General features: G+C 43.8%; 1 protein-coding gene and 1 long non-coding RNA gene across 5 annotated transcripts in view; one reads left to right on the top strand and one right to left on the bottom strand.

Moving 5' to 3' along the window:
• LOC118358187 (uncharacterized) overlaps nt 1-4884 on the bottom strand; it is a 14367-nt gene extending 9483 nt beyond the window's left edge. The window contains exons 1-2 of the long non-coding RNA XR_004820438.2: nt 4700-4884; nt 2343-2405 (exon numbers count right to left, since the gene is read on the bottom strand). This is a non-coding gene — a long non-coding RNA (uncharacterized LOC118358187). The remainder of the gene's footprint in view (nt 1-2342; nt 2406-4699) is intronic.
• Nucleotides 4885-20358: 15474 nt separating this feature from the next.
• On the top strand, nt 20359-68089 carry LOC118358185 (nuclear receptor subfamily 6 group A member 1-A-like). 4 transcript variants are annotated; one of them, XR_008078853.1, is made up of 10 exons: nt 20359-20378; nt 55936-56166; nt 56821-56876; nt 59112-59281; nt 59815-60048; nt 60289-60543; nt 61801-61922; nt 62195-62347; nt 62482-67062; nt 67120-68089. XR_008078853.1 is itself a non-coding variant. In XM_035735726.2 (9 exons), exons 1-9 carry the CDS (start codon nt 20360-20362, stop codon nt 62619-62621), a joined length of 1380 nt encoding a protein of 459 aa, XP_035591619.1. In that variant the 5' UTR covers nt 20359; the 3' UTR covers nt 62622-68089. The 4 variants fall into 4 exon arrangements, 3 of the variants coding, with proteins under 3 accessions (XP_035591619.1, XP_035591617.1, XP_035591618.1); XM_035735726.2 differs by having other exon boundaries at nt 62482-68089; XM_035735724.1 differs by lacking the exon at nt 67120-68089 and having other exon boundaries at nt 62195-62624.
• Nucleotides 68090-72089: the final 4000 nt, after the last annotated feature.

The raw sequence follows: 72089 nt of genomic DNA, 5'->3' as shown, positions 1-72089 counted from the left end.
CCCCCCCGCTAGGGGCGCGAAGGAGGGATGTCTCACACGGTGAGATTTAAAATAGCATGGAGGGGCAGGGAGGAGAGGCACCGCACGACGAAGCAGTGCTGATTTCATATTTCCGTTATCACTAGGAGCCAGTGGACTGAGCCAGCATGGGAATGACCTGAATATAGATGGAACTTTCATTTGTCCTGGAGCTGTGCTGCCTTATGGCAGGTATTGACACGCCAAGTCAACCTTTGTTCTCAGTAGAATTCCACATAAGGCACGAGCAGGATGGCCGTGGATGTTGCCAGGAACCCTTTTGTCTTCTCTGCATGTCAGTAGTTCATGTGTGGACCGTGGCATCTTACCTTCTGATCTTCCTCTAGAAGACAGACACCTAAGTAAAACTCAAGAGGACAAACCCGTGCCCATCCATCAGTGTACGGGACCACTCAGAGAGCTGAGCATCTCTATTCCTCAGGAGTCTGCCTCTGCGTCACAGCGTGAGCCTCGGGCCCTGCAGCACACTGATGACAGTGAGGCCCCCGCCTCCACACAAAGTACACTCTGTTCTGACTACTTAGTCTTTCCCATTCTATGTATGCATAGCAGAGCTTGGGCATGGTCAGGTATTGGCATACCATTTGGCAAGCCAATGCTCAATCAGTGTCACTCATAATACTGCTGATTTGATTTCACTAAAGTAGCACATTACAACTCTACAATGTCCTGTGCTGTTAATAAACCTCCATGCTTTCCTATTGGCTCAAAGTACATGTAGCTTTCTGCTGTGGTGTACCAGTCAGTGGAGCAGAGTTGAAAGCATTGATCCAGAGAGTTAGTTAGTTGTATAGAGTCTTAACCCCCCTTCCAGGCAGTGCCTTCCTCTAGCTGCATGAAGAAATCTCAGCTGAATTCATGTCTCCTTTCAGATTTCTAAGAGGCGTTAAACCTTTCTGGATTAAAGTAGGTAAGCTGACAGGCAGAAGATTGTATTAGCTGGTGTGTTGGCACAGCTTAGAATTTTATTTCCTTCTCGCTGACCTGGTAGACAGCATTGTTGTGTTTTTCCATTTTAAATTACAGCAAAAACATCCGTACTGTTTCTTTCTCTTCCCATGTTTTCTATCGTTCTCTCCCTTTCTCACTCTACCGTTCTCTCTCTCTCTCTCTCTCTCTCTCTCCATCTCCCTCAAAGCACTGACAGCATACTTCTGTGAACACATCATTTATCATCTGCTAAGCCATGCTGATTATAGAGCTTTCCCCACAGCCCTTATCTGTTGCTGAGCCTGCTTTTCACTCCACAGCTGCCAATTATATCCCGGCCCGGCCGGCTGGCCTGCAAACAGACCTGGTCTGTCAGCCAGCTGCAAACTGATGGAGGGCTTGGAAATACATGTTATAGGCTTACCCTTACACAGGGAATAGAACAGTTATGGTTTGATATCGGGACTTGACCTCAGTGAGTGTTGCATTAGGGTGATAGTTGAATAGCATTACCTTAAACCAGGCGATGGATGCCAGGAGGATGGTGGTGATGTGACAGTGCTCGGTTATTAGGAGAAGAGCCTGTGGGGAGGGTATGTATTGCATGCAGATAGCGGCTCCCCGGCCTCTCAGCTGATGTAATGTGACGTTTGATTGTCAGTGTAATGGGAAGAGACGTGCACATCAGAGCAATGTGGGTCAGAGAGGCAGATGACCAGCCTGCAGCCTGTATGTGCTGCCGCTGCCTAATCTGCACTAACACAGCCAGAAGGGACTCCTAATCGACCCTGATATTCACTGAGTCCACATTACGCTCTCTGCTCTCTGGTTCAGCATAGCTGTGGAGGGGGATGGAGCCTCAGTTTGTGACGGACAGCATTTCCATTATACAAAGATGTATGTTTCCTGATTTTAGGTTTTCTGATGATATAAGATGTTTTGCTGAGAAATGTTCAGTGGAACAACAAAATTATTCAACTTCAAAGGAAATAATCAAGACCTGATCCAGCCCTTGTTTAACGGCCCATGGCCCACCAACCATTAAAACAGACCGTGTAGGAATGGACTAGGAAGTTGAGAATCCTCTCCTTTCCTTCTGTGATCTCCGATCGAGCACAGAGCGATGACAAGAGACCGTTCAGGAAACTAGAATCTCAATTTATATGTTACGCTTAACAAGGCAAGTTCACTTTAAGCATGCCAAATTCAGTTTTCACACTTGAGATGTATCTCATCATCTAGGCTCCTTTTCATTTGATGTAAGAACCACACTGATCGGATCCTTCTCCACGGTCTTACAGGTTTTAAAATATTTGTGAAGAATTCGGAAATGTATATTTGAGAATTCTGTGGTGTTGCAGTAAGATATCTACCGTATGCAGTGTGCTGATGGAGAGTGCCGGATTCCAACATGGTCCTCAGGGACAGAGATTGTACTAGCGAGAGAGAGAGAGAGAGAGAGAGAGAGGGACGTTTTGCAAAGGTTTGTAGTGCACATCTGTGGGGTCTTAACAGCCCCGTCATAGCCAGACAGAGGTGACAATGAGGCCTTGAAGTGTGGTGACATTTTATGCTCAGACTGCTTTTTTACAGCTATGGAAAGGCTCTGGAGAATCTGCCACTGCTTCATCAAAGCCAGTAATTTCCTGTCCATTTCAACCCCCATCCCACTACCCTGACTCCACGTCTGCTAATCCCACCCCCGCAAACCCCCTTGCCCCCCTGCCGGCGCCCCTGCTGGCGCCCCGCCTGCCCGTTCCACTCCACTCTGTGCTATGCTGCCCTGGGCTGGGCTAGGCTAGGCTATGTGGCTATGTGCTTTGTGTCAGTAGGCTTGCGGCTGAGCATTAACAAAATCCTCATTGTCCAGCGCGGGAGTGGTAACTCGCTGTCTGGTTTTCTATGCAAATCCAGGTAAAGGGGCCTGAGAGATCCAGCCTCATAGCAAAGTCCAGTCCCAGCGCAGGCCAGGCTACAGGGCCGGAGGACAGGTTGCACAAGCTCTCAAACCCTGCACCCAAACACACTCCTATCTCAGCCTCAAAGATCAACAAGTGATAGCGAGTGATTCACAAATGCTTTGACCCTATGATGTGCAGTTTTAAAAATCTGTTTCGGACTAAAACGAATACATTCAATTCATCAATAGTCTTTCATTGATTCCTCTAATTGTTGACGGAGATTGAATGTAACTTCTTGTTGCCAGACTTCCATCGTGGCAACACAGATGTGTATCAGAGTAACAAGACTCTACATGCAAAGGCATCTCAAAGAACTACTTGTACTGGGGCTATATCCTGGGGATGTGGTACACATATGCACACCAAATACTTTTTCTCTGTTGATTCTCCCAAGAGCCATAGCTGTTTTTAACGATGCCTATGGAAGACTGTCTGTCTATAGTCCACAGCTGTGCAGCGATAACGTTTGTTTTTAAAGCTGCTTTTCTAGTGTCATCAAATGACGTGTCCGTATATTATTGTAGTTTCAAAAAAATACTTGTTGTGGTATTTTCACGTTTTTGTCATAATCCGTCTTTAATGTCTGTCCTCCTCTCTGTCACTGTGTCGGTTTGTTCATGGGATTTGGGCAATGTTTTTGGTGTTACTAGTCCCTCTCTCAGACAGCTTTTGTAGTGGATTAAGGGCTTTGGACAAAGCAGACACGACAAACAAGATAGCTGGGGACAGGCTGCATTTCCTGTCACTCAATACATTCCAACTCCTCCGACCCCCCCCCACACACACACACAAGACGCCGGAAAAAAACACCAGCCGTTCTTATAATTACACTCCTCTCTCTCTTCCTCTTTCACTGCTGTTTATAAACCTTCTTGGACATCCTACGTTGCATTTTTGACTTCTCAGCCTCCGAGCACGTTACTACTTCCCAGCAGCTATGTTTTTTCTGTGTACAACAAGAGTCAAAGAAAGGGGAGGGGGACGAGAGAGACTCTTTGAAAAGCTAGTCAAAAGTGAAGCATGGTCACCTCTAACCCGGGCCAGGCATCCCCTCCTCCAGCACCCTGAGCAGCAGCTGGCTGCCTATCTCTCACTGCTCTAATGGCTGACACGGCGGTCTGGATGGGGCTGGACGCTTTTGTCCACAGTTCCTCTCAGTCAAACAACTACTACTGCTACTGGGCGCACCCAACATTCCCAGGGACCAGCGTTATGAAACGCACGCAGACATACAGGGAAACGCACAGGGATGCATTCATTCACACACACGCACACGAGCACATACTTAAACACACACACACAGACATACTTTGTCTACCGCACACAATCTCTCTCAAACTCGCTCTTTCACACAGACCCTCTGTTTAAAGCACACATGCACTCTAAGACAAACTGTACCTCGCACGCATACTCTCCAATGCATACACACACGTTATAATAACCACATACAAGCATGCCCTTTTAAAGACAATCCAATACTTACACAATCCTCTTCTTTATAAACAGTCATATCACCAATAGGTAAGTGGAAATCATAATTGCAGTTCTAGTACACTCAACTAAGCCATCAGTGAGCACATACAATAAGGCTCTCATTCAGAAATAATGCCTAGAAGAAGAGCTTAGAAGATTGTGCTAATAAGGCGTATAATGGGGAGAATGTGTTCTATTCAGAGCCACTCAGACATCATGCAGAGGGGAGCGACTGGCACAGTGTGGCCAGAGGTGAATTGTTACAAAATACAGATTGTATATGAATAGATACTCACTGAAATAATAGCGGATAGTTATTCAGTTGAAGTTCTCTGCTTGTCTCGTCGATGTTGTTGCAGAACGTGGGAAAGTGTATAGGTGGGAGAAAAGGGAAGGAAAAACCCCTCCGTAGCCGATCGAACAGCCAACTTCCCTCAAGTGCACACGTTGAAAAGTTAGTGTGGAACTGAGGGGAATGGGTTCTTCTCCCTCCCTCCCTCCCTCCCTCTCTCCCTGCCTCTGTCCCCCCCACACACACACACACACATACTCAAACACATTCACACACGCTGTCCGGTCTTCTGATGTCCTGCCCGATCTGTCTGTCTCTCTCCCTCTTTCTCTCTCTTTCACACACACTCTATCTCTCTGTTTTTCCTCCCTGTGTCTCACCCCACTCTCTCTCACTCTGCCCCCCCACACACACACACAGACGCATACAAACATGCATGCACATACACACAGAGGAGCTTGGCTACGCAAGTTATTAAACTGCTCCACATTTAATTGCATGAACTATATATGAACCAGTTGATGGACAGGAGCACATTTAGTCATGTGTTAAAGAGCAAGAGCAGTTATTGGCTGAGACTTTGAGAGCCAGGGGCTAGGGCTCAGTGATTGGGCAGTGTTCAGACCATTGAAAGTAGAGCCCTCTCTATTGAATGGCTACTGGTGTGGGTGGGGCCTGTGTTTGGGTGACAGACTGGCTCTGAAAAATGATCCTGAGAGTTCAGCTACTCTGCCAACCAGAGCAGCCTATGCAGAGAGGAGGGGAGAAGTGGGGTGATGTTTAGTATTTGTGAAAGGAAGGAATCTGCTCACCAGCAGTTTTATCATCGAAATATAGTCAGTATTGTTTTTTAATGACACACTTTGGAGTATACAATGAAGAATATAATCTAAAATGTCTTACCCAACTGTTTTGAATAAAAACATGTGTAAAATATATTTAGCATCATTGGACGGTACATACAAGAACAATTCTGATCTCATAATAGTTTGAAACGGATTCATTTGAGTCTCCTCGGCTTTTGTCTCGCTTGCCAAGGATGCCGATTTCTCTCTTCGCCACCCAGCAGAGGCCGGCTAAACCCCTAGTGTCCCACAGAGCCTTACATCTACATGTCTCCCTGAGATGCACTAGCTGGATACAGCCCCACACTCCTCCCTTTGTGTGCCTTTCCCCCTCTCTCCCTCTCCCCTCTCTCCCCATCTCTACCCAGTGATGACGACAGGCCGGGCCCGGGAGTGCTGCCAAGCGCTTTCATTCACACCTGATTAGATCACAGTGACCTCGATAACATCACTCTGCTCCACGCCCTGCGCCACACTGGGACACAAGCCTTTTGTTTGGGTTGAGAAAATACTGTGTCTGCACAAATTGACGCTAAATTAGATGGAGGGGATATTAATGTAGAAATGTCTGAAGATGTGAGAGGGGAGAAATGTGCACGTTACAGAATAGGTGGATATAATATCTTACAATGGGGGTTATTGTACAGTATTTCATGTCATTTCAAGTGGAATGTGTACATGTAGGTATGTTATAAAGGACAGAGGTGGAAATATTGATTCATGGAGCCGGTGACGGCTGAAAATGACTGTCTTTCAATGTTTTTACATTTGGTCAGAGTAGAGAGTTTGGGAGCCATGGCTGTGTGTTCGCGCGCGTGTGTGTAGGTGTGTGTTTAGGACACAGGACTGACATCAGTGCCATCTGCGACAACCCTACATCCCGATGACGATGAAAGCTATTTCAGCACAGTGGTTTTATGAGCATGATTGCATCAGTCCATTTTCAGTCACCTACATTAACATATTGGGCGATTCCAAGGCGGCATGGCCCCGCAAATATTTTTGGTATCACAGATTATTCTGGCAATTTTCACATAGAAACCTCATTAGGAGGAAGGATATTTAACATGCTTTTTACAGTTGTATCACAAGTCGTTTTTGAGAAAATCATGATGAAAGTGGCCATTTTGGGGCCTTTTTAGACTTACTGTATACATGCCTTGTGGTACATGGTACAGACAACATCGTGGTGTCATAATACTCTTTATAGTGTGTTCTAAAATACGGATTATGTCTATATTCTGAAAAAAAAATTGCATTCAATTATTCAACATTACAGTGCCCATTTTGATTTTGCTTATTTTTTGGACATATTGTTTGAAACAATATACTCTTCAAACACATGACATTTCCAGAGTGGGCTCTCTGCTATTTTTAAGGAAGTTATCCATTTTATACATAGAAATGTACATTATTGTTACGCTTGTTGTCGGGTGATAAATGACCGGACCAAGGTGCAGCGTGGTAGGCGTACATTCTCTCTTTATTTGAAAACGTAACACCGGGAAAAAACAATGAACACAAACCAAATGTAAAGCTTGTCATGCATAAAGCAACAAACTTAAGACAAGATCCCACAAAACCCAAAAGGAAACTGACAACTTATATCTGATTCCCAATCAGAGACAACGATAGACAGCTGCCTCCGATTGGGAATCAAACACACCAACATAGAAACAGAAAACCTAGAATGCCCACCCTAATACAACCTGACCTAACCAAAAATGGAGAAATAAAAAGGCTCTCTAAGGTCAGGGTGTGACAGTACCCCCCCCCAAAGGTGCGGACTCCGGCCGCAGAACCTGACTCTACAGGGGAGGGTCCGGGTGGGCATCTATCCTCGGTGGCGGCTCCGGTTCGGGACGTAGCTCCCGCTCCGCACGCTGATCCCTCCGCCTCTGTGGAACCGGACCGTGAATCGTTGCCGTAGGAACCGGACCGTGGATCACGTAGGAGGCTCTGGAAAGCCGACCGTTGCTGGAGGCTCTGGACTGCCGACCGTTGCTGGAGGCTCTGGACTGCCGACCGTGGCTGGAGGCTCTGGACTGCCGACCGTTGCTGGAGGCACTGGACTGCCGACCGTTGCTGGAGGCTCTGGACTGCCGACCGTTGCTGGAGGCTCTGGACTGCCGACCGTTGCTGGAGACTCTGGACTGCCGACCATTGCTGGAGGCTCTGGACTGCCGACCGTTGCTGGAGGCTGGAGGCTTCGGACCATGGATCATCACTGGAGGCTTCATACGTGGAGCCAGAACTGGTCTCACCGGAGTGAGGTGACGTACTGGGAGCCTGGTACATGGAGCTACCACAACGCGTCCTGGCTGGATATCCACTTTCGCTCGGTGAGTGTGGAGAGCTGGCACAGGACGCACTGGGCTAAGGAAGCGCACTGGAGGCATAATGCGTAGAGCCAGCGCAGGATATACTGGGCCGTGGAGGCGCACTGGAGGTCTGGAGCGTAGAGCTGGCACAACGCGTCCTGACTGAATACCCCCTGTAGCACGGCAAGTGTGGGGAGCTGGCACAGGCCGCACTAGGTTAGGCTGGCGAACTGGGAATACCGTGCGTAGAGCTGGCGCAGGATATCCTGGGCCGAAGAGACGCACCGGAGACCAGGAGAGCTGAGCCGGCACAATCCGTCCTGGCTGAATGCCCACTCGAGCATGGCAAATGCGGGGAGCTTGCACAGAGCGCACCGGGCTGTGGATGCGCACTGAAGGCACGGTGCGCAGAACCGGAAAACGTGGCACTTGAACCGTGACCAACTCCTCATTGTATTTACAGGGAGTTGGTTCTCGTTCACCCCTTAGTTCCGCTCGTTCCGCTCACCAACCCGTGTGCCCCTCCCCCCATTTTTTTTTTGAGGCTGCTTCTCTTGCTTCCGTTCTTGCCGTGACTCCTGGTATCGCCGCCGTTCTTCCCTCGCTGCTTCCGCCTGTTTCCACAGCAGGCTCTCATGCCCTGCCATTACCTCCTCCCATGTCCATGATGTCCTCCACTCCGGGGCACGCTGCTTGGTCCGTGGGTGGTGGGATCTTCTGATACGCTCGTCATCGGATGATAAATGACCGGACCAAGGTGCAGCGTGGTAGGCTCTCTAAAGTCAGGGCGTGACAATTCTAGGTCATTAACCAATCACAGCCCTCCTGTAGGATTGCACATTCAGCAAATCACCAGCAAAGGGACTTCCCTTTGAATCCATTTTCACATTCACTGTGTTGGCGGTGCTCATGTGTGGTTTCCAGGTGTGTGATTCCATTCCATTCCATTTGCTCCGTTCCAGCCATTATTATGCCATTATGAGTCCTCCCCTCAGCAGCCTCCACTGGTGTCATGTACGGTTCACGGACCATTGGGTCTTACAGGAGGCTCGTATATGTCTAAAACGTACCTAAAATGGCCACTTTCAACATGACTTTCACAATAATGGTTTGTGTTACAAACGTAAAAACATATCAAACATCCTTCCTTCCAGTGAAGTTGCTAAGTGACGATATGCCAGAACATTCGGAGATACCAAAAATATTTTTGGCCCATGCTGGTATGGAATCGGCCGATATTTTCATCTACATGGATATAACTGCACCTCTGTTTGCTATTCATCAATGTTTCTCTTATATCTTCCTCTGATGAGCTAGTGTGATTTCCACATGTTCAGAGAACCTCTGGTACAGAGCTGAGGCATGGGGGCCGATGGGAGGGGGAGGGGGAGCACGTCATGCAGCTGTGCCTCTGATGACAGGCCTGTCCTCGACCTGCCCTCCAGCAGACTAAACACAGACCTGGACAGGCTCTCTGTGCTGCCTGGCCCTAGCTGCTTACTGCCACACGCCATCCTACAGCTCACACGGAACCTACGGAATAGTACAAAAACACGCTATCGTGAGCACGCACACACACACGCTAGGGACGATACCAGTATTACTAATTTTTTAAAATCCATTTAAAAAATGTAAACACAAATCAGACCAGACTGACTATTAGGTCCTTTAAAAACCTGCTGTATGTAAAATATTGTGTGCTTTGGGTTCGAGCCCAGGCTCCTTTGCAGCCGTCCGCGACCAGAGGCCCATGGGGCGGCGCACACTTGGTCCAGCGTCGTCCGGGTTAGGGTTTGGGGTCGGGGGGTTTGGCCGGCAGGGATATCCTTGTCTCATCACACACTAGCGACTCCTGTGGCGGGCCGGGCACAGTGCACACTGACCAGGTCGCCAGGTGTACGTTGTTTCCTTCGACACATTGGTGCTCCTGGAGTTGCAGCGATGAGACAAGACTGTAATTGGATACCAAGAAATTGGGGAGATAAAAGGGGTTTAAAAAATATATATATATTGTGTGCTTTAGCTTGGAAAATAAATACATGTAACTCTGGAAGACGACATGATGATGTCTGCTTCCAACATTAGGGCTGTTTTCCTAAAGAAGTTTCCTTGCCACGATACTAACGAGTATCGCAACACTGGTAGTAGTCACTTTAATAACTCTACCTACATGTACATTTCTACCTCAATTACCTCAACGAACCGGTGACCCTACACATTGACTCTGTACTGGTACCTCATGTATATAGTCTCACTATTGTTATTTTACTGCTGCTCTTTAATTACTTGTTCCTTTTATTTGTTATTCTTATTTGTATTTTTAAACTGCATTGTTGGTTAGGTGCTTGTAAGCAAGCATTTCACTGTTGTATTCGGCGCATCTGACTCATAACATTTGATTTGATTTAATTTAGTATCGTCCCTGCCCTATACACAGACACACACACACACACACTCCCAATGAACACACACACACACACAAATACACAGTCTCATGTTTTATGGGGATGCTCTGTTCATCATGTCTTCTTTGATACATCAAAGCATTTTTTTGTGGGTGTGGATGTGGGGATATGGGTTAGAGAGTGCTGCTGGATCACACATTGCCCATTTTGCATCACACTGAGTTGTGTGTTTCAGGGAAAGGTGCAGTGCCTCCTGTTGAGGTTCAAATAGTGGACGTGTCCTCTGTGTATTCATTGGCCATCTGAATGGATGGTCCCAGCAGGGTTTTGTGACCGTAGCACATCTGAGAGAGTCATGCCTGCCCTTTCTGGGCCACGGGGAAACTAGGTCACTGGGCTGTCAGTTGTGGTAGTGCATGCATGCATGCGCACGTGTGTGTGTGTGTGTTTAAAGTTGTAAAATAGGGCTTTTACATAAGAGTGGGATGTGTTCGACAGATATGCAGTACCACTGTTGCAGAGATTCTCTCACACTGCAGTACAATGAGATAGACAGAGACTTGGTTGAGATCCCTAACAATGTCAGAAAGGCAGGCTCTTATTATCATAGTCAGTGTGCAGCGTGTAGAGAGAGTGGAGGAGATTAGATGCTTCTGGCCTTTTGAAGTATATTCTCCAGTCATTGTGTGATGGCAAACTCCATCATGTATTTGAGGCAGCACTGATAAGGGGCATCTGTTATAATTGCAGTGGCATTAAAAACCCTCGTGAGAAATAATATAAAACTATCTCCTCTCCTTGTTTAAATGAAAACGTTTCCCTCATTTCCAGTAAGTGTCATTAATGTGTGTTATTGTAAATCCAAAGAGGCCGGCATAACAATGAGCAGATAGTTATAGGAATGCGTTTCCAAATACCCTATATATACAAAAGTATGTGGACACCCCTTCAAATTAGTGGATTTGGCTATTTCAGCCACACCCATTGCTGACAGGTGTGTAAAATCAAGCACACAGCCATGCAATCTTCATAGACAAACATTGGCAGTAGAATGCTCTTACTGAAGAGCTCAGTGACTTTCAATGTGGCGCCATCATAGGATGCCACCTTTCCAACAAGTCAGTTTGTCAAATTTCTGCCCTGCTAGAGCTGCCCCAGTCAACTGTGCTGTTATTGTGAAGTGGAACGTCTAGGAACAACTATGGCCCGGCCGCGAAGTGGTAGGCCCCACAAGCTCACAGAACAGGACCACCGAGTGCTGAAGCGCATAGCGTGTAAAAATGGTCTGTCCTCGGTTGCAACACTCACTACTGAGTTCCAAACTGCCTCTGGAAGCAACTTCAGCACAGGAACCATTCATCGGAGCTTCATGAAATGGGTTTGGAGCAGTGGAAACGCGTTCTCTGGGGTGAAGAATCACGCCTCACCATCTGGCAGTCAGATGAACAAATCTGGGCTTGGCGGTTGCCAGGAGAACACTACCTGCCCCAATGCATAGTGCCAACTGTAGAGTTTGGTGGAGGAGGAATAATGGTCAGGTGCTGTTTTTCATGGTTTAAGCTAGGCCCCTTAGTTCCAGTGAAGGAAATCGTAACACTACAGCATACAATGACATTCTAGACAATTCTGTGCTTCCAACTTTGTTGCAACAGTTTGGGAAAGGCCCTTTCTTGTTTCAACATGACAATGCCCCCGTGCACAAAGCGAGGTCCATGCAGAACTGTTTTTTTTTTTTAGATTGTTGTGGAAGAACTTGACTGGCCTGCACAGAACCATGACCTCAACCCTATCGAACACCTTTAGGATGAATTGGAACACCGACTTCGTGCCAGGCCTAATCACCCAACATCAGTGCCCAACCTCACTAATGTTCCTGTGGCTGAATGGAAGCAAGTCCCCACAGCAATGTTCCAACATCTAGTGGAAAGCCTTTTCAGAAGAGTGGAGGCTGTTATAGCAGCAAACGGGGAACCAACTCCATATTAATGCCCATGATTTTGGAATGAGATGTTCGACGAGGAAGTGTGTACATTTGGTCATGTAGTGTATAACATGTAAAAGTCACAGTCGATAATCTGTCCGTTTTCATAGATCCCTTTTACACTTCAGCAACTATTTCACCAGAGTGGTTAAATAATTGTTGGTGTTTTGAGGGTTTGATTGGATAGTTTTTAATCTAACCCCTTGTTTTGTCTCATTTCTCACTTGTTTGGTAACTAACTATTTTTGAGTCAATTTAGTAATAGTCACTAGCCCTCTCTTGGAATGGGAGTTGAAGGAGAAGACTTGTCTCGGAGGATGTTGATATTAGTGCAGTGATCGACCTTCACGGTGTTAAAAACGGAGCAGGGCTCAAATTGCAGGGCTGGATGTCGAAGTGGTGCAACCATTTGATCTCCTGTGTTGGTGTGTGCTGCTCGGCTCTTTGAACTTCACTTTGGACTGTTGGCTTCTTATGATTGGCTGGGGTTGGGTGTCAGGATAGGGCTTCTCTATGAGTCCTGGCCTGGTGCGTTCACTCACAGTGGGGTGAACGGGGGCACAGGGAGAGGACCTCCCCCCACCCTCCAGGACCCAACGAGTGGGGTCAGGGTAACTGAACGTCCCCAGGGGCCCGAGGGGAGCACCATGACAGGATGTCCCTGAAGAGCTGTGGTGACAGGCATTTAGCCCTCAGATCCTGTTGCAGGGTGTTGTTGATGTGCAACAGAGCAGCGCCAGACCAAACACTGCAGACCTCACAGAGGTGTCTGAACATGCCCGGCCTGCCCTAGGACATGTACTCACTCCCCACTCATCCTACCATACTTACTTACTCTGGCCCTATACCTGACTTACTCTGGCCCCATACCTGCCTTACTTGGACCCTTTACCTGACTTACTTACTCTGGCTCCAAATCAAATCAAAGTGTATTTGGCACATGCGCTGAATACAACCTCGCCCCACACCTGACTTACTCATGCCCCACACCTGACTTACTCATGCCCCACACCTGACTTACTCATGCCCCACACCTGACTTACTCATGCCCCACACCTGACTTACTCTGGCCCTATACCTGAATTACTTCAGACCCCGCACCTGACTAACTCTTGCCCTACACCTGACTTACTCTGCCCTATACCTGCCTTATTCTGAGCCCATACCTGATCCACAGCATGCACACTTAACATCCCTTCTCCAAATGTGTATAGATATATACAGTGGGGCAAAAAAGTATTTAGTCAGCCACCAATTGTGCAAGTTCTCCCACTGAAAAAAATGAGAGAGGCCTGTAATTTTCATCATAGGTACACTTCGACTATGACAGACAAAATGAGATAAAAATCCAGAAAATCACATTGTAGGATTTCTACTGAATTTATTTGCAAATTATGGTGGAAAATAAGTATTTGGTCAATATCTAAAGTTTATCTCAATACATTGTTATATACCCTTTGTTGGCAATGACAGAGGTCAAACGTTTTCTGTATGTCTTCACAAGGTTTTCACACACTGTTGCTGGTATTTTGGCCCATTCCTCCATGCAGATCTCCTCTAGAGTAGTGATGTTTTGGGGCTGTTGCTGGGCAACACAGACTTTCAACTCCCTCCAAAGATTTTCTATGGGGTTGAGATCTAGAGACTGGCTAGGCCACTCCAGGACCTTGAAATGCTTCTTACAAAGCCACTCCTTCGTTGCCCGGGCTGTGTGTTTGGGATCATTGTCATGCTGAAAGACCCAGCCACGTTTCATCTTCAATGCCCTTGCTGATGGAAGGAGGTTTTCACTCAAAATCTCACGATACATGGCCCCATTCATTCTTTCCTTTACACGGATCAGTCGTCCTGGTCCCTTTGCAGAAAAACAGCCCCAAAGCATGATGTTTCCACCCCCATGCTTCACAGTAGGTATGGTGTTCTTTGGATGCAACTCAGCATTCTTTGTCCTCCAAGCACGACGAGTTGAGTTTTTACCAAAAAGTTATGTTTTGGTTTCATCTGACCAGATGACGTTCTCCCAATCTTCTTCTGGAACATCCAAATGCTCTCTAGCAAACTTGAGACGGGCCTGGACATGTACTGGCTAAAGCAGGGGGAAACGTCTGGCACTGGAGGATTTGAGTCCCTGGCGGCTTAGTGTGTTACTGATGGTAGGCTTTGTTACTTTGGTCCCAGCTCTCTGCAGGTCATTCACTAGGTCCCCCACGTTAGGTTCTGGGATTTTTGCTCACTGTTCTTGTGATCATTTTGACTCCACGGGGTGAGATCTTGCGTGGAGCCCCAGATCGAGGGAGATTATCAGTGGTCTTGTATGTCTTCCATTTCCTAATAATTGCTCCCACAGTTGATTTCTTCAAACCAAGCTGCTTACCTATTGCAGATTCAGTCTTCCCAGCCTGGTGCAGGTCTACAATTTTGTTTCTGGTGTCCTTTGACAGCTCTTTGGTCTTGGCCATAGTGGAGTTTGGAGTGTGACTGTTTGAGGTTGTGGACAGGTGTCTTTTATACTGATAACAAGTTCAAACAGGTGCCATTAATACAGGTAACGAGTGGAGGACAGAGGAGCCTCTTAAAGAAGAAGTTACAGGTCTGTGAAAGCCAGAAATCTTGCTTGTTTGTAGGTGACCAAATACTTATTTTCCACCATAATTTGCAAATAAATTCATTAAAAATCCTACAATGTGATTTTCTGGATTTTTTTTCTAATTTTGTCTGTCATAGTTGAAGTGTACCTATCATGACAATTACAGGCCTCTCTCATCTTTTTAAGTGGGAGAACTTGCACAATTGGTGGCTGACTAAATACTTTTTTCCCCCACTGTATATCTAACAGAGCTGAAAAGAACCAAACCAATATTTTTTACCCCTTCAGCAGCACACATTTAGTCACTGCATGGTTTACATCAGAATGGGAGGAGATATTCTGTCCGGGCTTGCTTCATGTGGTTGAGTCTTCCACTGTGCACATTTAGAGGCCCAAGAAAGGGAAGCCAACCCAACCAATGAAATACACATTCCCTTCACTTTTATGTTTGTAATGAGACGGTTGGTCATTGTGTGAAGTCTTTGTTGGTTCCTGGGGTTATTGTACTGCATTGTGTTACAGAGATCCTCCCCTCATGTAGCCTGTGAATTATTGAGATGGTTTGGGGAAGCCGGGTGGCTCAACATGAAGAGTATATTTTTAGCCTCTAGTCACTAACTGGAGGTCTGAGAAATAGGTCTTTAGGGGGGACACTCCCTTTTCTCTCTGTTCTCTCTTCCATACTCACCCCCACTCTTTTATTTTCTTCCAACCCCTCCCATTCTTTTCCTAGCCCTACTCTCATCTCCTCTGGCTTTCTTTCTTTCTTTCTCCCTCTTCTCTTTTCCACATCTTTTTACAACTGTTATTTGTTTCACATGAGAGGGGAAAATGAAATAAGTAGTGTTCTGATATCAGAAATATAAATACATCTTGTGATGAAATAGTATACTTCATGGTTCAAGGTTTATGTGGTCTATAATGGTTCAAGGTTTATATGAAATATTTCAACACATGGCACGAGGGTGCAGTGAGATGGACGATACTTTTCTCGTCAATCATCTTGGGAAAAAAACGTATACTTAAAAACGGAAAATCAACCAGTCCCCCGTCGTTAACACAATAGAAAGGTCAAATGCTTCATTATCTAAATGTTGAAAGTGCGTCGGCGACGGAGAGAAACAAGATGGTGCAGTTTGAGGCGGAGAGCGATGCGGGTGCTAGAGATGGGGGTATGAGCAGGTCCGCCTGGGCAGGGGGGATGTTGTGGATGTGTGTGTGCGTCTGTACGTTGTCATTTGTATAATAATCATAAAAAAAATGAATATTTAAAATTTGAAAACCTTTAATCGTCTCTACTCATGGATACAGAATGTTAGCATCATGAGGAGTCTGCCTATTCTGCCTGTGCCTCTTTGTATGGAAGAGGAGCTGTTGCACTTACAATGCAAATGTTCACAAGAGGCCATTGGAATAATTAATTGATGCTTTGATATGCGATAATGGAAGTAGTTAGGAATAATTTATATGACAAATATGTTTTGCGTGTCTTCACCATCCATATAGTCACACTCCTCACTACTTCTTGCCTCTCTCTCTCTCTCTCTCTCTCTCTCTCTCTCTCTCTCTCTCTCTCTCTCTCTCTCTCTCTCTCTCCCCCTCTCTCTCTCTCTCTCTCTCTCTCTCTCTCGTGTGGCTGAACAGGGCCCATTTATAATACAGCTCCTTCCATAATTCATCCATTCCACTCAATACTCCCCCAATCCCTTATTTTCCACTTTGATGCAAATTTGTATAAATTCTGTGTCCCACCGACAAAAACAGAATAAACCAAACAAGCATAAAGAAGAGGAGAGAGGAAGTCGGTGCAGTCAGCATTCATTTCCATAGCCCTGTCTCTGTGATTTGATGCTCTGTGACATATTGAGTCTAATTTGTAGCCTAAAGAACTAAACAGCTATGGCCTATTTTGTTGTTCTGTGTTCGGGTGGGTGATGTCACCATTCCTGCCTTTTTAAGGCTGACCTGTCTCCAGTGGTTAGTGTGAGGATGTCAGTACTATTTCTCTGGACCACTAATAGAGGGTTAAGGGGCAGCAAGCCTTAGTAAGGTGGTCAAGCAGAGATCATAGGCTCAGTCATTATAACAGTCTACTGTCTCTGCTCAGCCTCTTTGTCATACCATTCACCTTTCTCTTGGGTCGTTCCATGTCATTTCAGCAAGCCATGACACCCACCCTTTCAGATTTTTATAAAATGGTTGTGTTAGGCGTGTATATGGGAGGCGAAGTCAAGTGCAAGAGAGCGGATTATAGTAAACAGGCGCACTTTAATACCGGTCAACAACGACAGCACATAAAACATACCGTGCCAAAAACACGGTACATAACAAAAGTGCAGCGCCTGACAAATATCCACATAACAAAAAACAATTACACACCAAGACATGAAGGGGAACAGAGGACTAAATACATGCAATGTGATTATGGGATGAAAACCAGGTGTGTATGAAACAAGACAAAACAAATTAGTATATGAGAAACGGAGCGGCGATGGCTAGAAAGCCGGTGACGTCGATCGCGGAAAGCCGCCCGAAAAAGGAGACGAGCCGACTTCGGTGGAAGTCGTGACAGATTGCTGCAGTTTGAAACAGATAAGATAAGCATTCCTGCAACATTATTTTGTGGAAATAGAATTTGATGTCTGAGAAATTAAGTTTGTTGATTAGACCCAAATTTGCCCTTATAATTTATAGGATTCATATAATATTCAATAAATAAAAATGTCAAAAGTCAATTTCAACCCGACAACCAATATACAGTATACGTTCTCTATGTCTGACAAGTAATATGGCGCTGCAGCTTGGAGTATTGTTTCTTCATACTATGAAATGTATTCCCAGGGAATTTGGTGATGGTTAATTTCACCAATTCAAATAAATTAGTCAATTAAGTTGTTAGGTTTATGTGTCACGGCTGTTGAAGGAAGAGGTCCAAGGTGCAGCGTGGTGAGCGTACATGGTCTTTTTATTAGACAAGACGGCGAGCAAAACAATAAACACTACAAACCAAACCGTGAAGCTAAAGGCTATGTGCCATAAACAAAGTCAACTTCCCACAAAGACAGATGGGGAAAGGGCTACCTACGTATGGTTCTCAATCAGAGACAATGATAGACAGCTGTCCCTGATTGAAAACCCTACCTGGCCAAAACATAGAAATACAAATAATAGAACATAGAATACCCACCCCAAATCACACCCTGACCAAACCAAAAAGAGACATTAAAAGGATCTCTAAGGTCAGGGCATGACAGTACCCCCAAAGGTGCGGGTGGGCACCTATCCGCGGTGGCGGCTCAGGTGCGGGACGCAGATCCCGCTCCCCCACTGGCTCACCCCACTTTTGGTGGCACCTCTGGTGCGGGGTCCCTCGTCGCCAACCCCGGACTGGGCACCCTCGTTGCGGGCCCCGGACTGGAGACCGTCTCTGGAGGCTCCAGACTGGAGACCGTAGCTGGAGGCTCCGGACTGAAGGACGTCTCTGGAGGCTCTGGACTGGAGGACGTCTCTGGAGGCTCTGGACTGGAGGACGTCTCTGGGGGCTCCGGACTGGAGGACGTCTCTGGAGGCTCCAGACTGGCCCGTGGAGCAGGCACCGGACTCACCAGGCTGGGGAGACCTACTGGAGGCCTGGTCCGTGGAGGAGGCACAGGATAGACCGGGCTGTGGGGGAGCACTGGAGATCTAGTGCGTAGCCTTGGCACCACTCTTCCAGGCTGAATGCCCACTCTAGTCCGGCACCTCCAGAGCGCAGGCACAGGTCGAACCGGGCTGTGGGGGAGCACTGGAGCTCTGGTGCTTAGCACTTGCACCGCTCCTCTTGAGATCCTCACAATCTCTGTCAGGTTGGATGTGGAGCTTTGCTGCACAGCTATTTTCAGGTCTCTTCAGAGATGTTAGATCGGGTTCAAGTCTTGGCTCTGGCTGGGCCTCTCAAGGATATTCAAAGACCACTCCAAAGCCACTCCTGCATTGTCTTGGCTGTGTCCTTAGGGTTGTTGTCCTGTTGGAAGGGGAATTTTCACCCCAGTCTGAGGTCTTGCGTGCTCTGTAACAGGATTTCATCAAGGATCTCTCTGTACTTTGCTCCGTTCATCTTTCTCTCGATCCTGACTAGTCTCCCAGTCCCTGCTCTGAAAAACATCCCCACAGCATGACAATACCACCACCATGCTTCACCGTAGGGATGGTGCCAGGTTTCCTCCAGACTCATGGTCTGAGAGTCTTAAGGTGCCTTTTGGCAAACTTCAAGTGGGCTGTCATGTGCCTTTTACTGAGGAGTGGCTTCCGTCTGGCCACTCTACCATAAAGGCCTGATTGGTTGAGTGCTGCAGAGATGGTTGTACTTTTGGAAGATTCTCCCATCTCCACAGAGAAACTCTGGAGCTCTGTCAGAGTGACCATCGGGTTCTTGGTCATCTCCCTGACCAAGGCCCTTCTCCCCCGATTGCTCAGTTTGGCCGGGTGGCCAACTCTAGGAAGAGTCTTGGTGGTTCCAAACTTCTTCCATTGAAGAATGATTGAGGTCACTGTGTTCTTGGGGACCTTCAAATCTACATACATCTTTTGGTACCCTTCCCCAGATCTGGGCCTCGACACAATTCTGTCTCGGAGTTCTACAGACAATTCCTTCGTCCTCATGGCTTGGTTTTTGCTCTGACATAAACTGTCAACTGTGGGACCTTATATAGACAGGGAAAGGGTCAGTTGGGGAAAGGGAAAGGGCCTAGTCAGTTGTACAACGGAATGCATTCAACTGAAATGTGTCTTCCTACAGGTGTGTGCCTTTCCAAATCCTGTCCAATCAATCGAATTTACCACAGGTGGACCCCAATCAAGTTGTAGAAACATCTCAAGGATGATAAAATGGAAATAGGATGCACCTGAGTCTCATAGCAAAGGGTCTGAATACTTATGTAAAGAAGATATTTTAAATTTTTATTTTGTATACATTTGTGAAAATGTCTAAAAAAACATTTTTGCTTTGTCATTATGGGGTATTGTGTGTAGATCGATGAAGGGGGAAAAAAACAAAAGCATGGCCTGTACCTTTTTCATAGTAAATTACTCTATACACTGTCTTTCCTGTGTAATATTTCCCTCTGATCCCCTGTAGTCTGTGTTCATGGGATCTAAGTTTTCGATAAGTCTCCATTGGAACATGTAAGAGCAAAAACACATATTACTCATTTGTGCTTTCGAGTTTCCTGAATGTTCCAAGACATAGCATACCTGCATACCTGTGCTCTCAGACTGTACAGGCCCAGCCTGTCTGCCCAAGAGGCCGGGTGGTACGCTGTGAGTGACAGCTAGACACAACATGGCCCATCAGCTGGGATTGGGGGCCAGAAGATGCTTGACTGAATATTAATGAAAATGAATATGGGTCTTGGCAAGAAAGATTGCAGATTTTTGTGAAGCTATGAAAAAGGCAGAGTGATTCTTTCTATTTGAGTTGAATGGTGTTGATACTAATTACTGTGTGTTAATATGTGTTCTGTTTCTCTGTTTGTTTTACAGATGGAATGAATGACAGCAATCTTGGTAAGTGGCACAAACACTTTGTTTATAATTTAATCTATTTTCACAAGGAATCATCCTGAACCTCCATTCTAACCATGTTCAGTCACTGAACACAGTGGAAGTATATGATAATGATAATATCCGCATTAGCAAATGCCAGGATTCATGTTCTGCAACTCTTCAGATAAAGCTCCCATCTGGTAAAGTAAACCCCAGCATAGTTTCTCTCTCAGTGAGTCAGAGCAAACAGCAGGTCAGGTCAGCTCAGGTCAGATCAGATCAGGTCAGGTCAGCTCAGGACAGGTCAGCTCAGGACAGGTGTTGCTGTCTCTCAGGTCATTGTGTAACTCAGTCAGTCAGTTCACTTCAGACAGTTAGGTAGGTTTTTAGATTTTTTTATGTGCCTGTAAAGTTGAGTCTGTCTGATTATCACAGTAATACAGACTTGGGGATAGCCTACCAACCAGGCATGGAGGTTTTTTACAATCCTCCCTTCCACATGCTGCACACAGGAATGTGACTGGGTCTGGGACGTCCAGTCAGGGGTGTGTCACCACCAAGGAGAGGGGTGGGGGTGGGGGGCTGGGAGGGGAGGGGACTGAAAACAGATGGACCATCCTGGCTTGGATGAAGCCTGTGCCCATGCCCACCTGATTAGAGGTATTTTCCAGCCAGCCAGGGTGTAATGACAGAATTGTGTTGTTGTCCCTTCCTGCTGCCACCGGCTGGACTAATAGTCATGTTAGCCTGGGGCAGTGTGTCATTAGCTCCCCACCCATATCCCAAATAAGAGGCAGGAGCTCTGTCATTTCACAGCTAAATCACAGGGCTCTCTGGAGATCACAGCAACTCTAAAGCCCTTGTGCAGGCGCCTACCCCTCACTCAATATGTAGAGCTTATACATACTGTATCAACACGGAGACATGACTGTGACATTGATGAAACAGAGGCGAACAGACCTCAATGAGGAAAAACTGTGATATTTGCTGATATAGGCCTGCTGTGGTCATTTCATCTAACTGCTATTGGGAAAATATATTGCTAATAATATTCTAATAATTCTAAGATGATTCATGGTTATCATCACATAGATGATTAACAGGCTAGCGTAGCGTAGCATCCATCAGAGCTCCCACTAATCTGCTGTGATTAGCCTAAGCCCTCTACGCCAGGCGAGGGAAGGAAGGACTGAGTGATGAGAAACTTTTCTCTGCTCAGAGTTTTGCTTATTTGTCTGGAATTGCTTGTCAAACTGGTAATTACACTGCCATTGGTTTGGATCCTCCCTATGGTGCAAAACTGTCCTCACAAGAGCCGCAGACATGCAGGGTTATTTTAATGTCGTGCACAGGCTATGTCATAGAAAAAGCTGTATGGTCTCCTGGTATTGGCACAGTAAAAATGAATATGCAGTTTACAAAAACATAAATAATGTTTTAACAAACATTTTACTCCATATTGATCTACTTTTATATAATTTTATGTGTTCTCCCTGTAGGCTTCATAGGACGATTTAAATAGATCGCTCGTTCGTTCTTCCAATATTTGCTTGATTTTATTACTTTAGTTAAAGGGCCATGCTACGGTTGGTGACCATCTAATAATAATCCAGGCTCAATTATACAATATACATGACATTATTTTAGGTCAAGAACATGACCTCCTCCGTTAGGATTCGTGTCTGCTTAACTTTGCCCTTTAGTGTGCTGTGTTGTGTAAGGGCCACAGCATGAATAATGTTGGTATTTGCGAGGCAGGCTGTGCTGAGTGGAGAGCTAACTGGAGCAGGAGAATGGCGCTGTTCGGCGAGGTTCACGGCTGTTATTCCTACAGGCGATGAGCGTGAAAGGAACTAATGCCATCTGACAGTTCTGGAGCGGAAAAGGAGGAGAGGGAGAGAGGAGGGGAGAGGGGGTATGAGAAGAGGTAGATGGGGGATGATGGAGAGGGGGAGGGAGGAGAATACATGGGGGGGGTTGTTGGATGAGGCAGACAGGGAAAGAGGGGATGAGCTAGATATGGAGGAAGCAAGGATGAGCAAGATGGGGGAAGAGAGGGAATGAGCTAGAGAGGGGAGATGGAGCAGCAATGAACTTAGATAGTGTAGGCGCCTCCACTGTTCACCACCACAAATAATGTAATATGGGCTCTGTAGATGTTATCAAGACACATGAAAAGTAGACAGGAAGAAGACGGTTTGAAATGCCCGAGGCAAAACTCTGACATTTTATCACACAGTCAGGCAAATCCAGTGTGGGTAGTATGTGTGATTTAGCTGGGGACAGATTGGCTACTAGCCTGTCATTCTGAAATTGAGCCTCTAACAGGATTCTTATGATAAGTCCTCAGGGGGGGTTCAGTCTAGAATATTTCTAACAGAGGTGAACCCGATCATTTCACAGGATGCTGGGATCACTCTTAGGGCTGGAAGATGGAGAGAAAGTGGACAGGAACATGAGGGATAGATTGACTGAGAAAAGAGGGTCAAGGCGGCTAGCTAATGAGGATTATAGAGATAGAGAAAGGGGACATGGCAAGTGAGGGAGGGGGAGACAGAGAAAGGGGAAATGGTGGAAGGTGAGAGAAGGATAGACAGCGAGAGGAGAGGGACAGGGACGCACGCGCGGGAGGATCACACTGTAATTTGGCAGGCTCCAGGCCCACTCAGTCTACAGCCGGCTCCTTTTGAAGGAGGAGTAGCAGACAGGGATCTGCACCCTGCTGTCTGTGAAACCTGTCATTATCATGTTGGCTGAGAGAAGAAAAAAAATGGCTTGATGTCTCATCCTTAAAAACACACAAACCCCTCTGCTCCTAAATACCGGACAGCCCAGACGCTTGATGTCAAGGCTACCTCTGTGTTTTAGTAGCTTTACTTATAAAACACAGTGTTTTAGGCCTAACCCTATTGAATGTGGTGTAGGTTAGGGGCAATACTAGTCCACTCTGGTTTAAAATGTAGAAATGGAGCCATCAGACGATTTGTTTGTCTATCACATGGGGCGGCAGGGTAGCCTAGTGGTTAGTGTTGGACTAGTAACCAGAAGGTTGCAAGTTCAAACCCCTGTGCTGACAAGTTACAAATCTGTCATTCTGCCCCTGAACAGGCAGTTAACCCACTGTTCCTAGGCCATCATTGAAAATAAGAATTAGTTCTTAACTGACTTGCCTAGTTAAATAAAGGTAAAAATAAACATTTTTATAAACATCATAGCTTTCGCCTAGTTTTACCAAGGAAGTTCCAAAGATGTTTTGTTTCAAAACCACACATTTAGTGAGGTGTTATTACTAGTCTTATAGTAGTAGATCTTCAGGTTAGGGATACGACTATAGTGATTCCCTAAAATAGAGACAGCAACGCTCGTCTCTGAAATAAGCAGGGTGTGTTGTTTGATCCCAGGCTTATGGTAAAAGCCAGACTAAAACCCTCAAACACTCCGTCTGTGAGCTGGCCTCATACCCGTTCATCATCTGTCTATCTAGCACGGTATACCTGTCTGTTGTAGGTGACCATAGGTGGAAGAGATTGTATATCGGTGGTGCCTATGCGTGTCTTTGTTTGTAAAAGAGCGAATTGATTCACGTTGGCGTTAGCTATCTCTTGGTCCCCTGGGCGAGTGGACTTGAGAGGGTTTACTATTATCTGTTGTCTCCCTCTGCTGGAGAATCCTCTGAAGTCTGGTCATGTTGGGGCTGTAGACCCCAAACTGGGTTCTCTGCAGCACTAAACGGCCCTCCCCTCTCCTCCTCTGCTTACGAAATATAACAATGTTTTATTTGTATACTGGGTTAAGGATTACCACCTAAATACTGTCAAATAGAGCTTTTGTTTCCCACATTGTAGAAAGCTAGTGGTATAGATATTTGAAAAATATAGTTGTTCTTTTTGGGGTTATTTAATATGCACTCTCAGTAACCAGTGATGTTTTTACACATCTATCCCCACATAGCTATAGGCATATGGATTTTCGTCTTTGAGAAACAGGTTGCTAATTGTTGACGTACTGTGCGTTTTAGTTACCGTAACAGGATATGAATGTCTCTCACTCAGTACTGTTCAGTATTGCAGTGTACCCAAAGCCAGGATGTTACCACTTTACTTGCGTTAGCTAGAATTACACTGATAAATAATGTGCGAGTTTCACCACCCTGGACTGACTGCCAGCTGGAGACTGTGGAATGTGTGTGTCTGTGTGTGTCTGTGTGTGTCTCTCTCTCCACAAGGCAAGCCTTCTACTGTATGTTCTATGAGGGCCCAGCTGGCTAGGAAGTTAGGGGTAGTGTATCTTCATCCAGTACTTGTGTGACACCAAATGGTTGTGTCCTGTGACTTTACAGGTAGAAACAGAGAAAGAGTTACAGTATGTTGGCAGTGGTGTATGAACTCACAAAGTCCTGTTTTGTCAAATGCCCTGTGTTCTGTCATTGGTTTGATATTTTTTCTTGGGATGAAAAACAGAATATATTGGAGATATTAGCATAAATAAGTCTTGTCAAATGGATCACAAATGGATTCTAAAGATTCTCTGTTTTTACTGTTCAGTCACGTTGACACCGGCCAGTTCAGTTTTACAGTGTCTTCATGTAAGATACTGTAAATCTTCATGTAAGATACTGTAAATCGTCATGTAAGATACTGTAAATCGTCATGTAAGACACTGTAAATCGTCATGTAAGACACTGTAAATCTTCATGTAAGACACTGTAAATCTTCATGTAAGACACTGTAAATCGTCATGTAAGACACTGTAAATCTTCATGTAAGATACTGTAAATCGTCATGTAAGACACTGTAAATCTTCATGTAAGATACTGTAAATCTTCATGTAAGATACTGTAAATCTTCATGTAAGATACTGTAAATCGTCATGTAAGACACTGTAAATGTCATGTAAGACACTGTAAATCGTCATGTAAGACACTGTAAATCTTCATGTAAGACACTGTAAATCTTCATGTAAGATACTGTAAATCTTCATGTAAGATACTGTAAATCGTCATGTAAGACACTGTAAATCGTCATGTAAGACACTGTAAATCTTCATGTAAGACACTGTAAATCGTCATGTAAGACACTGTAAATCTTCATGTAAGACACTGCAAAAGTTCAGTGACTTTTTCCACATTTTGTTGTGTTACAGCCTGAATTTCAAATGGATTAAATTGAGATTTTGTGTCACTCGCCTACACACAATACCCCATAATGTCAAAGTGGAATTATGTTTTTAGACATTTTAACAAATTAATAAAAAATGAACGCTGAAATGTATTGCGTCAATAAATATTCTACTTTTTTTATTGCAAGCCTAAATAGGTTCAGGAGTAAAATGTACTTAATAAGTTGCATGGACTCAATAGTTAGTGTTTGAGATGATTTTTTAATGACTACTTAATCTCTGTACAAGTATATACAAGTATCTGTAAGGTCTGTAAGGTCTGAATTTCAAGCACAGATTCAACCAGAAAGATTGGGGAGGTTTTCCAATGCCTCGTAAAGAAGGGCACCTATTGGTAGATGGGTCAAAAAATAGAAGCAGACATTGAATATCCCTTTGAGCATGATGAAGTTATTAATTACACCCTGGATGGTGTATCAATTACACCCAGTCACTACAAAGATACAGGCCTCCTTCTTAACCTCTTGAAGCTAGGGAGCACTAAGTCACCAGCAATTTTAATTCTGTGTCGTTAACACACCTGATGCCCAACTTCTATCATGTCTCCTTCACCACTAGGGGCGATAGAGTCCTAGACCATTGTTACTCTACCCCACAAGCAAGCATACAAGGCCCTCCCTCGTCCACCTTCCGGAAAATGAGATCATGACTCCGTACTCCTGCTTCCTGTTTACAAGCAGAAGCTCAAACAAGAAGTACCCGTGACTCTCTCTGTTGAGAACTGGTCATCAGAATCAGAGATCATGCTACAGGACTGCTTTGCTAGCACTGATTGGAACATGTTCCAAGACTCCGCCGATAACATAGACTAGTTAACCACCTCCGTCACTGGCTTCATAAGGAAATTCATCGGCGACATTGTTCCCACAGTGAAGGTTTGCTGCTTCCCCAATCAAAAGCCCTGGATTAACAGAGGTTGGCGCTAAACTTAAGCACAGTGCTACCGCACTCAGGGCTATCGCAGACAACCCTGAGGCTACGGCTGAGGACAGGAACAAGTACAAGAAGTTCCACCACGACCTCTGCGGAGTCATCAAATTAGAAAAAAGACAATATAGGAATATATTGAAATCATATTACACATGCTCCAAAACGTGGCAGGGCAGTCCATTATGGATTACAAAGGAAGACCCAGCCATGATCTGCCCAATGCTGCCTCTCTACCAGACCAACTTAACGTATTATATGCACGCTTCGACAATAACAACACCATACCGTGCGTGAGGGCCCTCACCGAACCAAAGGACTGGATGATCTCGCTCTCTGAGGCCAACGTGTGTAAGGTCTTTAATCAGGTCAACACTCGCAAGGCCGTGAGGCCGGACGGAATTCCAGGGCGTGTTTTCAGAGTATGCGCAGATCATCTGGCAGTCATTTTCAACCTCTCCTTGTCCCAGTCTGTAATCCCCACATGTTTTAAGATGACCACCATCATTCCTGTTCCCAAGAACTCTAAGGCTTCATGCCACATTGACTACCGCCCTGGAGCACTCGCATCTGTATTCATGAAGTGCTTTGAGAGGCTGGTTATGGCACACATTAACTCCATCATCCCAGACACCCTACACCCACTCCAATTTGCATTCCGCCCCACAGATCCATAGAAAAAAACGCAATCTCAATTGCACTCCACACTGCCCTCCAAACCTGTATAAGAGGAATACCTATGTGAAAATGTTGTTCATTGACTATAGCTCAGGGTTCAACACCATAGTGCCCTCCAAGCTCATCACTAAGCACAGGACCCTGGGACTGAACACCTCCCTCTGCAACTGGATCCTGGACTTCCTGACGAGCCGACCCCAGGTAGTGAGGGTATGCAACATCCTCTCCCCCACACTGACCCTCCACACGGGGGCCCCACAGGGTTGTGTGTTTAGTCCCCTCCTGTTCACCCACTGCTGTGGGCCATGCACGAATCTAACACAATCATCAAGTTTGCTGACGAAACGACAGTAGTAGTCCTGATCACCTGCGATGATGAGACAGGTCAGTGACCTGGCAGTGTGGTGGCGGGACAACAACCTCTCCCTTAACGTCAGTAAGACCAACGATCTGAATGTGGACTATATGAAATTGGGGGGCGAGCACACCCCCATCCACATCGACGGGGCTGCAGTGGAGTGGGTCGAGAGCTTCAAGTTCCTCATTGTCCACATCACTTAAAATGGTCCTCACACACACACACACACACACACAGTCGTGTAGAAGTCAGGAGGTTGAAAAAGTTTGGCATGGGCCATCAAATCCTTAAAATGTTCTACAGCTGCACCATTGAGAGCTTCTTGACTGGCTGCATCACTGATTGGTATGGCAACAGCACCACCCTCGATTACATGGTGCTACAGAGGGTGGTGCAGACAGCCCAGTACATCCCTGGGGACGAGCTACCTGCCACCCAGGACCTTTATATCAGGTGGTGTGATAGGAATTCCCTGAAAATCATTAAAGACTCTATCCACCCAAGCCATAGACTGTTCTCTCTGCTTCCGCACGGCAAGAGCTACCGGTGCATCAGTTCTGACACCAACAGGCTCCTGACCAGTTTCTATGCTAAGACTGCTAAATGCACAATTGCAAGCGGCTGGAGTGGTATGAAGCTCGCCACCGTTGGACTCTGGAGCAGTGGAAATGCATTCTCTGGAGTGATGCTTCACGCTTCACCATCTGGCAGTCCAACAGACTAATATTTGTTTGGCAGATGCCAGGAGAATGCTACCTGCCCCAATGCATAGTGCCAACTGTAAAGTTTGGTGGAGGAGGAATAATGGTCTGGGTCTCTTTTTCATCATTCAGGCTAGGCCCCTTAGTTCCAGTGAAGAGAAATCTTAATGCTACAGCATACAATGATATTCTAGATGATTCTGTGCTTCCAACTTTGTGGCAATAGTTTGGGGAAGGCCCTTTCCTGTTTCAGCATGACAATTCCACCATGCACAAAGCGTGGTCTGTACAGAAATGTCTTTTTGAGATCGGTGTGGAAGAACTTGACTGGCCTGCACAGAGCCCTGACTTCAACCTCATCGAACACCTTTAGGATGAATTGGATCGCCGACTTCATGCCAGGCCTAATCACCCAACATCAGTGCCCGACCTCACTAACACTCTTGTGGCTGAATGGAAGCAATTCCCTGCAGCAATATTCCAACATCTAGTGGAAAGCCTTCCCAGAAGAGTGGCGGCTGTTATAGCATCAATGGGGGGACCAACTCCATATTGATGTCCATGATTTTGGAATGAGATGTTCGATGAGCAGGTGTCCACATACTTTTGGCCATGTGGTGCATCTACCTCTGTCATGCACATTGTGAATAAGGTATTGGAACTGACCCTGTATATTGCTTTTTACTTTCTCGTGTTCTTCTTATTTCTTATTTTTATTTATCGTGTTTTTGTTCTACCTCATGTAATTTTTTTGTACTACAAAAAGGCATTTCACTGGACTTGTGCATGTGACATTAAAACTGGAAACTAATCTTTGGGGGTGGACGTGACCCCGGAGCCTGTTGGAGAGTGAGGACAGCACTCATTAAGGCAAGCTCACTTCACACCCCTATCCTTCACCATCTATCTTACTGACTCACAATTTATATCACCATTATGCTGTATGCCATTGCTTAGAGAAGAAACATATTTGTTGTGTGTTTTAAAAGAGAGAGATTAACTGTAGATGTGTTTGCGGTGTAGAGTGGGTTATGTCTCATTGGTTGTGTCAACTTGCTCTATTAAAATGGGCTGTGACTTTTTGTGATACAGAATCTATAGTCTTCTCCATATGAATGTGGTTTGAAGTTGTGAATATTTTACATTGGGTGTTTATGGTTTATGTGTAGATGTATGGGTTATTGAGAAAGAAAAGGGGGTATGTCTATTCCTGTTATACAGGATAGTCATTGCCTCCCAACTCAAAAGGAATTTGCCAGTATGCTTGGCCAAACAGGAAAGGGAGGGGGAGGGGAGGGAGGAGCAATAAACTAAATACTACCCTTTGTTACTCTGTTTAGGGAAATGCAACAAAACGAACAATAAGCTCTTTCCAATTGACATTTGATTCAATTAACTTTTCAGAAAACAGCTTTACATGATCACTGTTGTTGTGTCCTGGCCTTTGTCTAGTGGGATCACCCCTAATGAATACACTTCTCATATATGTCTTGTGGTTATTTCTATTCATCTTCTTAGATAAAGTTGTGAACATTCCCTCAAACATTTGAATAGTTTTTAAGAAATAAGCACAAAAATGACACAAGTAGTCAACTGGGATTCAACTGATGTTTTGTGACAGAAAGCGCTGATGTCCCCCAGCCAGTGTTCTCTCTCTGTGTGCTCAGCCTGTTGTGCAAGAGCAGACAGTGGGCCACATATATAACCTCCCTCATTGTTTAACCAGATAAAGCAGGGCTGTTTGGGATTTAGATTAGCAGCGATACAGGGAACAGAAGCCATAAAGCAGGCCTGGGACATCCATGAGACATGTGGAGATAGCCTCTACCTGACCTGTTGAAGAACAGTCATAATGCCTCTCCACATCGCCCTAATAACTAGCCAAGTAAATTGCAGGCAACATTATCCCCGCTGTCTCCTGTGACTTCAAAGTTAAAGGCAAAATTTCTGATTATGCTGTTCATCTTCACCGTGTGCAGTGGGGGGGGGGGTGTGAAGGTACTAAGGTCAAGGGTGACATATGGCCAGTTCCCATGGCCGAGCTCCCCAGAAGTACAGATTTGCCAAAAACATACAGTATGGCATCTGCCTGTGCCAAGTATATCCTATTAAAGTGTAGAATGGTGCATTGACGGCATGACTAACAATCTACGTATTTCTAGCATATGAAATCAAAGTGCAATAACACAAACAACCAACATTTGACCTAATAGCAGTTGTGAGTAGTGCATATAAACATAGATTTAATATACAGTAAAGTCCCTGTGGAGTATCCTTGACATAGTGACATATGGCGTGAGACTCTTTAGGGTATTACTGTATAGTAATCTTGGACACGGCGAGACTTGTCTTTGGCTATTACACTACTAGAGCAGGTCTGTTGATGGATCAGCAATCTGCCAGATTACCAATGGTGTAAAGTGCTTAATTAAGAAGACATTAAAGTACTAACCCTAACCCTAACATGGGTTTCTCATGTTTTCTCATGGGTTTCTCATGCTTTCTCATGGGTTTCTCATGTTTTCTCATGGGTTCTCAAAGGTTTCTCATGTTTTTTCATGTTTCTCATGGTTTCTTCATGTTTTGTCATGGTTTCAGTTTCTTGTTTTTCTTTGTGCCTTTTGTAAATGAGCAATGAGGTGTCACCATTAGATTGAGGTTATTTTTCTCGTCGTGTTTTTCAGTGGGGCGGCAGCGTAGCCTAGTGGTTAGAGCGTTGGACTAGTAACCGGAAGGTTGCAAGTTCACACCCCTGAGCTGACAAATCTGTCGTTCTGCCCCTGAACAGGCAGTTAACCCACTGTTCCTAGGCCGTCATTGAAAATAAGAATTTGTTCTTAACTGATCTTGCCTAGTTAAATAAAGGTAAAATAAAACTACTTAAGTCATTTTTTGGGGTATCTGTACTTTGCTATTTATATTTTTGACAACTTTTACTTCACTACGTTCCTAAAGAGAATATTGTACTTTTTACTCCATACATTTTCAAATGTTACATTTTGAGTGCTTAGCAGGACAGGACAATAGTCAAATTCACAGACTTATCAAGATAACTCGTGGTCATCCCTACTGCCTCTGGCTTGGCGGACTCACTAAGCACAAATGCATCTTTTGTAAATAATCTCTGAGTGTTTGACTATCAGTACATTTTAAAAACAAGAAAATGGCGCTGTCTGCTTTGCTTAATATAAGGAATTTTAAGTGATTTTTACTTTTGATACTTGAGTATATTTTAGCAATTACATTTACTTTTGATACTAAAGTATATTTAAAACCAAATACTTTTAGACTTTTACTCAAGTAGTATTTTACTAGCTGACTTTCACTTTTACTTGAGTAACTTTCCACTAAGGTATCTTTACTTTTACTCAAGTATAACAATTGTATACTTTTTCCACCACTGTATATTATTACTACGACTGATTTCAAGTTTGAAGTTTTAATGTCACATGCACAGGTACAGTGAAATTCCTTGCAATCTCTAAACCCAACAATGCAGTAATCAATAACAATGTAATATAAAACATAAGGTAGAACTAAAACACACAAGAAATACAAATAATAAATAGGAAGAACACGAGAAAGTAAGTAAGCATACTATATACAGAGTCAGTCTGTTCCAGTACCATATTTACAATGTGCAGGGATCCTGGAGTGATGGAGATAGATATGGTGACTGGGAATCGAGATATATGATGAACCGAGTAGCAGCAGCGTATATGATGACTGTATGTGAGTGGTTGTGCTTGTGTGTAGAGTCAGTGTCAATGTATGTGCGTATAATGTGTGTGTGTGAGCAAGTGATGAACTGAGTGTTTGTGTGCGTGAGTGAGTGTGCATAAAGATCAAATAAAATACAAGGGTCAACCCAGATAGTCAGTGTAGCCATTTTGTTAGCTATTTAGCAGACTTCTGGCTTTGGGGATAGAAGCTGTTCGGGAGCCTGTTGGTAACAGAATTGATGCATCGGTGCCGACTGCTTTGCTTGATGTAAGGAATTTTATACAGGCGGGTGAAGGCAGTGTGGAGTGCAATTGAAATTGCGACATCTATGAATCTGTTGGGGTGGTATGCAAATTGGAGTGGGTCTAGGGGGGCTGGGATGATGGAGTTGATGTGTGCCACAACCAGCCTCTCAAAGCACTTAATAATTACGGCTTAATAATTACAGATGTGAGTGCTAGAGGGTGGTAGATGGTGATCTTAAAAGATGTGGGGATTACAGACAGGGTCAAGGAGAGGTTGAAAGTTACAGTGATTGTGCCTGCTAGCTGTTCTGCGCATGCTCTGAGAACGAGCCCTGGAAGACCGTCGGGCTTTGCGGCTGTTGACCTGATTAAAGACCGTACTCATATCGGCCTCACAGGGCGGGAACACCCAGTCTTCTGGGTCGGTGGCGGCCCTCACACCCAGCACAGTGTTGTTATTGTTGAAGCGTGCATAAATGCATTGATTTCGTCTGGTAGAGAGGCGTCATTGGGCAGATCACGGCTGGGTCTTCCTTTGTAATCGGTAATAGACCGTAGCCCCTGCCACATGCGGTGGGTGTTGGAGCCTGTGTAATATGATTCCACCTTATTCCTATATTGTCCTTTTGCTCGTTTGATGACTCTGCGGAGGTCATAGTCGGACGTCTTGTGCTTGTTCCTGTCCTCAGTCGTAGCCTCAGGGTGGTCTGCGATAGCCCTGAGTCCGGTAGCCCTGTGCTTTAGTTTAGCGCCAACCTCAGTGTTAATCCAGGGCTTTTGATTGGGGAAGCAGCGGCCCTTCACTGTGGAGACAATGCCAATACATTTCTTAATGCCAGCTTGTTATTTTTCTTGTCCTGGGGTGGAATGTATACAACAGTCACGATAACAGCTGAAAACTCCCTTGGTAGGTTAGAAGGGTCGGCATTTGACCATCAGGTATTCCAAAACGGGTGAACAATGACACTTGCACAACGCTCGAGTCAGCACAGCAGTTGTTGTTGATGAAAAGGCAAACTCCTCCCCCTCTCGATTTGCCTGACTCCACTGTCCTGTCCGCATGGTGAATGAAGACTTCATCGAGTTTGATAGCCATGTGTATCTTGTCCAAAAGCCATGTTTCAGAAAAGCAGAGAATATGGCAGTTCCTAGAGTCCCATTGGTAGGTAGCAAATCCGCAATCAGAGGTTATCCATCTTATTATCAAGTGACTGTATGTTGGCCAGTAGAATGGAGGGAAGAGGTGGCCGGTTTTGCCAGGATCCCCCCCCCCCCTGCCTCTGTAACGCCGGCATTTCCACTTGAGTAGCCTGAAAATTGGGTCGGAATTTTAGAAAGAGCCCAGGGTAGATGATTCAAGTAAATTCTTGATACTGACTGATACGACGATGTACTACTACTACTACTACTACTATTATAACTGATACTAGTACTATTACTATACTTATACTACTACTAGAACTACTACCATGACTGATACTACTACTAGGGGGTAACAATGGTCACTGACAACCCCATCTACACATGATAACATCTACATTTCTCTGTCCTTGTATTCCACCTGTTATGTTCTTCAGCAAGAAACCAAAAATTGTCGCTCAAACAGAAGGGGGAACTAACAAAGAGTAAATCTGAAAGACATTAATGGGGGTGTCCACAAACGCTTCCAACTTAAAGTCAATGGCTTTTTAAAATGTTATTAGCCTGTGTGTTTATGCAATTTTCAAAATGATTCCACCAATCTTATAATCCCTTTGGGTGGATGTCAGTGAAAGAAACTCTACCACAAAAGTGTATTTTGAACACTCAAATATCTGGTCCCTAAAAAACACCCACCATGAATGAACACCCACTAAATTTGCCAAATAAGAGGCAAACAAAATAAAATCAACACCAAATTTAAAGACAGGCAACAAACTAAAAAGTGGAGCAAAATTAAAACTAGTTAAAACGAATTAAAATTGTAACAGCTCTCTCTCTCTCTCTCTCTCTCTCTCTCTCTCTCTCTCTCTCTCTCTCTCTCTCTCTCTCTCTCTCTCTCTCTCGCTGTGTGTGTCTCTCTGTCTCTTAATTCAATTCAGAGGCTTTATTGTAATGGAAAATGTGTTTTACATTGTCAAAGCAAGTGAAATAAACAAACAAATTGAACAACAACAAAAACCAATTAGAGAGTAAAAATATTTCTAGAATATAAAAACATTTCTAGTGTTATATTATCAGCAATGTACAGTGTTTAAGCAATATGCAAATAATTGTAGTACGAATAGTGGAGGAAGATAAATAAACAGATAAGTATTGGTGGTATTTACAATGTTGTTTGTGCTCAACTGGTTGCTCTTTTCTCATGGGAATGGGCCACAAATCTTGCTGCTGTGATTGCACATTGTGGTATTTCGCCTAATAGATATGGGAGTTTATCAATGTTGGATTCGTTTTCAAATTGTTTGTGGGTCTGTTTGACCTGTGGGAAATGTGGTCTCTAATGTGGTCATACCTTTGGCAGGAGGTTAGGAAGTGCAGCTCAGTTTCGACCTCATTTTGTGGACAGTGAACACAACAATAAGTTGGGTGAATTTTGGCCCATTCCTCCTGACAGAGCTGGTGTAACTGAGTCAGGTTTGTAGGCCTCTTTGCTCACACCCGCTTTTTCAGTTCTGCCCACATAATTTTCTATAGGATGGAGGTCAGGGCTTTGTGATGGCCACTCCAATAGCTTGACTTTGTTGCCCTTAACCTCTGACACCCCATCCCATGAACGGGACCGTTGTCATCATCTGACACTAATTAGCATAACGCAACGGACATAAATATTCCTAGAAAATATTCCTATTCATGAAAATCACAAATGAAATATATTGAGACACAGCTTAGCCTTTTGTTAATCACCCTGTCATCTCAGATTTTCAAAATATGCTTTACAGCCAAAGCTAGACAAGCATTTGTGTAAGTTTATCGATAGCCTAGCATAGCATTTTGTCCAGCTAGCAGCAGGTAACTTGGTCACGGAAATCAGAAAAGCAATCAAATTAAATCGTTTACCTTTGATGAGCTTCGGATGTTTTCACTCACGAGACTCCCAGTTAGATAGCAAATGGTCCTTTTTTCAAAAAATATTATTTTTGTAGGCGAAATAGCTCCGTTTGTTCTTCACGTTTGGCTGAGAAATTGCCGGAAATTGCAGTCACGAAAACGGCAAAAAATATTCCAAATTTCCTCCATAATATTGACAGAAACATGGCAAACGTTGTTTATAATCAATCCTCAAGGTGTTTTTCAAATATCTATTCGATAATATATCCATCGGGACAATTCATTTTTCAGTAGGACCGATTGGAGTAATGGCTACCTCTGTATTTTATGTGAGAGTCACCCTGGGAGCCATCCCATTCACTGCTCAATAGGGATGCATTGGAACGCAGCGCTTTCAAAACATGAGGCACTTCCGGATTGGATTTTTCTCAGGCTTTCGCCTGCAACATCAGTTCTGTTATACTCACAGACAATATTTTTACAGTTTTGGAAACTTTAGAGTGTTTTCTATCCTAAGCTGTCAATTATGTGCATATTCTAGCATCTTGTTTGCTGACAAAATATCCCGTTTTACTACGGGAATGTTTTTTTTCAAAAATGAAAATACTGCCCCCTGGTCACAAATTAAGCCATTTTGCCAAAACTTTGGAAGTATGCTTGGGGTCATTGTCCATTTTGAAGACCCATTTGCGACCAAGCTTTAACTTCCTGACCGATGTCTTTTGATATTGCTTCAATATATCCACATAATTGTCCTGCCTCATGATGCCATCTATTTTGTGAAGAGAACCAGTCCCTCCTGCAGCAAACTACTCCCACAACATGATGCTGCCACTCCTGTGCTTCATGGTTGGGATGGTGTTCTTCGGCTTGCAAGCCTCCCCCTTTTTCCTCCAAACATAACGATGGTCATTATGGCCAAACAGTTCTATTTTTGTTTCATCAGACCAGAGGAAATTTTTCCAAAAAGTATGATCTTTGTCCCCATGTGCAGTTGCAAACCGTAGTCTGGCTTTTTTATGGCGGTTTTGGAGCAGTGGCTTCTTCTTTGTAGAGCGTCCTTTCAGGTTATGTCGATATAGGACCCGTTTTACTGTGGATATAGATACTTTTGTATCTGTTTACTCCAGAATTTTCACACGGTCCTTTGCTGTTGTTCTGCGATTGATTTGCACTTTTCGCACCAAAGTACGTTCACCTCTAGGAGACAGAACTCGTCTCCTTCCTGAGCGGTATGACGGCTACGTGATCCCATGGTGTTTATACTGACGCACTATTGTTTGTACAGATGAACGTGATACCTTCAGGCATTTGGAAATTGCTCCCAAGGATGAACCAGGTCTACATTTCTTTTCTGAGGTCTTGGCTGATTTCTTTAGATTTTGTCATGATGTCAAGCAAGGCCTCGAGGCCTTGAGTTTGAAACTAGGCCTTGATATACATTCACAGGTACACTCAAACTATGTCAATTAGCCTATCAGAAACTTTCTAAAGCCATGACATCATTTTCTGGAATTTTCCAAGCTGTTTGAAGGCACAGTCAACTTAGTGTATGTAAACTTCTGACCCACTGGAATTGTGATAAGTGAAATAATCTGTCTTTAAACAATTGTTTGTGTGTCATGCACAAAGTAGATTTCCTAACCGACTTGCCAAAACTATAGTTTGTTAACAAGAAATGTGTGGAGTAGTTGAAAAACGAGTTTTAATGACTCCAACCTAAGTGTATGTAAACGTCCCACTTCAACTGTATATGTTTGTTGTCAACACCACTTTCCATCAATTTGTAGAAGACCCTCATGCCAAATTGAGTCAAAAGCTTTTTTGAAATCAACAAAGCATGACATTGTTTTTGTTTTGGCTCGTTTGTTTGTCAATAAGGGTGTGCAGGGTGTATACCTGAACTGAGGATAATGTTGAAGAGTTTAAGAATAGCCTATTTGAATTTGTGGTCTGTATCATTTTGTTTTGTGTACCGTCAACACCACAGGCCTTTTGGGGTTGGAAGGTTTGTATTTTGTCCTGTAGCTCATCCAATGTCATTTGAGAATCCAATGGATTCTGGTCGTCTTTAATAACTGACTCTCTAAGTTTTGTAAATGATCATGTATTTGTTTTTATTCTTGGTTCTTTGTTATATGGCCGAAAAGGTTTGAGAAGTGGTTTATCCATACATCTCCATTTTGGATAGGTAGCTCTTCATGTTGTTGTTTGTTGAGTGTTTTCCACTTTTCCCAGTGATTTGATTCTATGGATTCTTCAATCACATTGAACACTTTTCTGTCATGCTATTACTTATTTTTTTCTTAGTGTATTTTTGTACCGTTTCAGAGTTTCCACATAGCCAATATTTTCTGTGTCTCTGTGTTTTTGGTTGGATATGTTTCTCAATTTATTTTTAAGGTTTTTGCATTCTTCATTAAAGCATTTCTCATTGTTGTTAGTTTTCTTTTAGGTTTTCTACTTGAATTTTAATGTGATATGTTAGCTGATGGGTCAGTTATACTGTTCATGCTTCCTACTGCAAAGTTTACACCTTCACTATTGCAGCGCTCTCTCTTGGTCTCTCCCTCTACTCCATGGCATTTGAATGTGAAAAGCCTCTTATGTGTGACTTACTTAGATAGGTCATTAGCATTGGCATGGGGGGTGGGCTGTGTGACTGTGGGGCTGTGGGAGAGTGAACAAGTGGCTGCAGCATTAGCAGGGTGGAGCTCAGGAGGGTGGGCTGAGACCTGACTGGACAGGACAAGGGTGATCCTAGGAGAAGAGGGTAATGGGTATAGAATCATTAGGGTAGCAGGGTACAGGGTAGCAGGATAGCAGTAGAGTACGTGGTCCACTGGTTCAGAACTGGACCATTCATAACATGGCTACTTAGAGAGGACACTGGAGGGAAGGAAGGAGGAAACCCCAGTGGATTTGTAAGGCATGACCAAAGAATTCACAAAACTACTACGAGGAGTACACTATACCAAGCAATTCATTGGGGAACTGTATGAGTGGCTGAATGTTGTGATGTTGCTCTGTGGGCTCATTTTCTGGGGTATATTTGTGACATGAAATGTTGGATCATTATTGTGGACGGAAACACACGCCTGCGGGAACAGATAAATATCATTCATATCTTATCTTGTACTTTTTAAGCCATTTCTAGAGGCTTTGTTTTATTTCTTCCTTTGCACTGTTCCTGGTTTGATACCTAGCACTGACACATTGGTTTACTCTATTTGTTTCCTATTGACAAAACGGCTCAATTAGTTAATGTCCGTGTATGTTGTCAGCTTGAACCTGTTTATGCTTGGACGTGCACTTTGGTCCTCTGTGAAAAGTGCCAGAGGCAGAGGGAGGGGAGGCTAATTTGGCCAGGGAAAGCATTGTTCATCAACAGAGAAAATAGTACTATCAGTTCCACTCAGATAACCCCTAGTCGTCATTGGACCTCAAGCCAAGCCGTGACCCCAGGGCTTGAACTCTGTGGTCATGTGACCAGGCAGTAAAGTGGCCAGTGGTGCTGGCTTAAAGACTATGCTCAGAGAGAGGGCAGGCTGTGGAGGGAGGAGGTTGTATGTCAGAGTGAGAGAGAGCAAGAGGGAGAACAAGAGAGAGAGAGAGAGAGAGAGAGAAGAGTCATGAGGCCAAGGCTCCCATGCCCTGTGGCTTTTTTTTAGCTGAATCTGTGCTTGAATGGCGTCCTGGCAAACTGGGAGAAGCATGAAATGGATACATGGGAAGGTAAGGGAGGATGCGAGAGTGAAAGGGGTTGGGTCTGTTGCCTTTATGGCTCATACTCTATGCAGCCCTAAATATGCATGTATAAATGAGAGAACAGGCTAGCATTTGGTCGGTGTGAATCATTTTGGTTTCCTTCTTTTTTTGCCATCATCAGATTCGCTAGCATTCTGGCTAAGCACTTTGTTTTCATTCCATATGTTTAGCAATAGATGAGGATCATTCTGGAGTTGAACAAATAATAATAATGTTGTTGTTCCACGGAGGATTTTAAACAACATGATATTGAGAAAAATACAATGAACATAATGTTTTTTTTTGTTAAATGAAATGTAGATAATTGGTTGTGTCAAATTATTTTCTTTGTTTGGTATTTTCTTCTTGGAAAAAAGGACTGGTTACAAACCCACTATGTAATTATATTTTGACCAGTTTGTTACTTTTGTTGCAGCTATACTTGCCACGGTATACATGTGATATAATTGTTATTTCAAATATGTTTTTGTATTTTGTTGAATTATCAATGAAATTCTATGAATTAGTGAATACAATATTGTACAATATTGTTCAAAGTCTTTTCAGAGTATTTCAATATATTTCATTATGTGTGTTCATTTGGGTGTAGTAGAGAATTTGTGTGTATTGGTATGTATATAGTTGATTGTGTTGTTGCGTCCTGCTGAGTGAAGTTACATATGTATTGATCTGTGGTATGTGTCTGTGGCCCATCTGGAAAAGGTTTTGTCCCCAGTCAGCATTGTTTGTGTGATAGAGGAGAGGTTAGGATTGCTTCACTGGGCAGTTTTAACCCCCAGGGTTAGCCCAGCTGTGACTACCTTCCCAAACCTAACACAGTTTCACTTGATTTCACTTCATGTCAGGGTATAATAAGTAGCTAATGTACTGACTCTCACTGACTGTTGGGAGTTTTTACAATATTTTAAGTTGATGCAAATAAGTTAATGGAAATTGCTCATTTACAGCCAAAACCAATCCACTCAGTCAGTCCTACTAACTATCATGTCCTTAGACTTTGCAGATGACTCTGCAATGTTCTCATGTCTCTTTCCCAGGTGTCTCTTTTTTTACACATTTTTTACAAACTTTTTTTATGTCTCTTTTTTTACAAATCAATGTAGTGTTTGTTAGGACACAGTGAGGAGATTTTTTTTGGTATGGAACATCTTTTCAATGTGGAATCAGTCATATTATTTCATACATGAGTAGTATATGACTTGTAACTCAGTGTTACCACAGTTTCCACCAGGAGTTGTTCTAGAGACACCATGTTGAATGGACAACCAGATCAAGAGCTCTTTGCTGGGCATTACTTGTTTGATAATGGTTATACATTTTAGCAGACACTCTCATCCAGAGCAATTTACAGTAGTGAGCACATACATTTTCATACTTTCTTTCTGTACTGATCCCCCGTGGGAGTTGAACCCACAACCCTGGCTTTGCAAGCGCCATGCTCGACCAACTGAGCCACATGGGTATGTGATAGTCATTGTAATCATTAATCTAGTGGTTTAACTATCAGCACGCTTCATCTGAATTGTTCCCTTTACGAATTCTCTGGGAACATTTATCTCATGTTTCCTATTGTCTCTTAAAGATGCACTATGCAGAAATCGCTCAGCCATTTCCTGGTTGCAACAATTTGAATAGTTCCCCTAATTTCATTTCATGTGACCAAACAAGCAAGTATAGTGTAGAGAATAATTGTGCCATCTAAACCACTGTGAAGTATATTTTCCAAACATTTTGTATTTGAAGCTAGTGCACCAAAATTAAAAGACACAACAACTCAATTTAAGAACGGGAAGCATAGAAAGAGCACACATAGAACAGATCTACCACTCCTTAGACTTGCTTTCATTGAGAATGACAGGCTAATAACTCATATTTCCATGTGAATTTGGTCGGATTGCAGCTTAAAGAGTTGTATTTTCTGGGAGGGGAGGGGTTACTGTATCTGCTCCCTCCCCCATGCTTATCCTATCCAGTCAGCCTTAGAGGTTGTGTTTCTTCTGCAGCTGAAGGAGGGTTAAATCCAATCAGTCTTTTATAATGCTAAGTAGCCCGCTGATGCCTTTCCTGTCTCTCAACACACCACGTCACTCTGGACTTGCCAGGAAGTCCTTTTTCTTACAAATTCTGGTTGGGGGGAGTGTGTGTGTGTGTGGGGATGAGGGGGTAGGGGGATAGAGGCTGTGTGTGTGAAGATCAATAAGAGTGGGGGAGGTCAGGAATCGTGGCTTCTGTAATGCAGGCTAAATATAGCTAATGCCAAAGCCTCTTATTATGGCCGTCTAGGGCCTTTTTGATCATTCCATTCAAACCTTTATGTGAGTTCTGATCCAGACAAACCAAACCATCAAGTCCACCATATCTCAGACTTTTGTCTCCAAGGGAAGTGTTATTTAAACTACCAGTACCCATCCCCCGATGCATACGCACTTTAAATCTAACACAAACACCATCTGATACCCGTTATGAACAAAGGACCTAGTTTGACCTGATAACTTTGTTGATTTTTGAAATCTTACTACAACCCCCTTACACACACACACACATAGAGATAATATAAAGTGCTTGATTGCATTATACGGTGTATTTCCCAATACAGGAAGAGTCTGGTCATAGGAAAGATGGGTGGGAGTTAGCTTGCTGAACCTGTTAGCTTGCTGAACCTGTTAGCCTGCTGAACCTGTTAGCCTGCTTATTCTGCCTCTAGCAAGCCTCAAGTCATACTGAGGAGTTTTGGGGGAAACAGACTTTTATTAAAGAGGGAGTTTATATGGCCCAGTGTTACAAGCGCCTGTGTTGTTAAATACCACCATGTGGTTCATATTGGGTTGTGCTGACTGTTTAGGCTCCACATTAACAAGCACACTGTCAAACTGCTGCACTGGAGCTCTGCAAGCATACTCATGTTTGACAACAAAGAAATAGATAGTATTTAAATATGCAAAATGTCCTACTTTTGTCACCGGTTGGTTGAAACATTACATTTGGACTTTTTATTGAACACTATAGTAATTATATAATCGCTCCGACATAGTGTGCTCCGTTCTGTGAAGAGAATCAATTAGATATGTGTCAATGGTCGTGTTGAATTTAAAGATTGTGATGAGTGGCCTTCTCTTGATGTATTTTAGGGAATGATTTGTAACTGTTGCCACTGCTGAGAACCCAAGGAGCTATGATGCAGAGAAATAGCCAAACATGTCAATGAATATTGATTACATTCCAATAATGAGATCAAAGACCTTCAAATGTACCTTTAGGAAATCAATGGCCCTCTCAAAAGTGGTTATGTTAGGGCAGAATGTAGAAGTTGACAGGAGAAAACATAGTGAGCTCTCTCTTCTATCTGTTGTCTCAAGACTTGTTGCTGTTTAGGACAAAAGATAATTCAAGACAGCATTACCCTTCATTCTGTTACTGATTCATTTGTGAACTTAATAAATGTTTTGGAATGAGCTGGATTATGGAAATCAGAAACAACATTTACTTTAATGGAATCTCTGAAATATCTAACAAACTAGTGACTAATACAGTATTAATTAGCATATAATTAACATGGTATCTGGCTGGAGTCTAATTACCCAAATGCTAATGACCCAGGCTATAATCCCTGGTAAAATCTCCGCCCTCCGCCCTGAGACAGTACTGTGTGAGAGGGGTACATTTTATCCAGTATGCGATGTCAACAGGCCAACATTGACATGACAATGAGCCAAATCTACAACAGCATAGAAGTAAAAAATATTAACATAACACTATGGAGACAGAGAGAGACCAAACAGCATGGTGACTGACTGTTGGAAAGGTGTATCTCTGGCCCATATTGGTTCTATCTTCCTACTATTTCACCACCGGCGGAGAAGAGGTATTCGGAGTGGGCTTCTAGTCCGACTCAGGAGGCGTGCACACCATCCACGCGCTTCCTAGTATATTACTCGCTAATGTAGACAAACTCATGTCGAGGATCTCCTTCTAGAGAAACATCAGGGACTGTTTCACAGAATCATGGCTCTCTCGGGATATACTGTTACCGTCCATACAGCCAGCTGGCTTCTCAGTTTATTGAGCAGACAGAGATAAAGAGTTCTCTGGGAAGAAGAAAAGCGGTGATGTATGTTTCATGATTAACTACTCATGGTGTGATTGTGATAACATACAGAAACTCAAGTCCTTTTGTTCACCTGACCTAGAATACCTCACAATCAAATACAGACCATACTACCTCCCAAGAGAATTCTCTTCGATTATAGTCACAGCCGTGTATATTCCCCCTCAAGCCGATACCACGACGGCCCTCAAGGAACTACACTGGACTTTATGCAAACTGGAACCCACATATCCTGATGCCACATTTATTGTAGCTGGGGATTTTAACAAAGCAAATTTGAGGAAAATGCTACAAAAGTTCTATCAACACATTGACTGTAGTACTCACTTAGGAAAAACACTAGACCACTAGTGAGATGCCTACAAGGCCCTTCCCTGCCCTCCCTTCGGGAAATCAGATCACGACTCCCATTTTGCTCATCCCTTCCTATTGGCTAGTCTGACAAATCGGAATCCATGCTCCAAGATTGTTTTGATCACGCGGACTGGGATATGTTCCGGGTAGCCTCTGAGAATAACTTTGACATAAACACGGACCCGGTGACTGAGTTAATCAGGAAGTGTATAGGGGATGCTGTTCCCACGGTGACTATTAAAACCTACCCAAACCAGAAACCGTGGATAGCATTTGTGCAAAACTGAAAGCGCAAACCACCGCATTTAACTATGGCAAGGTGACTGGGAATATGGTTGAATACAAACAGTGTAGTTATTCCCTCCGTAAGGCAATCAAATAGGCAAGACGTCAATACAGAGACAAAGAGTCGCAATTCAATGGCTCAGACACGAGACATATGTGGCAAGGTCTACAGACAATCAGGAGGGTAACACAGTGCCACCGATAAGGCCCGTTCCCAAGGACTGTGAGCTCTCATTCTCCGTGGCCGACGTGAGTAAGACATTTAAGCATGTTAACCCTCACAAGGCTGACGGCCCAGACGGCATCCCTATCCGCGTCCTCAGAGCATGTACAGACCAGCTGGCTGGAGTGTTTACGGACATATTCAATCTCTCCCTATCCCAGTCTGCTGTCCACACTTGCTTCAAGATGTCCACCATTGTTCCTGTACCCAATAAAGCAAAGGTAACTGAACTAAATAACCATTTCTATGAAATGCTTTGAGTGGCTAGTTAAGGATCATATCACCTCTACCTTACCTGACACCCTAGACCCACTGAACACTTCCCTATCCCATCTGGGCAAGACATCAGAATGCTGTTCATTGAGTATAGCTCAGCCTCCAACACCATAATACCTTTCAAGCTCATCATTAAGGTCGGGGCTCTGCGTCTGAACCCCGCCCTGTGAAACTGGGTCCTGGACATCCTGACCGTTCGCCCCCAGGTGGTGAAGGTAGGAAACAACACCTCGACTTCGCTGATCCTCAACACAGGGGCCCTACAAGGGTGTGTGTTCAGCCCCCTCCTGTACTCCCTGTTCACCCATGATTGCGTGGCCATGCATGTCTCCAACTCAATCATCAAGTTTGCAGACAGCACAACAGTAGTAAACCTTATTACCAACAATGACAAGACAGCCTACAGTGAGGAGGTGAGGGCCCTGGCGGAGTGGTGCTATGAAAGTAAACCCTCCCTCAATGTCAACAAAACGAAGGAGCTGATCATGGACTTCAGGAAACAGAAGAGGGAGCACACCCCTATCCACATCAACGGGACCGCAAGTTCCCTGGTGTACACATCTCTGACAATCTGCAATGGTCCACCCACACAGACAGTGTGGTGAAGAACTCGCAACAGGGCCTCTTCAACCTCAGGAGGCTGAAGAAATTTGGCTTGGCCCCTAAGACCTTCACAAACTTTTACAGATGCACAATTGAGAGCATCCTGTCGGGCTGTATCACCGCCTGGTACGGCAAATGTACCACCCGCAACCGCAGGGCTCTCCAGAGGATGGTGCGCTGCCCAACGCATCACCGGGGGCACACTGCCTGCCCTTCAGGGCACCTACGGCACCCGGTGTCACAGGAAGGCCAAAAAGATCAAGGACATCAACAGCCTGAGCCACGGCCTGATCACTGTGTTCTTTCCTCCTGTATGTTAGTCAATGCCACTCCGACATTGCTCGTTCTAATATTTATACAGTTCTTAATTCCATTCTTTTACTTTTAGATTTGCGTCTTGTTGTGCATTTTTAGATACCACTGAACTGTCGGAACTAAGAACACAACCATTTTGCTACATCTGCAATAACATCTGCTAAATATGTGTGTGACTGATTTGAGACAGATAGAAAGAGCGGTCGAGAGAGTCATCATGTACTGCACTTAATTAGGAGAAAGTATGCACCCTTTCCTCCCATAAAGGATTGAGTATGGATAGAGAGAGATGTAAAGAAGGGAGGGAGGGAGGAGGGAAATTAATAGTGGAAAAGTACAGCAGATCCCTTCAACCCCCGCTGCCTTTCAGCTGGGGATGATTGTGATGGAAACACAAGACAAAACCGCTGAGGGAAATACCCTTCAGCAGGCCTTGTGGTGAGGTGGAAGAGGGAGGAACCGAGGGAGAGGAGGCAGTCACAGGACCCAGACTATAGAGAGAGAGAGAGAGGGTAGAGTTCAAGATGAAGCAAAGGCTTGACTTTACAACTCTCCCACATGTCCCGTCACTTTGGATTTATCACCCCCATCACATGATCCACGAGAAGCTGGGGGAGGGGAGGTGACCAGAACCAGGACAGAACCAGTTTGATGGACTGGACCACTGACTGCCATACAGGGAGGGGTTGGTGAGGTGGAGTCAGAGTTTGATGTGACACATTGAGATCAAGTGTTGGTGATTATATGGTGGCCATGCACTTGAAAGAGAGGGTGACAGATTTGGCAAATAAGCCTCTGCTGGTGTGAATGAAGGAAACTAACGATCATTGTGTTTTTCTCATTGAAGGAAGTCAGGCATTTCACATGGGATGCTCAATTAAATATATGGTTTTGATGCCTTCTTTGAATTACCACATGTGCTGAAATAAAACAGACAAATGGCTCAAGGCGTCAAGCGTTCTTCAGTTCGGCTGTCGGCTAGTCAAAGTCGGGTAGTCGAACCGAACGAGTGGGCTCGCATGCTTCCGAAAAAGACGTTCACTTCAATAATGAAGAAAGGGGGGGAAAGCAGCAATATTACCCCAGGACACTAGAGGGTGATGAGCTGGTAATAGCCATCTACGTCAATCAAGGAAGTGATGACACACCCAAACACACCCGAGAATAAAATTGTGTACAGAGAGACAGTTGATTGGATGTGTGATTTGCCAGGGATCTACTAGATCTGATCTACCTAGCGACTCATAATAGAGATCAGGAGACAGAGAAGATGTCCGCTACAGGTTCACAATGGTTGATATAGAGGCATACGGCTGAGAGAGCTATGGTGGAGTGTTTCAAGAGAGTTATTTTGGGTCCAAACTGCTGAAGAAGACCCTTTACCACCGCCAGCTGTCCTGTCAGGTACCACAACGTCAAGTCCTCATGTTTTCCTGTGAGATGCAGCTTTCCCCCTACATGAGAACCTCATGCGCCCTTATTCGGGTATGAAATAATTAAACTTTTTCTGTTTCTAATTCCCCTTGTTGCTGTATAAATGTATGCATCTCTATATGAGAAGTGCAATTTTATCAAAGCTTTTGGAACACGGTTCCTGGAAAATGGTATTGTGTTTTTGTTGACCAAATTTATATATCTGACATTCTCTTGTTACCTCTTATTCACAGGTGTCCGTCTCAATAAACCTGGCTGTACCTGGAACTACCACCACTCATCGGAGAGTCAGAGAATGCTGAGAACACAGAGTTTCGAGCTGAATTGCATCACCCCTACAGTTGACCAATCATGGACGAAGGGGCGTAGACTTCGCCTTCAGAACTTCGGCTGGCCCTTGAGAATGTATTTTGTGTGCGCGAACAGTCGACAAAACCCTAACCAAACTCCAAAACGAACAAAAACATCACAAAATGTTGTCATAATATATGTACTGAGGAGGAGAGGATCCATAGTGTAAAGCAGGGCTCTCCCATCCTGTTCCTGGACTGCTTTTAAATTGTATATTTTTTTATTGAACCTTTATTTATTTTTTAGACAAGTCAGTTGAGATCAAATTCTTATTTACACTGACGGCCTACACCGGCCAAATCCACACGATGCTGGGCCAATTGTGCACCGCCCTATGGGACTCCCAATCATGTGCAGTTGTGATACAGCCTGGAATAGAACCAGGGTGTTTGTAGTGATGCCTCAAGCACTGAGATGCAGTGCCTTAGACCACTGCGCCACTATTAATTAGCTGGTTAATCAGGTCAGTTAAAATGGAGGTTGAATTGAAACCCCCCAAGCAGATGGCTCTGAACGAACTTTATTTGACTCTTTGCAAACTGGAATCCATACATCCTGAGGCTGCATTCATTGTAGCTGGGGATTTTAACAAGGCTAATCTGAAAACAAGACTCTCTAAATTGTATCAGCATATCGATTGCGCAACCAGGGCGGGAAAAACCTTGGATCATTGTTATTCTAACTTCCGCGACGCATATAAGGCCCTGCCCCGCCCTCCTTTCGGAAAAGCTGACCACGACTCCATTTTGCTGATCCCTGCCTACAGACAGAAACTAAAACAAGAAGCTCCCACGCTGAGGTCTGTCCAACGCTGGTCCGACCAAGCTGATTCCACACTCCAAGACTGCTTCCATCACGTGGACTGGGATATGTTTCGTATTGCGTCAGATAACAACATTGACGAATACGCTGATTCGGTGTGCGAGTTCATGCGTTGAAGATGTCGTTCCCATAGCAACGATTAAAACATTCCCTAACCAGAAACCGTGGATTGATGGCAGCATTCGTGTGAAACTGAAAGCGCGAACCACTGCTTTTAATCAGGGCAACGTGACTGGTAACATGACCGAATACAAACAGTGCAGCTATTCCCTCCGCAAGGCTATCAAACAAGCTAAGCGTCAGTATAGAGACAAAGTAGAATCTCAATTCAACGGCTCAGACACAAGAGGTATGTGGCAGGGTCTACAGTCAATCACGGACTACAAGAAGAAAACCAGCCCAGTCACGGACCAGGATGTCTTGCTCCCAGTGTAACGGATGTGAAACGGCTAGCTTAGTTAGCGGTGTGCGCTAAATAGCGTTTCAATCGGTTACGTCACTTGCTCTGAGACCTTGAAGTAGTAATTCCCCTTGCTCTGCAAGGGCCGCGGCTTTTGTGGAGCGATGGGTAACGATGCTTCGAGGGTGACTGTTGTCGTTGTGCGCAGAAGGTCCCTGGTTCGCGCCCGGGTATGGGCGAGGGGACGGTTTCAAAAAAAAGAATACTGTTACATTGATGCTGTTGACCCGGGTTACTGGTTGCTGCAGAAAAAAAGGAGGAAGGTCAAAAGGGGGGTGAGTGTAACGGATGTGAAACGGCTAGCTTAGTTAGCGGTGTGCGCTAAATAGCGTTTCAATCGGTTACGTCACTTGCTCTGAGACCTTGAAGTAGTAATTCCCCTTGCTCTGCAAGGGCCGTGGCTTTTGTGGAGCGATGGGTAACGATGCTTCGAGGGTGACTGTTGTTGATGTGTGCAGAGGGTCCCTGGTTCACGCCCGGGTATGGGCGAGGGGACGGACGTAAAGTTATACTGTTACACCAGGCAGACTAAATAACTTTTTTGCCCGCTTTGAGGACAATACAGTGCCACTGACACGGCCTGCAACGAAAACATGCGGACTCTCCTTCACTGCAGCCGGGGTGAGTAAAACATTTAAACGTGTTAATCCTCGCAAGGCTGCAGGCCCAGACGACATCCCCAGCCGCGCCCTCAGAGCATGCGCAGACCAGCTGGCCGGTGTGTTTACGGACATATTCAATCAATCCCTAGACCCACTCCAATTTGCTTACCGCCCAAATAGGTCCACAGACGATGCAATCTCAACCACACTGCACACTGCCCTAACCCATCTGGACAAGAGGAATACCTATGTGAGAATGCTGTTCATCGACTACAGCTCGGCATTCAACACCATAGTACCCTCCAAGCTCGTCATCAAGCTCGAGACCTTGGGTCTCGACCCCGCCCTGTGCAACTGGGTACTGGACTTCCTGACGGACCGCCCCCAGGGGGTGAGGGTCGGCAACAACATCTCCACCTCGCTGAACCTCAACACTGGGGCCCCACAAGGGTCCGTTCTGAGCCCTCTCCTGTACTCCCTGTTCACCCACGACTGCGTGGCCACGCACGCCTCCAACTCAATCATCAAGTTTGCGGACGACACAACAGTGGTAGGCTTGATTAGGCTTGATTACCAACAACAACGAGACGGCCTACAGGGAGGAGGTGAGGGCCCTCGGAGTGTGGTGTCAGGAAAATAACCTCACACTCAACGTCAACAAAACTAAGGAGGTGATTGTGGACTTCAGGAAACAGCAGAGGGAACACCCCCCTATCCACATCGATGGAACAGTAGTGGAGAGAGTAGTACGTTTTAAGTTCCTCGGCATACACATCACAGACAAACTGAATTGGTCCACTCACACAGACAGCATCGTGAAGAAGGCGCAGCAGCGCCTCTTCAACCTCAGGAGGCTGAAGAAATTCGGCTTATCACCAAAAGCACTCACAAACTTCTACAGATGCACAATCGAGAGCATCCTGGCGGGCTGTATCACCGCCTGGTACGGCAACTGCTCTGCCCACAACCGTAAGGCTCTCCAGAGGGTAGTGAGGTCTGCACAACACATCACCGGGGGCAAACTACCTGCCCTCCAGGACACCTACACCACCCGATGTTACAGGAAGGCCATAAAGATCATCAAGGACAACAACCACCCGAGCCACTGGAATGGGCTCTCTCTTACTCGTTTGACCAAGAAACAAAGCCCAGGCAATTGACAAGACTGGCGACATCCTGTGGAAGCTGTAGGACTTGCAATCTCAGCCCCATGTAATTTGGTTTCCCATAAACAATACATGCAAGTGGCGCATTGATACTTTTTCCAGTTTTCAGTGATCAGTTTTTCTTGCGCTTTTCGATGAAACACAGGCTCTGTTATAGTCACAGCTGTGATTTAACCAGTTTTAGAAACGCCAGAGTGTTTTCTATCCACACATACTAATCATATGCATATACTATATTCCTGGCATGAGTAGCAGGACGCTGAAATGTTGCACGATTTTTAACAGAATGTTCGAAAAAGTAGGGGGTAGGCTTAACAGGTTTTAATTAAACAGCCACCACTAACATTGAGTGGCTGCTGCCAACACACTGACTCAACTTCAGCCACTTTAATAATGGGAATTGATGGGAAATTATGTAAAATATATCACTAGCCACTTTAAACAATGCTACCTAATATAATGTTTACATACCCTACATTATTCATCTCATATGTATACGTATATACTGTACTCTATATCATCTACTGCATCCTTATGTAATATATGTATCACTAGCCACTTTAACTATGCCACTTTGTTTACATACTCATCTCATATGTATATACTGTACTCGATACCATCTACTGTATCTTGCCTATGCTGCTCTGTACCATCACTCATTCATATATTTTATGTACATATTCTTTATCCCCTTACACTGTGTATAAGACAGTAGTTTTGGAATTGTTAGTTAGATTACTTGTTGGTTATTACTGCATTGTCGGAACTAGAAGCACAAGCATTTCGCTACACTCGCATTAACATCTGCTAACCATGTGTATGTGACAAATAAATTAGATTTGGAGGGTAGTTCTCCAGGCTTGGAAAGCCGTGGTGTTAACCTATGTGACCTCTCGCGTGCTCTCACAGCTTGTGTTTGAAGTAAAATATCAAAACAGAGCAGGGTTTTGAGCGGTCTATAACATATGCAAGACAATGCAGAGGGTGGAGCACCTTTTTAGGTGGCCATTTTGAGAAAGAGAATAAGGAGAGCTCTGAGTTCAAATAAAGGGGGAAAGTATGTGGGTCCTGTCCTCTTTTCTGGCAGACTTAATGGAGGTGTTATTCTATTACACACAGAACAGGGGCTTTAATGACCGAAATGCTTTTGATTTAGACCTTAAGGTGAATCTTCACAGATACCTCCGCCCTTCCTTCAGCATCAAGCTTTGTCCTCATTGTGCTCCGAGAGCCCACTTTAATCGGGCTAAAGTCACTTTATACGGAACCATTATAATAGAGTACTACAGGACATCAAAGTTCTTATGTGCTGCGGTATGTAGTAGTGTGTGAAAGCATACTGATGACACTTCTATATTTGTTACTGCACTCTGGAGTTGCTTCTGGCAGGACGTTTCTCCATTACGTTGTTAACTGTATGGCAGTGTGAAAGACCCTCGTGACATGAGTGTTCCTTATGGAAGAACAAAAATAGGTCTTGGGGTCAAAACATAATCTATTACAAACCTCAACAAGTTGGTTTTGAGTAAGAGCTCATTGTTCTCAGGCTGGGTGGGATGTTCACGTTAATGACCAAGGATTACATTTGAATCTGTTGGCGGGACCCGAGTGAGCCTTTTGTGTGTGTACAGTATGACGACCCCAGAAGAGCGTCCCGAGGAGACAGGACTTAAGCCTCATAGGTAATCCCATTGGGCTTTAGAGGTCTTCCATTCCCCATTCAGTAGATCTGGGAGAGGCTTTATGCTCCTTAACATTTCTCCTGCTCTGGCTAATTGCCTCTAGTAAGAGGAACCATACCCTGGGCTCTGAAAGCCCACTCTGCTCCTTCTAGTAACAGGAACCTTACCCTGGGCTTTGAAAGCACACTGCTGCTTCTAGTATACTTAGAGCAGGGATGGACATATAGGACCTCTGTCATCTCTTTGACAGGATGTTTGATTTGGTTGCAGCCCTATTTAAGTTCTAAAGAAGATGAGGTTACCACTCAGTAGTAGTAGTTTAGTGTTTTATCAGTCCACAAGTGTGCCCTTGTGGATAATACCTGAGGTCTAAAAGTTGCTATCTGCCATTTTATTCGCTTTTGGCCAATCTTATACGTTCACGATAATCAGTACTTGGTTTGGACTGAAATAGGTTCCGGGACTCATTTTGGGGGCCTGTACTGTTTATATTTAGGTGCAGGAGCTCCACAAGCTAAGTACATTTGAACAGGAGCACAAGCGGTAGCCCAAGTCAAGCACTGATGACAGTGAATGTGTAAGGTAAAGGAAGCCTTTGCACAGCATGGGTTTGATGACCTTGTTGCTTTAGATCACTGCACCCATGTCTCCCTCTTATATCTGATGGGTTAGTCCATGCCTGGATGAGGGGAATGTTCATGGCTATGTGAGCTACTGGTTGACCAAAGGCTTTCAGTAAGAGACATACCTCAGATCAGTTAGGGTTCATTTATGGGTTCAGGATTAACCATGACCACTATGGCTGAGTTCTCACCAGTCTCCTTCAGGACTGGGTTATGGGACCAATAACCCAGTGGTCATTATTTACTTTTGGTAGAATCCAGTGAAAGCAGTTCAGTCTGCTCTCAGTTTGCTCACTAACTATGGGAGCACATCACAGGAGGCTGTTGAGGGGGAGGACGGTTCATAATAATGGCTGGAAGGTAGTGAATGGAATGGCATCAAACACATAGAAACCATGTGTTGATGTGTTTGATACCATTCCATTTATTCCATTCCAGCCATTATTATGAGCCCATCCTCACCAATTAAGGTGCCACCGGCCACCTGTGGAGAGCACAAATCGCACCGGATCTCCATCTAACGTTCATCTGACATTCGCACCACCGTTCGTTCGGTGGGGTGTGTTTTCGGGACCACCTGCCGCCGGTGGGCGTCTGACTGCCGACATTTGAGTGTAAATCTACATGTAGAATCGGTTTGAACTCAGTTTGGACCCCAGTTCTAGTCCTGGTGTACTAGGTGAGAATGGAGGTGAAAACCGGGGTTCTGGATGTCTCTCTCTGTATATTTACGAAATCTCCCAATGCAGTCTCCCATGTTGATCTGTAAACCTTCACTGTTTATATTTTCTCAGTTAGTGGTCACCTATTTTTCAGGATGAACCAGTTCACGGTACTTTATTTTGGGGGTGCTGTTTGAAGCACACTCCCTACTTTAATGTTTGCATATTTTGCATTACTCATTATATATGTATATACTGTATTCTACTGTATTTTAGTTTATGCCGCTCCGACATTGGTGTCAGGTATTTATATATTCTTAATTCTATTCCTTTACTTTAGATTTGTGTTTATTGTTTTTGAAATTGTTAGATATAAAATGTTAGATATTACTGCGCTGTTGGAGCTATAAACACAAGCATTTCACTACACCCGCAATAACATCTGCTAAACATGTGTATGTGACCAATAATCGCAGTGCAAGAGGCGTCACTACAGTCCCTGGTTCAAAACCAGGCTGTATCACATCCAGACGGGATTAGGAGTCCCATAGGGCGGCGCATAATTGGCCCAGCGTCGTCCGGGTTTGGCCGGGGTTGGCCGTCATTGTAAAGAAGAATTTGTTCTTAACTGACTGATATATAATTTTTTTAATTATTTTTTATTATACTTAGTCATGGATGATGATGGTAAAGTGGGGACAACAAACCCCATGTAATTGCTGATTGACCAACAGAAACTGGGATGGGATGCCTTGTTAACTGATATCATAATTAGAAAGCTAAGCCAGTAAGGTTGGGGTTGTTCTGTGTTATCTCTTCTTCTGGCAGCCGTTGCTTCACTGGGCTATTCACTGTAACCATGGCGTCAACCCATCTGTTCAGAGCTTTTATGAGGGGGGATGGTGCGGGGGTTGAGGGGTGTGTGTGTGTGTGTGTGTGTGTTTGTGGACGGGGGTTGATCGAGAGGGTAGCACTAACACGGTGGACAGCAGAGAGTAGGGAAATAGGTTTTTCCGGTCTAATTCATTCTCTGCCTGTATAGTGTTTTATTATCTAACCTAGAGGTAGATGGGGATTATGCCAGCTAAGATTTTAAACAGCTTTTTTGAAGTTTGGTGTCCTCAAAGTGTGCTGGTCTGCAGATTGTGCCGTTTCTGTGGGGATTAGTAAAGTAACTAAGAATGTCAGGAGTTCACAGAGGATTGTAAAAGTCTTCAATTTAAATCCTTAGTTGCTTCGTCTCTTTTTGGATTTATAAGTGAATAACCCCTTGATTCTTGAAGAATGTTAACTATAAATGCCGTAATCAAATCAAACTTGATTTGTCACATGCGCCAAATAACAGGTATTTCACCTTACCGTGAACGGCTTACTTTACAAGCCCTTAACCAACAGTGCAGTTCAAGAAGAGTTAAACAAATATTTCAAAAATAATTTAAGATAGTAACACCTTATGCACTTAGTTCAAGTGTTGTTCCCCATCAGAACCCCAAAAATATACGATTGGAGTAAATCAATGTTTGTAATCAACATACATCTAAACTGTATAGCCTCAAAACATGGTTAAAACGATACATTTGGGATCATGTATGGTCAGTCCTTGCATCCAGCTCTAGTAGATACATTTCTCCAGCCCAATCCCTTAGCTTTTTTAGTAAAACAGGAGATAACACATTATTGTTTCCATTGAGGATTCTAGCTTTAAGTACATCTCTCTATGATTCCAAACTCCAACACACGCAATGGAACGTGTGCACACACAGACACATGAAAGCAAGAAATGTCACTCTATAGAGATGAATGGAAAGCCAAAAGCTATTTAGCATCAGCGATATTGTCATTTGGGGATAAGGGCTACCGTAGTAAGCTAGGTGTTTTGAGCTTTATTCTGTTTTCACATCTGGGTCTCTCGTGGCCACCACATGTTGTTAATCTGCTGGCTAACCTTAAACTCAGAGCACTGTGTAATTTAACCAACTATTTTTGAATGTGCTTCATTTGGAACATCCTGTTCCACTACTTCCTCAACGGCAGCCCTTCCCTCGCCTTTACCAAAGGCCCCCGAATATCCCCCAACATGTGTTCCAAGTTACTGCCCCCACTTGCTCTTAGCAACATTTCGCATTTTGAAACTCTCAGAGGAAAATCTGCACCATATACCCTTTGAGGAAACGAGGTTTAGGCTACAATGTAAAGACTCTGGTCGGCACTGTGTTTGCCTTCCAAAGAAGATAGCTGTGATATGAACCTACCAGTTGGACACTGGAGGCTGCTGAGGGGAAGACGTCTCATAAGAATGGCCTGATTTGGGTGGATGGAATGTGGTGTCAAGCATATGGAAACCATGTGTTTGATGTGTTCAATAACATTCTATTTGTTCCATTCCAGCCATTACTATGAGCCCATCCTCCCCAATTAAGGTGTCACTTGCACCCTTCCCTTGTCACACCAGCGTGTCATGCTCACAGTGAGAGATTTAGATCTTATGCGGGCTTGCGTTTCAATGTACTCTGTATCTATGAAAAGGGGAGTGAATGTAGTCAGGTTTCACCGAGTGGTGTTAGACTATAGTCACACTGAAGAGTTGAAATGACGCTGCCACTGTGTCTAAGGGAAAGGAGAGCCTGTAAACAAATCACCAGGCAGCCCAGCGTGTGTCGTTTAGCCTGGCCCTTTCTCTGCTCAGACCTACTGAATAAAACATTCAAGATGTCTGCCCTCTCTGCCCATTCCTCCTCCTAACATTCAGCTGGTTACACGGGTTGGCTACCCTAAGTTCCACGTCGATGGTTAGAGCTGTAGGGTACAAATGCTTGGTGAGGACTTATGGCAACGGGTTTCTTTTCAGATCTGAGAGCAATTTTGATCATGCTGCATTTTCTCCTTTGATATTTGTCTTTATTATGTCCAATTTGTCATTGATGTTACTTGAATGTTGTGATATGTGGCAGGCGTCTGTCGGTGTTCTGTCTCCTGTTCTAACAAGTCATTCTGTCTCTTCTGTCAGATGTTGCAGCTGACCCACGTGTTTGCCTCATCTGTGGAGACCGCGCCACAGGCCTGCACTATGGCATCATCTCCTGCGAGGGCTGCAAGGGCTTCTTCAAGCGCAGCATCTGCAACAAGCGCGTGTACCGCTGCAGCCGCGACAAGAACTGTGAGATGTCGCGCAAGCAGCGCAACCGCTGCCAATACTGCCGCCTGCTCAAGTGTCTACAGATGGGAATGAACCGCAAAGGTAAGAGGAGACCAAAGAGGCAAGAGTGACGAGCAGACAAGAGCCACGTATGCAGAGGCCTAGAATTCTGAGCTGAATATACTGTACTAGAACCATAGTAGATTGTTCTAGAATCACAGATTTCATTGGATAAGCTCCATGGGGGCTTCCACTAGATAGCACAGCCACAAAGTAAAAATTGGCTATAAATCGTAGAAAATTCTGGAAAACCAAAACAATGTCATTTAAGGTTAGGCATAAGATTATCTGTGTGGTTAGGGTTAATGCTAAGGTTTAACATGTGATTATAAGAAGATAAATGGTATAAATTCTTGGGGGGGACGTTGTGGCAGTGTTAACTAGTGATGACCCCACCCTCTTGTCAGCTCGCAGCTAGGCCCAGCTCTGTTGTTATGTAGCTAGTGCTCTCTGCTGGATTGACTATGTAGGTGAAGTTTCACATTTTGCTGTACTCTTGCCTGATGATCTGCTGTGGCACAATCATAGCAGCCACCAGGTGGAGCCATAGTACCAATGTTGCTATCACTACTCCTCTAGGAATTGTTCTGTACTTTAGTGTTTTTTATGTCTTGAAACCCAAACATAGTATTTTTTAAAACCATACAGATTGTTTCTCTTATTGTGGTGCTTATGGCTGTTCTGTGTGTTTTCCAGCAATCAGGGAAGATGGCATGCCAGGAGGGAGAAACAAAAGCATTGGGCCTGTACAGGTAAATATTCACTATGCACTCTACCACCGCTAATTACAGCTAGTTTCCCACAGTGACTTTGATATTGCCGAACTGTCCTGAATTTTTTTAATGTATATTTAAATTGCTTACTAAGAATTGTTATGTAAAATACTGCTAATTTCTAACCCATTGCCCTGAACTGTGATTATTGTAAATTAAATTGATCCCATCCTTGACAGTGATTTCATTTAAACAAGGTAATTGGGCAAATTAGCATCCCCAATTGCTTGCAGCACCAGTCATTATTTACAGTGTTCAATTCAATCTATGTCATGAACTCCTCCCGAGTTGAAGTGATGAGAGAAGATCGAAAATTAGGGGGTAAAAAAAACACACACAAAAAAAACAATAAAAAAATCTGTCATTAACAATAGATGAAGGATTAGCCATGCTTTTCAAATATCATTTTGGCATAGCTAGATGTGGGTCATTCCATGTCATTTCAGCAAGCCGTGACACCCACCCTCTCAGATTGTTCTGAAATCGTGTCTGTAGTTAGAAACAGATAAGATAAGCCTTTGCGGAAGCATTATTTTGTTGAAATACAATTTGATCTCTTAGAAATTAAGCTAATTAATTGCACACAAATTGGATATTTTAATTTATAGGATTCATATAATATTAAATAATTATTGTACCTAACATCCGATTTGGACCAAACTTTTTTGTAACCATGAGTAAGACATGAGGAATCAAAAGAAGCGGTCAAAAGCCACCCACAGACCCCCTCCCCCACACCATACATCAATCCCACTCCAAAAATAAGTATATAGTATCGGTTCCCTATGTTTGAGAAATATTATGGAGCTGAGGCTCTGAGTATTGTTTCTTCATCCTTTGTAATATATTCTCAATGAATTTGGCAAACTAAAAAATGTTCTCCTGTTCATAGAAATTAGTCATTGAAGTTATTGGGTTTGTGTCCTATCCTATTGTACATCCCAATTAAAAAGTTCTGACCACTAGATTGTGCTGTCCCTGCTAATAGGTGATCTTTTTTTAAATATTCCCCCCAACCACCATTATTAAAGTGATAGTTCACCTAAATTACAAATGAAATATTGCTTCTTACCCTGTAAGCAGGATGGGACATAAACACTTCAAAGAATTACACATTTTTCTGAACAGGGGAAAGAAAACATCAACAAATTCACAAATTCATACATTACATAGGATGAAGAAACAATACTCCAAGCCACGGCTCCATACTACTTGTCAAACATAGGGAACTGATACTATATACTCATTGTTGGGGTGGGATTGGTGTGGGGTTTGGGGGGCTTCGACAGTTTCTTTGGATTCCTGTCTAACTCATTGTTAGAAAAATGTTTGGTCCAAATCAGATGTTAGGTACTATAGTTATTAAATATATGAATCCTATATATTAAAATTGCCAATTTGGGTGCAATCAATAAGCTTAATATTTTAGAGATCAAGTTATATGTCAACATTATAATGTTGCAGGAATACTTATCTGTTTCTATCAACAAAAACTATTTCAGAACAATTTGAGATGGTGGGTGTTGAAATCATTTTTGTGTGTGTTTTTTTTAAGTGGAACGACCCCTGTATGTGTGGGTGCGTGAGCATGTGCATGGTGTGGCCTTGTGCCTCTGTGGAACAAGCTGTCCTAGGATAATTATACCCTGGATAACAGTGCTATGTTAATCCATTCAGATGCTTGAAAACAATGCTGTATTATTAACAGCTAAAGACTTGAAGTACCCAGGGGAGTGAATTATAATAGTTAATGGGCTTGCCAATGCCATGACTCTTTACATATTCTCTCTCTCTCTCTCTCTCTCTCTCTCTCTCTCTCTCTCTCTCTCTCTCTCTCTCTCTCTCTCTCACTCACTTCTCTTTCTGCTCTCTCTTTCTTATCCTCTCTTCTCTTTCTGCTCTCTCTCGTTCATCTTTCTCTCTATCCTCTCTCTCTTCTCTTTCTGATCTCTCTCTCTCTCTCTCTCTCTGTCTCTCTCTCTCTCTCTTTTCTCTTTCTGATCTCTCTCTCTCTCTCTCTCTCTCTCTCTCTCTCTCTCTCTCTCTCTCTCTCTCTCTTCTTCTCTTTCTGATCTCTCTCTCTCTCTCTTCTCTTTCTGATCTCTCTCTCTCTCTCTCTCTCTCTCTCTCTCTCTCTCTCTCTCTCTCTCTCTCTCTCTCTCTCTCTCTCTCTCTCTCTCTCTCTCTCTCTCTCTCTATGTCTCTGTGTCACAGATCACAGATGAGGAGATTGAGCGGATCATGTCAGGACAGGAGTTTAAGGAGGAAGCCAGTCTCCCGGAGCACACCTGGAGCAACAATGGTGACAGTAGTGACCACAGTTCCCCTAGCAACGGCGCCTCTGAGGGCAACCAGCCATCACCCGCATCCACTCTGTCATCCAAGTGAGTTAGCAACTCCTATACATTAGGGAGCATCGTAGCCATTGTCAGCAGTTTGTCCATTTACGAAATAATGAACTGCCTCTGACATCTCATTGCCAAGTTAGTAAGGTGTTTGCCACTAGAAGAATGCCTGAATGCAATCTATTCAGACTTAGCAGTGATATCTGTAGAATGAATTCGTACCAGTGTCTGCTGTTCTGGCTATGGAGACATGCATAGTGTCTATCAACAAGCAGCAAGGCCAAATATAGTCTACGTAGTGTGGTGGTATCTATTTGAATCTCTCTCTGTGTCAACATCCACATATCTATATCAGCCATGTACTCTGATTATGTTAGAAATGCACAGAAATAGTTATTTATCAAATCTCAACAACATGAGCACACTTAACAATTTCTGGCATTTAGTGTAAGTACAGTATGTAGTTGAACGACTACTGTGAGTAAATTATCTCGCGGCAGTGACAGTTCTACTGTGTTTCCCATCATGTCTGAGGTGTGAGTGTGTTTGACCATTGTGTTTTCTCTGTCCAGTCGCTCTGTAGAGATGAATGGCAGCTACACGGCGGCTCTCAGGGACCAGTACATGAACACCCCGATGAACACCCCCTACCAGCTTCTACCTCACCTCTTCAGCTACCATGCCCAGTCAGGCCTGCTGGCCCCACAGCCCCGCAGCCTCTACCCCCAGTCACACCCCCTGGTGCTGCAGCTAGTGGCTGCAGAGGACCTGGCCCCACTGACCACCCCCATGCTGATAGAGGATGGGTGAGTATGCCTGCTTAACCGGAAATATCTGCTGAGCACTCAAACTGTGGCATGTTTTTTTGACATAACAATTCCAGCAGACATCTATCTGGAAATGTGTTTTACAATATGAATTGTTCAACCATGTGACCAGGTCAGCTACAACTCCTGGCCCAATACAATAACATGAACACTTTGCTGTTATGAAGCCTGTCGATGTTCACATCCGCGTCTCTCTGTCTCCCCTGTTATGTGTGTCAGGTACAAGGTGACTCAGGTGGAGTTGTTTGCGCTGCTGTGTCGTCTGGCCGACGAGCTGCTGTTTCGTCAGATCTCGTGGATCAAGAAACTGCCGTTCTTCTGCGAGCTGTCCATCGAGGACTACACCTGTCTGCTCAGCTCCACCTGGCAGGAGCTCATCCTGCTCTCCTGCCTCACCATCTACAGTGCGCAGATCTTTGGAGACCTGGCCGACGTCACCGCCAAGTACACGCCCTCTGAGGACGAGATGCAGGGGTGAGTATTGCCCGACAGTGGGAACACTGTGAGGTTTAAACAATGATACTAGGTTGTGTTCATAGGTTTATTTTGGAATCATTGTTTGGAAAATGACCATTTAGCTGGGACACCCTCCTCTTCTGCCGAGTGGCGCAGCGGTCTAAGACACTGCATTTCAGTGCTTGAGGCGTCACTACAGACACCCTGGTTCGATTCCAGGCTGTATCACAACCTGCCATGATTGGGAGTCCCATAGGGTGGCGCACAATTGGCCCAGCGTCTTCCGGGTTTGGCCGGTATAGGCCGTCATTTAAAAAATGTAAATAAAATTCTCGTTTTGTGTTGGCATTCAGGCATCAGATGTTAGAAGGCAATAGTGTTTGCTTACCTGGACTAATGTTATTGTAGTATTTTTGCGAGGTGTGGTGGCTGAATACGGCTCTTAAGAGAAGGGATGATGTCAACATTTGAGTTGTGTTTCCTTCTGCAACAACAGTCTCCTACAGAGACCACCGTTCCACTCTGTGAGTTCACCATCTCTAAAGGCTGTGATATTTCGACCATTACATCGGGGTATATTGGTTTTGGAAGTGGGCCAGTGAACTGTCCTGTGAGGTGGATGACTCCTCAGGACTGTGGCTAGCACTGTCTGGGCCATTATGAAATACAGGTCTGTCCCTCTGTCCCAGATTGGCCATAATACTGTGGGGGCTTTTGGCTGTGTGTAAATCAGACCAGAATTATCAGCCCTTTTGGCACACTTCTTCCTCATTTTCTATTGGATTTACGACTGGGTTGTGTTGCAAAGTCCCATTTGCCTGCAGTTTGCACATTCAAGGAGAAGGTGTCTGATTTACTAAGCCAGTGCTAAGCGGTGTGTAAGCACATGTACTAAAGAGATCAAGATTTAAGGGGAGCTGCAGAGACGGGTATAGAGATTGATGAGTACAGTTGTTCAGTTTGCCGTGTTTAAGTACATGCTGCTTCCTTAAAGCTAAAGGAAATGTTTAGTCAGCGAGATGAATGTCCTTAATCACTTGTAGTGGATCAGCCTCCCCCCACCCCTCCTGCTCATCATCTTATTACGGTCACGATTGAATCAACTATCATAAATCTACTCTCCCTTAACGTTGTTATTTCTTTGTGATTTTCCACTTCTGTAGCTGTGTGTACAAGAGCTGGTAGTCTTGTTGATTTTGTGGGTTGTTGGCGAGTGAGCGGGCGTGCGTATCACATTTCACAATCTCACCATGTTTTTGTATGCTTCCTCTCCAGGTTCAGTGAGAATGGCATGGAGGTGATGGAGAGGCTGATCTATCTGTTCCGCAAGTTCCACCAGTTGAAGGTCAGCAACGAGGAGTATGCCTGCATGAAAGCCATCAACTTCTTGAACCAAGGTAACACACACACACACACACACACACACACACACACACACACACACACACACACACACACACACACACACACACACACACACACACACACACACACACACACACACACACACACACACACACAGTCAGTCAGACACAGCACTGATCCTTCAGGGATTTTTTGAACTGCTCTGCTGCTCAGATGCTTTATTGAATAAAAAGAATGCAAACGTCACACATACATGAACAGTAGCTAAGGTCCTCTCCTCGATGTTTCCCTGTCTGTCGTGCAGATATCCGTGGTCTGACCAACGTCTCCCAGTTGGAGCAGCTAAACAAGCGCTACTGGTACGTGTGTCAGGACTACACTGAGTACAAGTACCCTCACCAGCCCAAACGCTTCCCCGAGATCATGATGTGTCTGCCAGAGATCCGTTTCATGGCAGGTAAGTTGGGGCATCTATCAGGGATTGGCATGGTGGGCGGTGTGTTACGAAATGCTAATATAAAGGTCCATAACAAGGTAGGCGATAGGATAATTGCTCTGTACTCACACCCTGTGAAACATGTTTCTTTCCAGGCAAGCTGGTGAATGTTCCCCTGGAACAGCTCCCCCTTTTGTTCAAAGCAGTCTTGCACTCCTGCAAATCCAGCCTAATCAGCTACAGGACAGGAAGTTCCCCCTGTCTGACTTCTACGGGTACCTCCCCTGGGAACTGAGCCCTGCCCTGCTGGCTCTAGGACCGCCCCTTTACTCAGAGCTGGCCTAGGGGGCAGGGCAAGGGACTGGTCCTCCTTCCTGTGAATGTGACAAGCAGCTAGTTTTATAAAGCTTTTTTTTTTCTCTCTATATATTTATTACATGACAGAGCTGAATGTATGCTGATTTATGCTGTGCACATGCTTCTGTACAAACTAAATGCACATTGATGCATTGGTCTTTGGAGTTTACAAGTGTGTATCCGATTGCTCAATGTGTGGGTGTTGCCATTGTTAGAACTTGATTTTAAACATTTATTTTATTCGGATGGGGCCGGATATAAATGAGTTGCCAAGTGTTTTGAGACTACCTCAGGAAGATGTCGTTTCTATTTTCAGGTACCTTTTTCTCGCCGTTTTGAAATGAAGAGTTGCCCAGTCTAAATCCAATCCCTGTAAATGCTTTAAACTCCTGAATCATAGATTGATAAGTAGGCCTTTACCACGAAATTGACCAAAGGCATTGCTGTACGTTGAACCAAAGATTTTTTTTAAAAGCGTTCACCCCTGCAATCAACAAATGAATGTTCACTACAGGTGTATTGTCTCCCTTCTTGTCGTATTTTTCTATACTGTGTTACACACACTATCTCTTACAGAACCCACAGACAGACTTCCTGTAAGGGATGGGCTGGTCTGTTTTGAACATTCCTAGACTTTCGGCGAGGCGACACTTAGCTGGATTGTGGGATCTTCGTAGAAAACGAGCATACGGGTATTTTCTACAATCATTGACTGCGGAACAAATTAAATTGCAGGGGTAGGGGACGTTTGCTGTTAGCTGTATTGATTTTTGTTGTTGTTGACCAAAGTGTTATGCAAAGCTTTTTCAAGCAGAACCCATAGATGGGCAATGAGCCGATAGCTCAATGTAATGATTTCTTATCAATGAAGGACCCGAATAGGAAATGAATCAATGTGCGTCGGAGCTGGAGGGGAGACCTTCCGCTGACAGACAGACACACAGTGCAGCTGGTTCCCATCCTAACCCCTAACGATGAGACACCACAGACAAAGGCCCCACTGTCTTCCTTCCTAGTCCCTGTAGCACCCATCTGTTGCTCCAGACATACAACTTTTAGCCCTCCACTGGTACTCCCTTGCCCAATCCTTAGCCTCTGCACATGCTCATTGGGTTGGTGGTCCGGTCCGCACAGTTAGGTTAGAAGGAAATGCTGGCCTGCTCATTTTTACTACTACATCTTTAGACAGTGTTGGGTTCGGAATGCTCAGGTGACTACTTTTTAGGCTGTAAAAGAGGAGAGACGGAGGAGACATTAGGGGCTTGTCTATTAATCTGGAAGGACTAGAGGTTACTTCCAGCTTGCACATCATCTAAGACAGATATGCACATTGTTTAAAAAAAAAAAAAGAAACATACGGAGAAATAGGTTCTTTATTTTCTAAGTATGAGATGATAATTCTTCCCACTTGAAGAGTCTTTTTTGATCATTCAAGTTTGATCTGTTTCCTAGTAACCGTTGTTTGAACATTTGGGGCAATGCAGTCCTTAAAATGACTCTCTTTTATGCGTGCTGTGGTGAGGCAGGACACATTCTTTGACCATGAACTTGGCAAAGTCCCCACCCTGCATGCTCCTCTCTCTCAGGTCCTTGTGGACCTGTATTTAAACAGGGTAAAGTGAGTGTTGTGTATTGCATTCAGGAGTTATTCAGTGATCACAATGCTGATGTACTTGTAGGATTCGTAGTCGTAGGATTCAGGACATTGTAGGTTCTTCTTAGAAGGTGTTTTCTTTTTCAAACATTTTCCTGTTTTTATGAAAGTGAATGTGTTGGTTTTAAAGGGCATGTTTTGGAACAGATTGTTTTTGAACAGATTTTAAACAACTGGTGAACCAGTGCTCCCAGTTCAGTGTTGAGATGATTTGGCTGAAGGTGGCCTGAGACAGGGCCGAAATGCCAGAGATCTCCCCTTTCCAAACTGAGCATGCTCAAAATAACCTCAACTATCAGGTAGGCTTACTCTCTCCCTTCATCACTACTGTAAGTCCAGCCTCGTTTGTCTTGCTCAGCCTTAACACTACTACCTACCTGCCTTAAAGGAGTACTCCACCCCCCCAAAAAAAAATTCAATGTTTTGTTATTTGTTTCATTTGTCCATTGTTGACATAGTGCCAAAAATGTTTTGCTGGTCAGCGATCAATTTTCAAGATATGTAACTTTTAAAATATAGAAATCCTCCCCATATGATGCATCTCTGGGTGGAATGTTCCTTTAACACTGTACTATCTTATGCCCTGAACCACCCGTTGAATACTTTCTCCAATGGTGTGTGTTCTTTGTTTCAGTAGTTTTCAACTAGCCACCTTTCCATCTTTTGTTTTTATACATTTTCAATGTTATTGTTAAAACTAGAATCCTTAATTAGAACAATAACAAAGCGGACACCCCGCCTTAGTTTTGGTAAAAAGCTTGAGGGATGTGGGCCTGGAGAAATGTAACCACTCTCAAATTCATAGACAGAGCTATGGATGCAAGGACGGACCATCCATGACACGAATTCTAGTTTTAACCATGTTTTGAGGCTATACAGCATTTGTTTACATTGACATTACAATTCTTTCTGATGGATGTTGGATGTGATTCTATCAACTCTCTGCTGTAATTTAAGTTCCAAAAGAATATAGTGTTTATGGTATTGATATTACAATTCAAAAATTGTTTATGGATTGGTCACTCTTTACTATTACCAAAGACATGTTACAGAGTTGATGAGTAAAATGATATCTGCAGACAGTGAATTAACTCGGCAGAAGACAGGCACCTGTGAAACTGGTAAATATTATGCATGATCCTTCACATGCAAAGCCTTCACTGTATTCCCCAGTGTCATTTGGGCCTGAGGTGTGGAGTTTTCAACTCCGATATTAGAACGGAGTCGCACACCGTGGCTTCCCACTTTTCTTTCAGTTGACCATCTGTGAACAAAGCAGAGAACATTGAGGTGTGCCAGAAGTCACGGTGGAGAGTAGCCAGCCACTGGTCTGGGGGGCTCAGTGCATATGGCACTCCTAAACTCAGGGATCAGACATTTTTAGGGTACTTGTGTTTGAGATCCTAGCCCAGTGCTGCTGCTGCCATACAGTGTCACTCTGGCCATCATACATGAATATAGGGACTCTTAAGTGGCAGGTTCTTCGTTTTAAAATCAAACGTCACATTGCTACCTTCCTGCCAACACCTCTCATGTTTTGAAACACATGTAATACAAACTCATTACCATTCTCACTATTTTCTGGAATGTGTTTTTACAGATAATGGATATGTAATTTGCAATTTCTATACTGAAACTACCTCTTTTTGTGTGTCATCACGTTGCTTACTCTCACACAGGTAATGTTAAAAAAAAAATCATATTTATTGGTTTCATTGCACCAATGTTCTGTTATTTTGTGTCTCTTATTTCATCCAGTTACCTCACTGTTACCTATTTTGCATGTAAACGTTTCCTCATATGTTTTCCCGTGGTACCTCAGGACAAACTGCAGCCTCGCCCTTGGTGGATGGGAGTCAGTTTGACCACCGTGCGCCAGTTTACATTTACAACTTTTTTTTCTGCAATCGATCATGCAGTTTACAACGTCACACCAAGTGATCAATGAAAACGGATCAGACTGATGACTTATCTACCACGTCATGACCGTACACTACCAATCATTAACACACCTGATTACCATACCTTTCTGTGGGAATCTCGGCATACTGTATGTAATCACATGTCATTTGTTCACTTTTCTGCGGTCGTTTTATCAATACTTCCCATTTTACTTGTGAATCAGTGTTTCTTTGTACAGTTCATACAGCAACATATAACCCAGTATGGTATTCCAAACAATGTATTGTGTTCCTTCACTATATCTATATAGTTGTCAAGATGGGGTGTTCCAAACAATGTATTGTGTTCCTTCACTATATCTATATAGTTGTCAAGATGGGGTGTTCCAAACAATGTATTGTGTTCCTTCACTATATCTATATAGTTGTCAAGATGGGGTGTTCCAAACAATGTATTGTGTTCCTTCACTATATCTATATAGTTGTCAAGATGGGGTGTTCCAAACAATGTATTGTGTTCCTTCACTATATCTATATAGTTGTCAAGATGGGGTATTCCAAACAATGTATTGTGTTCCTTCACTATATCTATATAGTTGTCAAGATGGGGTGTTCCAAACAATGTATTGTGTTCCTTCACTATATCTATATAGTTGTCAAGATGGGGTGTTCCAAACAATGTATTGTGTTCCTTCACTATATCTATATAGTTGTCAAGATGGGGTGTTCCAAACAATGTATTGTGTTCCTTCACTATATCTATATAGTTGTCAAGATGGGGTGTTCCAAACAATGTATTGTGTTCCTTCACTATATCTATATAGGTGTCAAGATAGGGTGTTCCAAACAATGTATTGTGTTCCTTCACTATATCTATATAGTTGTCAAGATGGGGTGTACCAAACAATGTAAAGGCAAAGTGTAAAGACTTTAATAGGGTTAAATGATCAGTATCATGTTTGATATTTACAATGCTGCTTGTGAGTCATTATTCATTAGAATGTAACTTTGGCCCTTTTGCCATTTCCTGTTAACATGCTTTTCTTCACTCATCGCAACAATTAATGGTTTTCTGTCATAACAGTGTTATTACAAGCTTATACATTGTTATTACAAGCTTATTCAGTGTTATTACAATTCATTCGTTGAAGCTCCTTATTAAGGAGCCCACAATGGGGCAACTAGAGCAGATAAAATCACAACATATCTCAGGGAACAACGTCTTAAAATATTTCCATTGAATCTGCACCACTGGATACGCAGATGAAATGCATGACATTTGTATCTGCCATGTTTGTTTGTTTTCTCCTTAAAGGGATATTTTAAGGGATCCCCAGAGTCAGATGAACTCATGGATACCATTTTTATATCTCTGCATCCAGTACGAGGGAAGTTAGAGGTAGTTTCGCGAGCCAATGCTAAGTACCGTTAGCTCAATGAATGGAACTCAATGGCAACAACTAGCATGCTAGCTGTTACCATAGATTTCCAGTCATTGCGCTGATTCAGAGGGGTTGGGTTAAATGCGGAAGACACATTTCAGGTGAAGGCATTCAGTTGTACAACTGACTAATGCTAGTTAGAAGTTGCGCTGACGCTAGTTAGCAACTTCCTTCAAACTGCACACAGAGATATAAAATGGTATCCACAAGTTCATCTGACTCTGGGGAAGTAGATTAAGGGTTTCATTGCCAAAATCCCGAAGTATCCCTTTAAATCTTTTATTAAACTTCTCTCCTCTGCTTTTCTTACTTGAACTACCTGTGACAAATGTGATCCATATGTGTTAAACGCATGTTTAGAATATGTTAGGACTTGAAACCAAATAAATGTGAACGTTATGCAACTGTGCAATTGTTGTCGTGTCTATTATTATTTAACAGGTAGTGACCGGTGTGAAGAGTCTCTATGCTTCCCTTTTGTGTGGTGCTTATTTGCTGTACAAAAAAAGAACCGTTGCGATCTGATCATTCTATCGGATAGTATTACAGTTTTTCTCAATCGCTAAAACACCATTTCTGAAACCTTGCTCCATTTCCTGAAAACATTAAACACAAAACCTCATCTTCAAGCATTATTTACATAACCTCTGACTCCTCTTGCAAAATGAAACATTCGCCTCAAAACAGTTTTACCTGTGTTCAAAGTAATACACCAAAAAATAGAAAACACATTGTTCAAAACATACAATTCTCAGGGAGAAGTATATTTTTTTTATCTAAAAAAATGTTTTTCCGTCATTTTCTTTTGATGAACGAGAACATGTTCTATCATAGTAGCTCAAAATGTATCAGAAATTACTACTCTGCTTTGCTCTTTGCAATTTAGTTTTTTGTTCTTTTTTTGTTTTGTTTGCTCTCTGAACTGGCTTGTGTCGCATCATTTGAAACAGGTTAAATCAATTTTGAGTGGTTGTGTTCAATCAATGACATGTCTTCTCTATTTGTATTTGATTGTTTCCACTTGTGTTTACCAGTATGGATGACATGTGCATTAGAGTGCAGAATGTATTTTGAGAATGAGAATGTGTTTAGAATTTTGCTGAAAAGTCTAAGTGAGATCTGCAAATGGTGTTTTACCATGTGAAATGGTTTAAGGTATTGCCAACAGACTGCATAATTAGCTAAATGAGTCCAGGCAACTGAGAACTTTGTTCAGCCAATTGGGTTTTAGTGTTTTAGTAATTGAGAAAAACTGTAAGCTTACCAAGACATGTACATCTAGGGTTTAAGGGACACACTCTTTCTCTGTCATTTGAAGCCCGTCAGCAGATTTTGGATGGGCCTAATCTGTGTGTCCATGACCCATCCAGCCTAATTTGTTTTGCAGACTGAGAAAGCCTATCATTCACACATACACACAAAAACAAACCGTTCCTGCATTTGAGGGAGAAAGATCTGTATCTAGACAACATGAATTATGATCATCTACATTTAGGGTGGAACTAAAACGCAGGACCACAGTATACTGCACCTTTGGTAGAACCTGAATGCTAAATCTGAATGGAACTGCAATGCATATGGAAATGTAAAGCAATGCATGTCAGTGTCGTCCTAAATATAGTCAAAGAGGAGGAGGAGATCGAGGCCAAACACACAATCGACAGTAACATTGTCCTGTTTAGGTTATCTGGAGATCAGTGGAGCTACTGCTTGCATCATGTCTGTGATCCGGCCCAGGAGTGGTCCATTGCCAGAGGGGGGCCTACTTATCTGCTCAAGGCTGAGCGAGGCGAGGGGATTTTGACAGGCTGTACTAACAGCAGCCCCTCTTCTCTCCCCTGACAGGATCCCCTCCTTCACTGACTGACCTCCACTCTCAGGCCCACTCAAGGCTGGAGGTGTGGAGTCCCTTTCAATGGAGATGTATCATGCAGGGATAACAAAGGGTATGAAGGGGAAAATGTATCCTGTGCATGGATTGTGTTAGATGGTGTATACGACGATGGTGTACACCTGACATAATAGCAAAACCTATCAATACCACTATTTACTATCTACCACTCACAATAGAGAAATGGGCCATACCATGACAAATGCAGTATTACACAATTCAATGCGTTATGATAACACTATAAAAGTCACAAAATCAATAACATTGTCAAGACGAAAATTTTCAGAACCAAACATGGTTATAGTATGTGTTGTGCAGCTCCCAGTCAGGACAGGGTTGAGAGATCTTAATTGCAGGCCCCTACAGCGTTAGGTTTTAGTTGGCCCACCATAGTGGGAGCTGCCCTTTAGAAATGCCACCCTCTGAGCCAGGTTCTCTTATCAGAACTAAAAGTCCAATATCCTATCTCTTTGATAAGAGCCAGAGGTTTGATAAACACAGAGTTGGAGCTGAGATATAAGAGCACAGTACCACAGACTTAGGGGAGGATTGCTGCTTTGATTAAGATGTGAAGACAATCTAGAGGAAATGACATCTTTACTTGTCCTGCCAAGGGGTTTCGTCACAACAAGCCTTTGGGATTCACGCATTCCTCCAACTGCACTATCATGTGTTCATTTTGTTTGCTCAATGCCTTGACGATGTATGCTTTTACTGTAATGTGACTTTGTTGGTAGCAGTGGTGGTGTCAGTGTTTAATTGAACTAGCCCCGTGACACCTGCCTGTGCTTTAGGTTGATCCCATTTACGTTACTCTTGGAGACATGTCAAGGCTAGGCCTGACCCCCTCACCAAAATGAGAGAGATACAAGTGAAGAGAGAGAGAGAGAGGGGGATGGAGAAAGTGAGGTAGGAAAAATCCTTAGAGAGGGTGGATAAAGACATAGAAAGAGAGAGAGAGCGGGAGAGAGAAAGAGAGACCGAGAGAGAGAGAGAGAGAGAGATAGAAAGAGAGAGCATTTCGGGAGCATGTAGCATGGACTGTAGGGAAATGGTGACATCAGAGAAATGTGAGGGAACAAGGTTAGATCCCTCTGAACGTGTGTCAGTTGGCGGAGGGTGAGGAATGGTGGGATTGTTATCGTAAGACAGCGGGGCTGGAGTGCGCCAGGGTCAAGGGGAACAACATGATAGGGCTCCCCCAAGGAGAGAGGGGAGATGTGGAGAGGGGGAGACGAGAGAGAGGGGGAGATGACCACACCTGGAGAAACCACGCTTCAGGAGCGTGGCAGAAAGGACACAGGCCAATAAATCCAAGAGGACACTGATAGGCCTGAACTGTCAAGGCTGAAAGACGCTTGAATCTCCATAATGATCTTCGGGTTGTTAAAGGAGAAATCTGCAGTTTGAACAATAACAGAGTTGGGCTTGGAGAAATGTGACCACTGTCAAATTCATAGACAGAGCAATGAATGCATTGACTGATCATCCATGATATTAAAATGAATAATTTTAACCATGTTTTGGGGCTATGTTGCTTACAAACAATGGAGTAGAGCAAGCTTATATTTTGAGTTCTTACTGTATATGCTATTCTTCAAGAATCAATGGGTATATAATGAATTTAAAAGTTTAAAAAGTTTTAAAAAATGTAATCAATGTACCAATGCCAGATTGCCCAACAGTCGGTCCCTCTCCTTGTTCGGGCGGCGTTCGGCGGTCGAAGTCACCGACCTTCTAGCCATCGATGATCCTCTTCATTTTCCTTTGGTTTTGTCTTGTCTTCCATCATACCTTGTTCCAATCCCATCATTTACATGTTGTGTATTTAACCCTCTGTTCCCCCTCATGTCCTTGTCAGTGATTGTTTGTTGTAAGAGCTTGTGCACGTCTGTCCTGGTGTGCGGCAGGTTATGTACCCATTATTTTATTGTCCTGTTTTCCGGTGGGGTTTTTGTTATGAAACTGTGCCGTTTGGAAACACTGTTTTTGCTCTCCTGCGTCTGACTTCTCTGCCACCAGTACACACCCCTTACAAACAGGAACAAATGACATGTCTGTTGAGTTTATAAGGAAATAACGATCGAAAATTGATTAAAATATTTTTTTTTTAAATATTGTTTAAGATATGTTTGACCTTATAAATATACATATATTTTAAACATATATATTTTGTTCTTGTCTCCTCAAATTACCTGTCTGGTGTCAGAGATTTATAATGGACAAAAAGCTATAAATGCTACAATCTTACCTAATGAACAGCTACCAGGCTGTTGTAACCTTGAATGGGCTTCTGGCAGACGCCAACATTTGAACATCTGGTTGTCCAGTTAATCACTTCAATCTGATTCCCTTCACTAGAGCATGCTCATAAATGGAAACAACATTTTAATAAATGCTCATATCAAACATTGAGCGATATAACCCTGATTCTCAGGGCCAGGAAATGAAATTGAGGGAAAACAAATGAGAATTTGTTTAAAGTTTTGTTTTTGCGTCTATAACACTTTGGAGGCAA

The sequence above is a fragment of the Oncorhynchus keta genome, chromosome 25 (assembly GCF_023373465.1).
Source record: "Oncorhynchus keta strain PuntledgeMale-10-30-2019 chromosome 25, Oket_V2, whole genome shotgun sequence".
Classification (NCBI taxonomy): Eukaryota; Metazoa; Chordata; class Actinopteri; order Salmoniformes; family Salmonidae; genus Oncorhynchus; species Oncorhynchus keta.
This window is presented reverse-complemented; position numbering and strand designations above follow the sequence as displayed.

What these genes read in the sequence shown, in the direction of transcription:
- LOC118358185 (XM_035735724.1), top strand. An exon ending in AAAGCATTGGGCCTGTACAG is followed by an intron (nt 56,877 to 59,111) that starts GTAAATATTCAC and finishes TCTGTGTCACAG; the next exon opens with ATCACAGATGAGGAGATTGA. An exon ending in GCATCCACTCTGTCATCCAA is followed by an intron (nt 59,282 to 59,814) that starts GTGAGTTAGCAA and finishes TTCTCTGTCCAG; the next exon opens with TCGCTCTGTAGAGATGAATG.